This window comes from Muntiacus reevesi, chromosome 3 (genome assembly GCF_963930625.1).
Source record: "Muntiacus reevesi chromosome 3, mMunRee1.1, whole genome shotgun sequence".
NCBI classification, from domain to species: Eukaryota; Metazoa; Chordata; class Mammalia; order Artiodactyla; family Cervidae; genus Muntiacus; species Muntiacus reevesi.
The window spans coordinates 109,347,193-109,419,281 of NC_089251.1; the positions used below are offsets into that span (position 1 = coordinate 109,347,193).

At 44.9% G+C, this 72,089-nt stretch overlaps 1 protein-coding gene across 1 annotated transcript; it reads left to right on the forward strand.

The window, feature by feature from the left end:
- The first annotated feature begins 1,989 nt into the window (after positions 1–1,989).
- NIPAL3 (NIPA like domain containing 3) lies at positions 1,990–55,220 on the forward strand. Its single transcript, XM_065930065.1, has 12 exons — positions 1,990–2,126; positions 5,612–5,944; positions 25,089–25,157; positions 26,931–27,102; positions 29,807–29,866; positions 34,279–34,424; positions 37,905–38,001; positions 41,145–41,280; positions 43,512–43,600; positions 45,338–45,401; positions 47,146–47,240; positions 51,178–55,220. Exons 2-12 carry the CDS (start codon positions 5,852–5,854, stop codon positions 51,375–51,377), a joined length of 1,221 nt encoding a protein of 406 aa, XP_065786137.1. The 5' UTR covers positions 1,990–2,126; positions 5,612–5,851; the 3' UTR covers positions 51,378–55,220.
- Positions 55,221–72,089: the final 16,869 nt, after the last annotated feature.

Genomic DNA, 72,089 nt, shown 5'->3' on the forward strand with positions numbered 1-72,089 from the left:
AATGCAGTGCGCCGTGTCCTCCTCCCCACGACCCCGGCATTCGCCCCCCAAAAGGGACGGCTTCCTACCTCGTCTGTCCCCCTGGGCTGAATCTGGCCGGCGGCCTCCTTGTCGCTATGGCAACCACAAGCCTAGTGTTCTAGCTTCCACCTCTGCCCGCTTCCTGATGAACTCGAGCCAATGGTGTCCTTCGTTTCTTTAGCGTGAAAAGCTGTTGGCCAAAGATCAGAGGCATTTCAAAAACCCCTGGGAAAAGGCCAGAATTTGGGGGCTCAGGTTAACTACGGCAGGATGGGTGTGGAAACAATACGGGCTTATCTAGACAACCCCCTAAATCTCATGATAGACCCAAAGCCTTAGAATTTTGCTCAAAACCCAGAAACCCTGCTTCAAGGAATAAAGCTAAAAGAACTAACATTCATTGAAGCCCTCTTTATGATAGTCAAAGAAAAAAGACTGATAATGGGCAACAATATACAGGAACAGCCGTGGAGTGTTCCATGGGCAACCAGTGATCTTGTCACTCCCCTACTTAGAACCCTCCAAGGGCTCCCCTTTAAACTTAGGGTGAAATCCAAACATCTTCGTGTCCCCGACCCGGCCCTCTGATCTCAGTTCCTCCCTCCCACACCCCCAATAAAATCTCGCACCTGCCACACTGTCTTTGGGCAGCTGCTACAATTCTGTCAACCTCGATCCGCTGTCGGGCGTTCTCTCTGAGCTCACTCGGTGTCAGCGTCTGCACCACAACTGCCCCTTTCTCACGGTCGAGGTCTCTGTCCAAATAGCACGTCTTCATCTGTGAAACAGGCGTGAGCCCAGCGTCTCACTCACTGGGTTGTTGAGAGGATCTGGAATGAAATGTGAAAAAGCGAAGCTCCCTGTACCTGTTAATTATTTTTAAAATACATTTTATTTTTCAAAAAAATAATTTTTAGTTGAAGGATAGTTGCTGTATGTTACAGGTGTGCAATATAGTGATTCACGATTTTTAAAGGCTGTACCCCATTATAGTTCTTATAAAATGTCGGCTAGATTGTTCAATATATTGAACAATATATCAGTTCAATAACAAGGATATATTGTTCAATATATCCTTGAAGCAATTAGAACTATTACAGTGGTACATTACAGAAGCATTTATCAAGTGCTAGGCTTATGGGAGGACTTTAAGTATTGCTATTGGAAGGACTGATGCTGAAGCTGAAGCTCCAATACTTTGGCCACCTGATGCGCAGAGCTGACTCATTTGAAAAGACAGTGATACTGGGAAAGATCGAAGGGGGGGGGCGGGGTGTGGGGGGAGTGGACGACAGAGGATGAGATTGTTGAATGGCATCACCGACTCATCGGACATGAGTTTGAACAGGCTCCAGGAGCTGGTGGTGGACAGGGAGGCCTGGCGTGCTGCAGGCCATGGGGTCGCAAAGAGCCGGACACGACTGAGCGACAGAACTGAACTGAGATGCGAATGTTACCGGGAGGGTGTATTGTGCTGCCAACAGGTGTTCCAGGAGGGCAGGCAAGGAGAGATGTTTTTGGCCTCGTGGCTTTGGGGGGAACCGGGCCTTGAAGGATGTGTAGGATTTGAATACCTGGTGAGATCGTGGGGTGGGGGAACAGAAGGAGCAAAGCCCGGGAGAGGGTTCCGAGGGTAAGGGCGGGGGTGGGGAGGGGGGGAGGACACCCGGGCAGGCTGCCCACCTATAAGGGCAGTTGCAGTAAGCAAGTCACCCGGAGCCTTCCAGACCCAGCCCGACGTCCTCCCTGTGACCGCTAGAGGGGCCACTCTCCCGGTGAGCTCTGGGCTCCAGCGGTGCACCGCCTTCCCAGGGCTCGCCCCCTACGCGTCCAGCGAGCTCCGCGGTCCAGCCAATCAATGCCCGAGGGCTGTCCCGCCCGCCTCCTCCTCGAAGCCACTCGCCGGCGCCAGATGCCCGTCAGCTTTTGACTGACAGGCGGCCTGGCAAATCGAGTCGCGGCCTCGGAAAGCCCAACACGGCAGCCGCTCTGCATCTCTTGAGTCGGGGAAGGAATTTAGGAGGGCTGTATCTCCGGCTTGCTAGAGGAATCCAAGTCGTGTCTCGGAAACCTGTGATCTGTGGGCCTTCTCGGAAACGCCGCCGGTGAGTAGTGATTTAGACTTAAGGCGGGTTTGGGGATGGGTTGAATTCAGCCTTCGGTTTCAGGAAAAGCCAAGGCGTTTGTGATCCTCTGACGTCCCCAGTATACACATCTTCCTTCTTGCTGTCACCAGCCTAGTCAGTTTGGGTCTCGTTGGCTCAGAATGCTGCCTTTTTTTTTTTTTTTTTTTCGCATCGAGGAAAGGGCCATGGGTTTGCCTTAATAAAGGCGATGACAGACTTGACCAAATCAGGAAGTGAAATGGAGTGACTTAGTCAAAATTGTGCCTGTAAACACCGGCTCGGGCTTCCAAGGGATAGCAGATACTGCAGTTAGCAGGTGGATGATGAGGGCTGGGGTAGGGGTGGGGGACGCATTCTTGGTCCGTGCTGGCCACTGGAAGTCATTTCCAGCGCATTGGGTGGGGACGGAAGAGGGTAACCCTTTCGTGAACCAAAGCCCAGGAAAGAGAAAGCGCTTACCCTGTAACTGACACCCAGCAACCAGAAGCTGAACCGGCAGGTGGTGGGAAAGGGCGTGTGTGAATTATTTCTTTCAGTTCAGTTCAGTCGCTCAGTCGTGTCCGACTCTTTGCGACCCCATGAGCCGCAGCACGCCAGGCCTCCCTGTCCATCACCAACTCTCGGAGTTCATCCAAACCCATGTCCATCAGTTGGTGATGCCATGCAACCATCTCATTAGATAGAGACAAATTCTAATACAGACCCTACTCTTAGCAGCCAAGACCGATGGTTCTGTAATCTAGGAAACCTATTTTGTGGGTTGGTGAAATAATTCTCAGATGAGGACTAGGGGGTGGAGTGAAAGCCATCCCTTAGTGGATTTGTCTTTCCCTTTTTGAGTCAGTGACCCCCGTGCTCACGGATGGCTGTGTGGGCCTCAAACTTAAGGGGTGGTGAGCAACACAGAGTTGGTTTGCTTGCCTCTGGGGTACATGTTAGACCTGGAAGAGTGTTTTGCAGTCTGGAAAAGAAAGTCATTAGGCAAAGAATGTGTGCCTTATAAGGGAAGACAACTTACATAGAATTCCTCCAAGACTTTCAGTCCAAAATGCTACCTAACTGAAGGGGGAGTTTTCTATCTCTGTGGGCCCTGATGCCTCAGAGGCCTGGGGGTTCCTGAGGCAGGAGAGGGAGCTGCTTTTTAAAAGATAATTAAATGTGAGCAACCGCAGCCACCACAAAGGAAAGCAAATACAGAAACCCACCTGGAGAGACCAGCTGATCTGAAGGAGGTTAGGAGGCCTGGATTCCCATCACCCCCTTGGCACATCCTGTGGCTTCTCTGACGTGCTGTGGGTGGGGCTGGCTCTGTGGGTTTTATCTCTAGAGTTGCAGTGGGTGAGGCCTGGGTAAGCCATTCCCTTCTCGACTGTGAAGCTGCCCTGGTGTACCGGGTACTTCACTGGCCTGTCTAGAGCCAGTCAGTAGGTATGTATAGAGGTCACCATGCCAGGCTCTAGGCTAGACCTTGGGAGGCAGCAATTGAACAGGGGATTCAGCAAACAGCTTCCCAGAATTTTTGCTTCAGCGCCCCTTCACCTCCAGGCTGAAAGCCTCTAGGAGTGTCTCAGAGGTTGAAGGAGCCACTCTTCCTTTCTAAGGCATAAACGTATGGTGAAGAATAATTATGCTTTTCACAAGATTACAAACATTCATAGGGCTTTACAGTCAGGGACGTCTGGTTATGGGATTTGAGTTATAAGCTTGACTGATAAGTATATTTCAGGTATACACACACACACACACACACACACACACACACTGATTATATAACCTTGTCTAGAGGCAGCAGCAGTCATTTTACTTTGAGGCTCTTTGACAAAGTGAGCCTGGGTTAAATGGTCTTTGTGCTGCCCTTGGCTTGAGCCCTGCATCTAATGTCTCCTAGACACTGAATGCAGTGTTAGTCCTATATCATAGGACTGTGCTGTTCACACCAGGAGCCAGAATTCCTGGACCTGGGGCTAGAAAACAGAGGGAACTGGAGGCTATTGGTAGGATGGTGGTGATTTAGTCACTAAGTCATGCCCAACTCTTTGCAACCCCATGGACTGTAGCCCAAAAGGCTCCTCTGTCCATGGGATTTTCCAGGCAAGAATACTGGAGTGGGTAGCCATAGGAGGCATCTTTCTGATGCCTTGAAGCACGTCAGAAACTTTGTCTGTTTGGAATGTAGTAAACCCTCAAACACTTGTTGCTTGAGACAAAGAAAGGTGTATTCATAAGTAAATTCAATAAACTGGTAAGAATAAAATTAATACTAATTATAACTGACATTCATTGACCACTTGCTGTGACCACATGCATTTTGTATGCATTATTTCACCAAATTCTCACAACATATGGACATGGAATATCCATATTTCATAGCAGGGGAAAGTTGCTGAAAAGTTAAATGACTTGGCCAAGGTGAAACAGATAAGCACGTGACAGGTCAAAAGTAATATAAAATATTTTTATATTAATATAACAGACTTTGTAAGTAGAAAACTAATTTGTATGCTTCTTTTTATTTTTTTTATACATGAACCTCAAAAACACCCTTAGCACTTGTAGGTGTTTTGGCCATGCTCCCCAAAACACTAGGGGTGTACTTTCTCTTTCTTCTTTATTTGGTAGAAAAGCTTGAGATGCCCTGAAAATGTCAGTCCAATGAAGTTAATGGGAATTTCCATCATTGCTGGTTTTACTTGAGGCCATATTATTACCCCTGTTCTACAGATGAGGCAGCTGAGACTCCCAGAGGCAAAAGGCCTCCTGGTCCCGATGTTATATCACCCTAGGCAGACCCTCAGGAGCAGGCCAGTTTGTCCATCTTCCATAGAGATAACTTTTCTTCTCATTCCTTCTTTCTAAGTCAGAATGCAGATGGTTTGTTTTTTTCTGGCAGTGGAACTTTTTTCTTTTCTTTTTTGGAATCCTAGAGAAGCAGATATGGGCAGTGTTCTTTTTATGTAGGGGGACCTATGGAAAGGTAGCATTTAAATTAGGATATGATGGAAGGAGGGCTTCCCTTATGGCTTAGATGGTGAAGAATCTGCCTGCAATACAGGAGACTCCAGTTCGACCCCTAGGTCAGGAAGATCCCCTGAAGAAGGAAATGGCAACCCACTCCAGTATTCTTGCCTGGAGAATTCCATGGACAGAGGAGCCTGGTAGGCTACAGTCCATGGGGTCGCAAAGAGTCGGACATGACTGAGCAACTAATACACACACACACATATGATAGAAGGAAGGAAGTGAAGGAGAAGAGGAAAGGGGATTTTAAAGGACTGGGGAAGATGGTTTTGAGGTAGGTGGGTCATATCTTTATTAAGTGGCCCAAGGCACGATGTAATTTTTTAAATGGCCTCACTTCTCATGGCACTTTGTGTTTTGTCCTAACGGTAATCTCTTCTCAGGTAGCAAATCCGGCTCAATGTTTCACTGTACGTGCATTTTTAATGTTCTTCCCCTCCTGCTAGGGCACCACGAGAATCAGGAAACGCGTCCCCATCTGTCTGCCTGAGAAGAAACTTAGGAACTGGCTTGTCTCTGAGTGAAGATGAGGAAAAGGCTGTAACTTGGCCAAAAGAGCCTTGAAGTACTCTTTCCACGTGAGAAGGCGATGGCTGGCGGGAGGAGGTGGACCCCGCCAGGAACGATGGCTTAGCAGCAGCTCCAGCTCCAGCTCCAGGCCAGCGGGTCTGTGCCCCGAGCCCGCCATGGACGCGGCTCACGGTGCAGCCCTGCAGCTCCAGCACCTCCCGCCCGCAAGCAGCGCCAACCCCGTGAGAGAGGCTTCCTTCTCCTACAAGGCAAGAGCTTTTATTTGTTTTTAGGTTCGGAATTTTATATTTTTCTAATGAGACAGTCACACGGGGCAGTATCAGCTAACAGATACATCCAGGGTCTGTGTGCTTATCACTGGCAGAAACAGGCAGCCCCTCCATGCGTACAAGAGAATGTGTAATCAAAAGAAATGTTCACTGAAATACATAAAAAGGAATTCATTCCCCCTAAGAAGGTTTGACTAAAAAAAAAAAATCACCGGCTCAGTTACTTGAAGCCAGCCTTTGTTCCTGTTTCTGTAAATTTCCTTCCTGTCTCTTTCCGGTATTCCAAATTTGAGGTCGAAGAGTTTTGTATCTTGGTTGTTTTTCTTAACCTTGTTGATGGACTATTCCCCATGTCACTGAGTGGTGGTTGAAAGCATGCTTTCTGAATGATTGCCCAATCTGTTGAGCTGCTACATCAAAATTTGTGGGACAGAACCTCCTATTGTTGGCTGTTTAGATTGTTTCTAATCTGGGGTGACTGCAGATGCTACTGTGAACATCCCAGACTGCATGCCCCTTTGCTATCTCTAAGAATTGGGTAACTCTGAGAGAGGCAGTTTCTCCCCAGGTAGCAAGGTCACAAATGGCAGAGCATCGAAAATATAGAAAATAAGAGACTAGAGTTCATATAATTAGACTTGTGGTGAATGAATGCCAAATAGACAAACACAGAATCTAAGAAGACATAGAACATGCTCCCTGATGAGGTGTCTAATAAGTTTCATTTTTATCCTCAATTCAGTTATTTATTACAGAAATATCTTCCTGCCAGAACAAAGATAAATAAATCATACTGACTCTCCCAAAGAGCTTAAGAATTGAGGTGTCAGACAGGCATGTGAACAAAGGGTGATGAACTGACCTAAGAGGGCGGGGGGAGCAGGGATAAAGGAAAGATGACCAATCTTCAAATCCCTACCTGCTCCCACCTCAGTAACCTTGGACATAACGCTTAACTAACCCTCAGAGCTTCTCTTATGGGTAGGATGATGGTAGTAATACCTCCCTCCACCCTTCATTCCGCTGTTGCTGCTGCTGCTGCTGCTAATTCGCTTCAGTCGTGTCCGACTCTATGCTACCCCATAGACGGCAGCCCACCAGGCTCCCCCGTCGCTGGGATTCTCCAGGCAAGAACACTGAAATGGGTCGCCATTTCCTTCTCCAGTGCATGAAAGTGAAAAGTGAAAGTGAAGTTGCTCAGTTGTCTAGGGCAGCATAAATCAACGAAAAAGCACCTAGCCCAGCACTAGGCATGCGGGAGGGATTTGACTCACTGCTTGACTCAGAAATATCTCATGGTTACAAACAGCAACAGGTGAAATGCACAGACCAGAGGAAGGAGAAGTTAACTCCACCTGGGGCAGGGAAAGGGGTTTCTAAAGGGAAGCTCGCTTTTTCCTCCTTGATTTTGTTCAGGCTCTTTTGGTTGCAAGAAATAAAATCCATTTCAGAGAAGTTTAAGCAAAAGGAAATATTAATATAAGGCTACATGGTAGCTCATAGAACCCAAGGGCGGGAAGGGCAGTGAGGCTTGAAAGATGCTAGAACTCTTAAACCCACCTTCCGAGGAGGGAGGATCTGATTGGCCCAGCTTGGGTCAGGTGTCTACGTTGGTCCAATCAGTAGTGGCTGGGGGGAGTCCTCCAGCAAACAGGATTTTTGCTTGCTGTGGGCTTGAGACTGGGTGGACTACTCCTGTCTTACCTTTGGGGAAACCATTAAGAGGACACAAGTCCACCTTGATCAGCGGGATGACCTCAGAAACAAGCAGTGTGCCCTGAGTTACAGCCCCGGCCTCGCCCACCCCAGCAGAGAATGAATTCTGATAGTTGAGGAAGGGTGGTCTGTGAAAGAGACCAGCAGGCTGAACTGCTGACGACTAGCATCCGCAAGGGTCTCTGACTCTGGAAGCTTTACCTCAAACTGCAAAAGTTGGACCTCAGTTTCTTCTGTGTAGCAAGTAGGAATTTCAGCTGAGCTATATGCATAGCTATATGCATGCCTGTGCTGGGTGGGACAGGAGCAATTTGGGTCATTGAGATGGCTCTTCCCGAAAGGAATCTAGGAGGGAGGCGGGGAAAACATTCTGGTAAGTAGCTACCCTTCAGGACAGAATTTGGTACAAAAAGAGAGATACAGTAGAGGTCTTAAAGCACAGTCTTGGAAATCTGGGAGACCTGGTTTCCAGCCCCAGTTCTGTCACTTTGTGGTATTACATGTGCATGCTTAGTCGCCCAGTCATGTCTGACTCTTTGCAACCCCATGGACCGTAGCCTGCCAGGCTCCTCTGTCCATGGGATTCTCCAGACAAGAATAATGGAGTGGGTAGCCTTGCTCTCCTCCAGGGGATCTTCCCAACCCAGGGATCGAACCCAGGTCTCCTGCATTGAAGGTGGATTCTTTACCATCTGAGCCACCAGGGAAGCCCTTGTGGTATTATATCATGGTAAAAGTCATGTAATTCCTTCACACATCCGTATTAAGTTCATCCTATAGGCTTCCCTGATGGCTCAGAGGTTAAAGCATCTGCCTGCAATGCGGGAAACCTGGGTTCAAGACCTGGGTCGAGAAAATCCCTGGAGAAGGAAATGGCAACCGACTCCAGTATTCTTGCCTGGAGAATCCCACGGACAGAGGAACCTGGTGGGCTACATACAGTCCACAGGGTCGCAAAGAGTGGGACATGACTGAGCGACTTCACTTTCCTTTCATAGGGTGGTTATGAGAATGACCTGGATTTACAGATTAGGAAACTGGAAACTGCCTGCACCATTCCCTGTTTTCTGCCTGTGGAAATCCTACCCACCCTTCCAGCTCCAACTCAAACATCACCTTATCCATGAAGCCTTTGTCAGTCTTCCTGGCAGGAATATATTGGTCCTTTATCTATACTTTTATAACCAATTTACAGTTACTATGGTCATCATAATAACAGCAGCTAACATCAGTTATGTTTGCTGTAACAGGGACTGTTCATTCTCTATAACTCCCAGAAGGTAGGTACTTCTATTTCCTCATTTTACAAATGATGAAACTGACACACAGAGATTAGTTAACTGGCCCAAGACCACAGTTACCTGGTTGTAAAACTGGGATTTGAATCAAGTCTGTGTGTTGCCAGAGCCCTTGGTTTTATCCACCACTTCCTGCTGCCTGGGCTTCCCTGGCGGCTCAGCTGGTGAAGAATCCACCTGCAATGCAGGAGACCCCCGTTTGATTCCTGGGTTGGGAAGACTTTCTGGAGAAGGGATAGGCTACCCACTCCAGTATTCTTGCCTGGAGAACCCCATGGACAGAGAGGAGCCTGGCGGACTACAGTCCATGGGGTCGCAAAGAGTCAGGCATGACTGAGTGACTTTCACACACACACTCCTCCTGCCTATGTTGTGCCAGGCACTCCGTGAGGCCCCTTCTCTCCCTGATACTATTTAGTAAGGGTTGAAATGGCAGCAGAGAAGGTAATGCCTCACTTGCCGGAGAAGGTAAACGTCAGGGAGCTGGCTTGAAGCCAGGTCACAGGTGTTGCCGGGATGTCAGCCGGTCTGCTGCATCCATTGCATTTGAGTGTGAGTGGCTCAGACAGTAAAGAATCCACCTGCAAAGAGGGAGACCTGGGTTTGAATCCTGGATCAGGAAGATCCCCTGGAGAAGGGAATGGCAGCCCACGTCAGTATTCTGGCCTGGAGAATTCCCCGGACAAAAGAGCCTGGTGCAATACAGTCCATGGGATCCAAAGAGTTGGACACAACTGAGAGATTAACACTGACACTTTCAACCCTCAGAGCAATCTAGAATGCAGTTTATACTTACTGTTAGCATTTTAAGCTCAGGGGACTATGGGAGATCAGCTTAAATAGCAGGCAGTGACAGTCTTGTCACCATAGGACAGTAAGTCCCCTCCCTACGAACCTTTGAGTTGTGAGCTTTCAAAGATGCAAGCATGCCTCTGTGTGCCAGCTCTTGTACTGTACTCTTCATGGTACTACACTGTAAGATTAAAGATGTTTTCTTTATTTTTTATATTTGTTGGTTTTTTATGTACTATCTGTATGAAAAGTTTCATAAACCTATCACAATACAGTACTATATAGCCAATTGTGTTAATTGGGTACCCAGGCTCACTTTGTTGGACTTAGAAATGAGTTAGACTTATAAATGCACTTGTATGTAGGGGACTTACAGAATTTAAATAGAGGCTCTTGTTGGCAGATGTGAAGAAGACATTAAAACAGGAGGTCTGAGCTGAGGTTTCACTCCGACACCAATATCCAGGGTATCGTGCCTCTGTGACCTTTGGCTGCTTTTCTGAGAATAGTTTCTTTTCTTTCAGAGTTCTAGCTGGCGAAAGATCAATTCTTGGATCAGAGCATATCTGGGCCAGAAGTTTCCTTAGAGGTGTTGCTAATAATAATAATGATAAAAAATGAAAATTATAAAAATAATAATAGCAGCAGCTAGAATTGCTTTAATATTGATTACCTGTTGAGTGATGTTTAAGCATGTGCCTTATAACATGATATTCCTAAGGGTTTACAGTCAGCTCCATTTTTCAGAGGGGATGCTGAGGCTCAGAGAGTTAAGGCGATTCTTTTGAAGTCACACAGCCGTCAGTGACAGAGGCAGTAACCCCAGTCCAGGTCAGCTGGTCTTCCAAGTCTGTATTGGTAAGCTGAAGCAGAGAGGAAAGAGACTTTGGGTTTGCTGGTCCTTCCTCTTCATCTTTGGGTCTACTGGAGCCATGGCTAGAACCTGCCCCTTGGTGGAAGCACCGAGGTTTCAATCCGCACCTTTTGTTTTCATAGCGCGCAGAATCACTGATCCCAAGGTCAAATCCCTGTTCAGTGTTAGCCATTCACATGTTCTTATGAGCACCTAACACTTTGAATAACTTCAGTGAAAACCCTTGGGGTGGTTCTTCAGCCAAAAGCAGAGCCTGATGGGTTGAGAAAGCTCTTAGTGGTGTTCAGAGATGAAGGCCCCAGCCCTGTCCTCTTCCCTCCCTGCCAGCAGACCTGGACGCTACCATTTCACAGTTTCCAATGCTGAGGTTGGAGGAGGAACTTAATGTCAGATGCCCTACTGGTTGGCACCTCCACTCTGGATCGCCCTCCACCGGGCACTTGAGGGTGGCTAATAAATATGTGTTCAAATTGTGTAACCCCTGGGCCGCTGGCAACTTCCTTGCTTGACTTTAATTCTCTTGAAGTTGAGCCAGTCACCACTTCACAAGGCTTTGGGGCGTAATTAGGGTTGAGGAAGCCCTTTGAAACACTCGGATGAAAGGGTGTTAAGTTATATTGCTGTTACTAACCGTGTCTGTCTGTAGCCACTTGTTAGGGGTGGAGATTCATATTCTTGTGGAAATGGCTTTTAAAAGTAACCTCAGCTGCCTGTGTCATCAGTGGGAATGTAGCACTTACAAGGTGGGGAACTTTTTTTTTTTTTTTTGCCACCTTTGAAGTCTTGCAACCTCAGAGAACACAGTGGGAGACAGCGTGGAGGAGAGATTCTCATCAAGAGACCGGAAGTCATCCTCCGGTCCTCACCTCGGGCAGCTTATTTCACTTCTCTGAGCCTTCCTTTGTTCATCACTAAAATTCTTCAAGCCTGTGTGCTAAAACAGGACTCAGAGTAATACCCACTTCATAGGGTTGTTTGTGGCTCAAAGGTCATGTGTGGAAAGGACTTAGTGCCATGCCTGACATATATACATATATAATATGTATAACTGCTCCATAAATAGCAGCCTTTATTATTTTTAATTTATTTTATTGAAGTATAGTTGATTACAAGGTTGTGTTAACTTCTGTTGTACAGCAAAGTTGTTCAGTTACACACATATATATATTTATATGTATAAATATATGCATATACATACACAACTATATTCTATATATATATGCATTCTTTTTCATATTCTTTTCTACAGGATATTGAATATAGTTTTCTGTGCTATACAGTAGGACCTTCTTTATCCATTCCATATAAAATAGCAGCCTCTGCTAATTCCAAACTCTGAGTCCAAACTCCCAGTCCATCCCTCTGCCACACCACCCCGGCCCCCTGCTGTTGGCGATCACAAGTCCGTCTTCTGTGTCTGCTTGTGTTTTGTAGATAAGGTCATTGGTGTCATACTTTAAATTCTACATATAAGTGACTTCACATGGTGATATTCTTTTTCTTTCTTAACTTACTTAGTGTGATCATCTCTAGCTGCGTCCATGTTGCTGCACATGTTATTTCTTTCTTTGTTATGACTGAGTAGTATTCCATATCTTTGATGCCATGTCTTTATCCAGTCTTCTGTTTATGGACATTCAGGTTGTTTCCATGTCTCAGCTATTATAAATAGTGGTACAGTGAACATTGGGATGCATGTGTCTTTTCAGATTAGCGTTTTATCCAGGTATATGCCCAGGAATGGGATTGCTTTGGTCATATGGTAATTCTCTTTTTAGTTTTTTAAGGAACCTCCACACTGTTTTCCATAGTGACTACATTTTCATTCCCATCAACAATGTAGGAGGGTTCCCTTTTCTCCACATCTTTTCCAGCATTTATTATTTGTAGACTTTTTAATGATGGTCATTCTGATTGGTGTGAGGTGATACCTTGTTATAGTTTTGATTTGCTTTTATCTGACAATTAATGACACTGAGCATCTTTTCATGTGCCTGTTGGCCATCATATTGTTATGTCTTCTTTGGAGAAATGTCTGTTTAGATCTTTTCATTTTTTGATTGGGTTGTCTGGGGTTTTTTGTTAATTGAGTTATATGAGATGTTTGTTTATTTTGGAAATTAAGCCAGCCTTTGTTAGTATAGTAACCTTTTAACCTTGATTTTGATGTTTAGACTGGTTTATCCTTGTTAGTTTCACAATTTTCATTTCTGGGTTTCACACCTCCACAGCCTCCTCCCTGAGACAGCACTGACTTGTCTGCTTGGCCACAGCCGCTTATGTCCCCTCTTCATCTCTTTACTCTGCCTTGGCAAGTTGTTAACAACACTGTCAACCTAAGTAAACCTAGGGAGGAATAATCAAGCAAAAAGAGTTCATTTGGAATTCAAGAACTGCAGTTCAGGGCACACAGATTCAAGTATCAATTCAAACAGTAAAAGTCAAGGACTTTTAAAGGTGAAGGGAGGCTTGCGTTACAAGGGATTTTCATTGGAGTTAGAGACAGAAGCTAGCTGTGGCTAAGCATGATTGAGCTCTAAAGCCATCACTAGAGGGGAAGTCATTACTGTGACAAGTTGCACATGGGCTTGCTTGCAGAGTCCTTGGAACATTTGTGGTACGGCCTGGTTCAGAAGGTCATGGTTGCATCCCGTGAGGATGTATGTAAGGTCCATCTCCTTAATGGCCTCGCAGCCCCATTTAAAAACCCCTTGATTTAAATGACTCCATTTTGTGTCACATTTCATAGCACATTCTCCAACATCCATGAAGACTTAGTCTTTTCAGAGAACGGCTTGGTCTCCCTGGTAAAAATAACATAGTGACTACCAGTTATAGGTCGAACCATATGAATCTTCCACCTTTGTAGGTCAAAACTGGTTGGATATCAGCCATTTCATATGGTTCACGCTAATTCTAAGTTGCTGTGTTAAGTGTTTCTTCCAGACAATCTCAAGAAGTTTCTGCACCAGCTCTGGCAGAGGAGCACCACCCTCCCACCCAGCAGAGCAGAGAGGAACCGATCCCCCCATCCTGCCTACCCTGAGCCTGCAAGCGTGTGGCCCACACCTGCCCTCTGAACAGCCCCACCCAGGTCTCGGTTTCTGCACAACTCCTGGAGCCTGTTTCGGCTCTGCTCTGTCCCCGACTAAGGTTTAGATAAAACAGCTTTGAGGTTTTGTTGGAGCAGGAACCAGTCTCCTGCCTGCCCAAGTCAGTCCCTGCAAAATTACTGCCAGTTTATAACAATTTGCTCATTAGCATCGGTAAACCGAGTTTTTAGACTACCTGTCTGGCCCCAAGGTCTTTGCCTTTTATGAAGTTAAGGTTCTTGCTTTCAGTCCTAAGAGCCAAACACAGACTGAAGGAATTCCTTTGAAGTCCTCAAACTTGACCCTCCAAGGAAACAATGTATTTTCTCACACTTTCTTTTAGTAGACATCTAAAACTTAAACCTTTTCATTACAAATTTAAGTATCTGCAAAGCATATAGTTCCTGGTGCATTTAAATTTTATTTAAAAAAAAAAAAAAAACTCTGATATATGCTTAGCTAAAGCCCCCCAAATATAAAGACCACTTGATACCTACCATCAGTCTTCTGAAAAAACTCTTATTTAACAGTTGGAAATTTTACATCTTTCCTTTCACCTCCCTGAATTTGTATTTCCCTTCCATTTCCCCCACAGAATATTATCCCCAAAATGTGTGTCAACTTAAAAATTCACAGTGCAAGAGTTGTGAGTTTAAGTTTTATTCAGAGACCTTACTGAGAACTATAGCCCAGGACACAGCTTATCAGTAGCCCTGAGAAAGCTGTTCTGAAGAGGTAGCAGGAGTAACCAGTTTATGTGTGATTTTTTTTACTAGGAAACCCATGCAGTGAAGTATCCATCTGGGTAAAAAATTACTGCTAGTCACAAAAAATCTCAAATTAATGCTTTTAGTGCTTTTTATTTTTATGTGTAGGAAGATGCAAGAATCTGGGTTCGTTGAATTTTTTTCTGAGGTATGCATTTAACTCTCTAAGGGGCCTGTTTGTCCAAACACAGCTCATCCTATTGTTGGCTTAATGTTGATCAGCAACTGCAGCAGATTGAAGCTTAATCCTTGTAGAATTGGGTGGTGAGCAAAAACACTCTTTGTTCTTCTTTGTTTACATGTGTCTGTCTTGTAACACTTAAAATTTTTATGGAGATAACCTATCATACCTCTTTACAAGAAAGAGTGTAGAGTATGTAACCAAATTTTGTTTAAAAAATTTTCCTTTGACATAAGGTTCATAGGTTTTGATTCAATACAGAATTCTTTATATAATTGAATAAAATCAATTGATTAATGCAGTATAAATTTTATCATCATTTTTGAGCAAAAAATAACATTGTTTAGAAAAATATATCTGAATGAGAAAAATAGGACTTTATTTTCAATATTTAAGATGCATATTACTAACTGGTAGAATGAGATAGAATTTAGCATCCATTCTGTTGCAAGCTTTGGTTATCATGGCTAGAAGAGTTTACATACCCAGAATGGAAGAAGTGTAGTGAACCACTGAATTCTTTCAACTCCTTCCGAATTTTGTGCTAAAAATCAGGTAGTGATAAACTCTTTTTATTGACCTATCAGTTAACAATATGTTTAGAGCCTCATTCATTTGTGTTCACAACGACATACTGCTGCTGCTGCTGCTGCTAAGTCGCTTCAGTCGTGTCTGACTCTGTGCGACCCCATAGACGGCAGCCCACCAGGCTCCCCCGTCCCTGGGATTCTCCAGGCAAGAACACTGGAGTGGGCTGCCATTTCCTTCTCCAGAACAACATACTAGACACACTTAATTTAAAAAGGGGTTTGTTTTTGCTTTTACAGTTTCCATGAAGTTTACCAAAAAAGCACTATCAATATGCTAAGTAACTTTTTTCACTTAGGGCACCTTGCGTTAACCTGATCTATTCAGAAAAGATTGGGGAAATTGAAATATTGTTAATTTAACTATACCTTTGCCCTTACTGTATTGTAAAACATATTCACACATGTATTTTAATTATATGGACTTCTCTAGTGTCTCAGTGGTAAAGAATTCACCTGCTGATGCAGGAGATGCAGGTTCGATCCCTGGTCTGGCAAGATTCCCTGGAGAAGGAAACGGCAACCCACTTTGGTATTCTTGCCTGGAGAAATCCATAGACAGAGGAGCCTGGCAGGCAACAGTCCATGAGATCACAAAGAGTTGGACACAACTTAGCGACTGAGCACCAACAATATATATTTTAACTATAGAATATAGTTCAAATATTTACTATAAATATTAGTACATGTATTTTAATTATAAATACTTTATACTTTGCCTGAATATATTTTTTTTTGTCAAAACTTAGAACCATGGATACATCCTAGTTAACAAAGCTAGTCTTTATTGTCCAAACATCAGTTAGATCAAACTCTTTGATTTCAAATAGCCTAACAAGGGCTATTTGAGTATCCTATTCTAATGTCTGTCATACCTTCACAGAAATATGTATGAAAGAGGAAGAGGAAACAATTCCAAGAATTGGCATTTATCACTAAATAAATCTCCCAGGAAACAAAATTTCAGAATTCCCCTTGGTTTCTTAGTGGTTTTACAACTTGGGTCAGTGTTCCAGCGTCAGATTCTATGTGAGGGAGAGACAGGCCTTTCTTTGTTAAACTGGGAAGAAGCTATTGAGAAAAGTGAGAAAGGGAAGCTATAGGAAGCCAGCAAAAAGCCTGGATGGAAATGAGGATCTGGTGGCCGATTCCCTTACAGTGATCAGTATCAGCAAAACCTTTGTATAAGAAGGCCTCTAGGGCCCCCAGTCTGAAGGGTATGGCCTTGTAAACCTTGCCATCCTGATTCCTCTTTTAGAAACAGTTGTAATGACTCAGAGTCTCCCTGTTATCTCCAAGCCCCAAACCAAAGTGTATGAGATAGAAAAGCCCCCTCCCAATCCGGCCAGCCCACCCCTTAAGCCTTATCCCTCTACCCTCAGTTTCCTTCTGTCCTTGCTAGAAGATAGTCCCAGCTACATAGAAACCCTCACCGGTCCTCAAGCTCTCACATGCACGTCCCCCTTTACATCTCAGTACCTTTGAGCCCATTCCCCCCGGATCGTATCCCTCCACATCACCTTCTTTCCATCCCTCAAAGGTGCCATGCTCATTGCCACCATACGGGCTTCCCACGGGATGTAGAAGGGCTTTCTCCACCTCACCGCTGCCAGTCTAGATCTTCAGATCTCCTTTGAAACTGTTCTTCAGAGGGGCTTCCCTGACTTCCCTTAACCCTGTGTCTCTCACACACTAAATCAGGCCTCTGTGCTTCTCTAGGTAGCTCTAACTGAAGTGTGATTAATAATAATCAGGGGTTTAATCTGCGTGACCTGAGGATAGGAACAGTACATGGCATGCACTAGGCACTGATTAAGTGAAGAAGTGTCTGGAACGCTATTCTTCCCTTCTCTGTAAAATGTCTGTATTCTGCACTAGCCTAAGGAGCCTTTGAGTCAAGAACTGATTCCCCAGTCCTTGATAATAGCTACTAATTACCAAATAACTATCCTGTGTCAGGCATTGTTCCAGAGCTTCATATATTACATAGTTTGACCTAACAGTTGAGAGCATGGGCTCTAATGTCAGACTAGACTACCCAGGTTCCAGTTCTGCTTCATCAACTTACCAGCTTCCTCATACCCTCTGGTCCTCAGTTTCCTTCAGTTCAGTTCAGTCACTCAGTTGTGTCCAACTCTTCACAACCCCATGGACTGCAGCACGTCAGGCCTCCCTGTCCACCACCAACTCCCGGAGTTTACCCAAACTCATGTCCATTGAGTTGGTGATGCGATCCAACCATCTCATCCTCTGTCTTCCCCTTTTCCTCCTGTCTTCAATCTTTCCCAGCATCAGGGGCTTTTCAAATGAGTCAGTTCTTCACATTAGGTGGCAGTATCTGTCCTTCCAATGAATATTCAGGGCTGATTTCCTTTAGGATGGACTGATTTGGTCTCCTTGCAGTCCAACGACTCTAAAGAGTCCTCTCCGGCACCACAGTTCAAAAGCATCAATTCATCAACACTCAGCTTTCTTTATAGTCCAACTCTCACATCCATACATGATGACTGGAAAAACCAAAGCCTTGACAGACCTTTGTTGGCAAAGTTATGTCTCTGCTTTTTAATAGGCTGTCTAGGTTGATCATAACTTTTCTTCCAAGGAGCAAATGTCTTTTAATTTCATGGCTGCAGTCACCATCTGCAGTGATTTTGGAGCCCAAAAAAGTAAAGTCTGACACTGTTTCCGTTGTTTCCCCATCTATTTGCCATGAAGTGATGGGACCAGATGCCATGTTCTTAGTTTTCTGAGTGTTGAGGTTTAGGCCGACTTTTTCACTCTCTTCTTTCACTTTCATCAAGAGCCCCTTTAGTAGTTCTTCACTTTCTGCCATAAGGGTGGTGTCATCTGCATATCTGAGGTTATTGATGTTTCTCCCGGCAATCTTGATTCCAGCTTGTGCTTCATCCAGTCCAACATTTCTCATGAAGTTCTATGCATTTAAGTTAAATAAGCAGCCTTGACATACTCCTTTCTCAATTTGGAACCAGTCTGTTGTTCTATGTCCAGTTCTAACTGTTGTTTCTTGACTTGTGTACAGATTTCTCAGGAGGCAGATCAGGTAGTCTGGTATTCCCATCTCTTTACATTTTCCACAGTTTGTTGTTAACTGTAAAGTAACAGTACCTACTTTATGTAGTTATTATGAGGATTAAATGAGTTCATATATATAAGGTACTTGAAACAGTATTTGGCATGTAGTCAATGCTCAATAAATGTTGTTTGTCATTATCATTGTAATCATTATTTCTCATGTAAACAAGCCTGGTCTGTCGGTTTACAAAGACCGAGCTATTTCTAGTAGAAGAGCTGGCCAGCCATGTGAAAAGAACTCAGCCATGTAAAAATCCAAGACCCTGAATCTTGATTATGGCCTTCCACTGCATCTGCCACATGACATTGAGCCAGATACTTTCTTGTGACCAGAATGAGTTCCTCCTTTAAAATTCCACCCCTTCTTTTATGGCATGTGTCACATTATTCCATTATTTCCATTTGTTTGTGCTCAGATTAGGCTATTTATTCAGGAAACATAAATTGAGTATCAGCAAAGATAAGTGAGATATGGAGAATCCAATACAATATCTTTTTGAATGAAAGAAATGCAAAAGATAATGAAGAAATTTGCAACATAAGGGGAGAAGGGAGAGATGGAGCAATAGAGGAGCAAACTTTTATGTACTACTGAAATTAAGATGGTAATTATAATCACTAGGAAGACAATTCAAAAATATGTAGTAAAAAGGAATTAAAATGGTACTGTAGAAAATATGTCTATTTGACATGAAAGGAGACAGTAATGGATTGAGGAATTGAGGAATAAGAAGAGACATAAGACATACAGGGGGAATAATAAAGAAATGGCAGAAATCCTTCTTATCAGTAATTATATTAAATGTAAATGGATTAAACTCTGCCCAATTAAAAGGCAGAGATTGGCAGAAATGATTTGTTTAAAAAATATGACCCAAATATATCCTATCTATAAGATGTCCTTTAGATTTAAAGACACAAATAGGTTGATGGTAAAAAGATGGGAAAAGATATTCCATTCACAGTAGCCAAAAGAGAGCTTGAGAGGGTATGTTAACACTGGAAAGAATAGACTTTAAGACAAAAATTGTTGTAAGAAACTAAGAAGGACATTATATAATGATAAAAAAAAGTCAATCTATAGGAAGATATAGCAGTTGTAAAATATATGCACCTAACAAAGCCTTAAAATATATGAAAGAAAAATTGACAGAATTGAAGGAGAAATAGTTCAACAGTAAGAGTTGGACACTTTAATACCACGTTTTTAATAATGGGTAGAACAACTGGACAGAAGATCAGCAAGGAAATAGAAGATTTGAACAATGCCATTAACCAATTAGAGCAAACAGGCATCTATAGAACACTCCACTCAACAGTAGTAAAATACACATTCTTCTCAAATGCACATGGAACAGTCTCTGGGATAGAGCGTTTGTTAGGCTACAAAACAAGTGTCAAATATTGCAGTCATATAAAGCAGAGGTCCCCAACGTCTTGTCAGAGAACCAGTACCGTCCATGTCCTGTTAGGAACCAGGCCCCACAGCAGGAGGGGTGCAAGGGCAAGCAAGCAGAGCTTCATCTGCTGCTCCGCATCATTCCCATCTCTTGTATTACCATCTGAACCACTTCTCTCCCCTGCCCCCATCCTTGGAAAGATTCTCTTCCACAAAACTGGTCCCTAGCTCCAAAAAGCTCTGATGCTGAAGCTGAAACTGCAATACTTTGGCCACCTGATGCAAAGAACTGACTCATTGGAAAACACCCTGATGCTGGGAAAGATTGAAGGCAGGAGGAGAAGGGGATGACAGAGAATGAGGTGGTTGGATGGCATCACCAACTCAATGGACATGAGTTTGACTAAGCCCTGGGAGTTCGTGATGGACCAGGAGGCCTGGCGTGCTGCAGTCCATGGGGTCGCAAAGAGTCAGACACTACTGAGCAATTGAACTGAACTGATATAAAGAAATGTTACAACTCAATAATAAAAAGATAATAAAAATAATAAAAATCTTTTAACAAATATACAAAGAAATCTTACAACTAAATAATAAAAATTTTAAAATAGGCAAAGTGTTGCACAACATTGAAAATGTACTAAATGCTACTGAATTATATATTTTAAGATGATTAATAGTTCATTTTATTACATGTGAATTTTTAAAAATAGGCCAAAATTTGAACAAACAATTCTCCAAAGAAGATAAAATAATGGCCAATATATAGCTGGAAAGGTACTCAACATTGTAAGTCATTAGGGAAATGCAAATCAAAACCACAATTAGGTACCATTTCATACTCTTTAGTATGGCTATCATAATTTTTTTTAAAGGAAACTAGTAAGTGTTAGCAATGATGTAGGGAAATTAGAACCCTTGTTTGGTGGGAATGTAGATTGGTGTAACCACTATAGAAAACAGCTTGGCAGTTCCTCAAAAGTAAAACATAGAGTTTACTGATCAATATGACTGAGCAATCCCACTCCTACTAGAATAATCCCATGAAAATTGAAAAAACACACACACACATATATACATATATATACGCAGAGTGTACACAAGTGTTCATAACAACAATCATGATAGATAAAAAGTGGAAATAATTCAAATGTAATTGAAGAACAGATAAACAAAATGTGGTATATCCATATAGTGGAATATTACTTGGCCATGAGAAGGAATGAATTTGTTATATGAACCCTAAAAACGTTATTCTAGGAGAAAGAACCCAATCACAAAAGACCACATATGGCAAGTTTCCATTTATGTCCAAAATAGGCAAATCCATAGAGACAGTTAATAGACTAGTGGTTCCCAGAAAATCAGGGGAGGGGAAATGGGGAATAAATGCTAATGGGTTTGGGGTTTCTTTGGGGGATGATGGAAATGTTCTGGATTTAGTTATCAGTATGGCACGATTTGATGAAAACTGGACATTTTCGGGGTTATGTGGCAACTTTGCCTAAAGGTTCAGTAGTTAGGGACTTGGTGTTTTCACTGCTGAGGGCCCAGGTTCAATCCCTGGTCAGGGAACTAATATCCCACAAGCTGTGCAGGGCAGCCAAACAGAAAAAGATAACATGGCATCTCTGGAAATCAGATCCACCCCACCCCCTGTACCCTCTGTTTGTTGTGATTTGTTATTGTTTGCTTGGTTAGTGATTTTTCTCAACTTTTTTTGGTAAAGTCTGTATTTTCTGTTGTGTGTGGCTCACCCAAGTCTGTGTCTGTTAGCTTGGTGGTCAGTTTGTGTTTCAGTAGAGTTCCTTGAATGCCTAGAGCAAACACAAAACAAGACAAAACTCTCCCAGGCTTTGCAGACTGGCTCTACTGGGCATTACTCCAAGGTTTACCAGTCTGTTAACAACTCTGTCTGAATTCTTGCTGCGTCTCCTCTGCCTGAAGGCTACCAGAGGTGAAGGCTTAGCATCTCTCAAGTGTTTTATGGAGTACACATCCAGCCCTGGGTATGTGAATTGTCTTCTTGATTCCCCAGGATCCTTGGGAGCTTTTAAAAAGCCCTTCCCGACTCACCTTGTCCCCCTATATCTTCTTTCCTGGCCTCTTTCTGCCCAGTCTTTTCTTTCTGTCTATTGTTCATCCCAGTGATATCCCTTGCACAGACTGCTGCATCCAATACTTGTGCCTTTAAGTGCTTTTGACAAAAACATCCTGGAAGCTTCCCACCAATCCTGGAACCCCGCCAAGCCGGGCAAAACAAAGGCAAGCCTTTGTGCCAGGCAGGTCAGAATCCATAACCACAGTTTCTAAAAAATAAAGTCCTTTTTGCTCCCTTCAGTCCTCATGACGACCATAGTCTGGTTTAAGGGATAGTTGGCAGGTGATTTAAAATGCTGCAGTGCTCTCTGCCCATAAAGCAAATGCTTCTTTCTTCACCAGGCCTTCCCCTGCTTGTTATAAGTTTTTAACTAGACTCCAGAGTTCTATAAAAATTGATTCAGACAGTGTTTATGAGTTCATTCATGGTTTTTCTGGAGGGCTAGTTCCCTGGAATTCTTTTATTCCACCATTTTCAATGACATTACTTGTAACAACATTGTGGATATACTAAAAACAAAACACTTTGAAAAGGTCAAAATGCTGACTTTTATGGTTTTTTAATTTTGTCTCAATAAAAAAGGTAGTGACAAGCTAAAGAAAGATATGCTGAGTTCATAGAATGGCCTTAAAAGACTTTTAGAGCCAGACCTTAAGATGGGAAGATATTAAAACACCTTAATTGAGCAAAAAAAGTGGGAAACCCCCAAACAGTAGAGTGATCCATACTCAGATCAAATGGAAGATCAAAACCACCCACTTGTAAACATCTGGAATAGAGTCACGTCTTGAGTCCCAGGCCAAAACTGTTGGATCGTTAAGGGGCCTTGGTCCACCAAGGAAGCTCATCAATCGGCTGTTGCTGTATAACAAACAACCTAAGGAGCTAAAAACAACAACCATTTCACTGCTCACAATTCTATGGGTCAAAAATGTGGACAGGATCCAGAAGAACTGAAATCAAGATTTCAAAGCGATATTGGTGCTCTGTTGTTGATTGCAGCACTACTGGCAGCAGTCACGATGTGGGAACAACTCAAATGTGCACTGATAAATGAAGAAAGAAAATGTGGTATATAGTACAATGAAACGTGGAATGTTGTTGTTTAGCCGCTAAGTCGTGTCTGACTCTTTGCAACTCCGTGGACTGTAGCCCATCAGACTCCTCTGTCCTTGGTTTTTCTCAGGCAAGAATACTGGATTAGGTTGCCATTTCATCCTGCAGGGGATCTTCCCGACCTGGGGATCAAACCTGCATCTCCTGCATTGGCAGGCAGATTCTTTACTACTGAGCCACCAGGGAAGCCCACAGTGGAATATTACCCAGCCTTGAAAAAGAAGGAAATCCTGCAATATGCCACCACATGGGTTAACCTTGAGGACATTATGCAAAGTGAAATAAGTGCTAGACTGAAAGTGCCTCTTGTCCTCCCACCCTAATTCATTTGTGGAAGTCCTAATTCCCAATGTGGTGGTATTTGGAGATGGGGACTTTTGGGGGCGATTACGAGAATGGGGCTTTTATAAATGGGATTAGTGCCATCATAAGAGAGACAAGACGGAGTTCTCTTTCTCTACCATGTGAGGACATAGCAAGAAGGTATCCATCTGCAAGCCAGGAAAAGGGCTTTCACCAGAAACAGAATCAGCCAGCACCTTAATCCTGGACCTCTTAGCCTCCAGATCTATGGGAAATAATGGCCACTCAGTCTGTCATATTTGTTACGGCAGCTCAAATTGAGTGAGGCAATGAGCCAGTTACAGAACAGATACTGCATGATTCTACTTATATGGGGTATCTTAAATAGTCAGACTCATAGAATCAGGAGTTTTGCAGGTGCTAGTGGTAAAGAACCCAGCTGCTAACATAGGAGACATAAGAGATGGGGGTTCGATCCCTGGGAAGATCCCCTGGAGGAGGGCATGGCAACCCACTCCACTATTCTTGCTTGGAGAATCCCATGGGCAGAGGAGCCTGGCGGGTCACAATCCATGGGGTCGCAAAGAGTTGGACACAACTGAAGTGACTTAGCACACACACACATTGGGGAGTGCATTTATAATATCTTAGGTAAAAGGCCAGGTTATAAAACAAATTATCATCTTATTTCTATAAAATATATTAACATTTCTATTGACATCTAAATTTATGGACAGAAAACTTTTTTTACAAAAACCAAAACATTTGCAGGAACCATCTATGATTTTTTTTTTATCTTCTTGCATTATTGTTCTTTTCATTTATATTTCCTAATTATTCTATAGTGAATATCTATTTGGTTATTACTGTATAAAGTTTTTTTTAAAAAATGTCATGCTAAGGAATCTGAACCTCATTCTTAAGGTGATGTAAATTAAATGTTTATAAATTAAATAATTAATAATTATTGTAATTATTATAAAATTAATAATGATTAATTTTATAAATTAACTAATTAAGTGTCCTCAGCAACTTTGCCAGTTAAAAGAGTCTCATTGAGACCCCTCTGGGAAGAGGAAGACTCCATCAATTAGATGGCAAATGTATCCTGCCTGTGTTTTTCTTTTTTTTTTATTTTTATTTTCTCATTTATTTTTATTAGTTGGAGGCTAATTACTTCACAACATTGCAGTGGGTTTTGTCATACATTGACATGAATCAGCCAGGGAGTTACATGTGTTCCCCATCCCGATCCCCCCTCCCACCTCCCTCCCCATCCCATCCCTCTGGGTCCTCCCAGTGCACCAGGCCCGAGCACTTGTCTCATGCATCCCACCTGGGCTGGTGATCTGCTTCACTATAGATAATATACATGCTGTTCTTTCGAAATATCCCACCCTCACCTTCTCCCACAGAGTCCAAAAGTCTGTTTTGTCTGCCTGTGTTTTTCTTGTAAACTTTGTCTTCTGTGCCAGACCATGCCAAGTCAATATAGTAAGGGGACTGGGAGAGCAGATTTAGGCCTTACCAGGCCCTTGGGGCCAGCGGGCAAAAGACGGTGCTTTCTGGTAGTGGCCAGTTCCCGGCCATGTTCTCTAAACTGGCAAGGCAGCCAGATTAAACTCCGGCAGAAAAATTCCAGTAGAGGGTCTGGGGAGGCGTGGTTTTGTGATGAAGGTTGTTTTTCTGATTTTGTTTCGGAACAGCAAACTGTTGGGTTCAAACTGTTGAACAGTTTGTGTCCTAGGGCCCCTTGGCTCAGGCCCAGCTGATTCATGTCTGCCTCTGTGAACCTTCCTTACAGGAAAACTTGATCGGCGCTCTCTTGGCAATTTTCGGGCACCTTGTGGTCAGCATTGCACTGAATCTCCAGGTATGTTCCCATCCCCAGCGCTGCCTGGTGCAGAGAGGCAGCCAGAGCCGGCTTATCCGGTGCAGGTGTGTCTGCCTCCTCCCAGTGGGATGTCGCCTACTCCATCCCGGGGCTGGGACAGTACCTGGTGGGTTGTTCCAGGATACTGTCTTGGTTCTACGCCCCCACTTCATCCCCCGTCACCCCTCAACTCTGAAGACAGTGCTCTCTGTTATTTAGAAGTCTCTGGGGGTGGGTGGGGTGCCCTGGAGCAGCTGCTGGGGACGCCCTGCCTCACATGCCCTCGGCCTAGTTGACATCCCAGGCGGCTGTGGCTTGGAGTGAGCTCAGAACACCGTGGGAACGAGCCCCACTGGCTGCAGGTGCAGCGAGACAACCGGCTGTGGTTGTTGGGTGCTGGTGGTGGTTGTTAATGCCCCGGAGCAGCCTTCAGCCAGTGGGGTGGGCAGTCAATGGATAAATCCCCCAGCCCCCTGTCCTTGTGGTGGATGGCTCTGAGGAGCGTTCCCAGGGCTTCTTAGAGGGTCCTCAGTGGAACTGAGCCCCAGCTGCCTTAAGCACTAACTCGCCCTCTAGTGCACCCTCCAGTCACCTTCTTCCCTAGCCTGCCTCGCTTTCTGCCTCCCTGGAATCACCTCCCAAATCTAGGCCCTGCTTCCTAGCCCTTGTCTCAAGGACTGCTTCTGGGAAGCCCAGCCTAAGACTTGACACCTGAGACCTCCCTGGGGGTCCGGTGGCTAAGACGCCTTGCTCCCAATGCAGGGGGCCTGGGTTCAGTCCCTGGTCAGGGAACTAGACCCCACATGTTACAACTAAAGATTCCACATGCCACAACTTAAAAAGAAAGAAAGAAAAAAAAAGACTAAATACCTGCAAGCCGGACAAATACAGCACACTGACTAATCCTTTTCCCTTCACGCTGCCCCCAGCTTCAGCGAGCAAGCTGCTCTGCCTCTCTAGAGCGGGCACATGAACACTCCGCTTCCACGTGTGCACACGTGTGTGTTTCTGAGGCTGCGTGGTCTCTTGGCTCCTTGTCTGGCTCCCTCTCCTCCCTCTGCAGACCAGCTCCTCTGCTTCCGTATCTGCTTCTACACAGCCCCGCACCATGATCCAACCCACATGGCGGACTTGACCCTCTGAGTCAGCATGCCTTTTGGGCTTTCCTTAGTCACTGCCTCAGGGTCTGTGTCCCGAGTTCACATTTCCAGAATCAGGAATACTGTCCCTGCTTGGGCCAAGTGTCCACCCAAGGGAGGGGTAGATCCACTAACACTCACTAATCCGCCCAGCAGAGCTGCCGGCATTTCTCCAGAAACGAGTGTATCCAGGTGGGCACCCTGAACACGGGCACTACTGAGCCTTGCAGTTAGAGGGTCAACCCGAGGGCCAGGCTAAAGTGGGGGTCCTTAGGTCATGGTTCTCACCCCAGACTGCCCATTGCCTGTGATGTGCATCAGAAATGCACGTTTCCAGGCCTTGCCCACACCTCCCCTCTGAGGGTGAGGCCCAGGCACGGGTATTTTTTCAAAGCTTCCCAGAGAATGTAAAGCCTCGCAGCCAGTTTGAGAGTTCTTGTCTCAGAAGAGCAATCTAAGATTTAGAACGTCAGTGTTTACTCTTCTCTGAGGGAGGACTCAGAAAAATCTGACAATCTCCCCCAAGTTATTTTTAAGAGTGGGGGGGGGGTGGGGGGGTGGATTTAGGGTTCATGTGCTGTAGCATCTTTTCCCCAGAGTCCTGGACGAATCATGTTCTTTCTTGGACTTCTAGAAGTACTGCCACATCCGCCTCGCAGGCTCCAAGGACCCTCGGGCCTATTTCAAGACCAAGACTTGGTGGCTGGGCCTGTTCCTGATGCTTCTGGGCGAGCTGGGCGTGTTTGCCTCCTACGCCTTTGCTCCGCTCTCTCTGATCGTGCCCCTCAGCGCTGTCTCTGTGATAGGTAAGACCCAGCTCCCGCCCCACCCCTCCCCTGGGACTTGCCCACCTCTGTGATCAGTGTCACTGCCAGTGTTCAACAAGCCAGCTTTCGCCTTGCTAATAAAACCTAACACTTACCAAGGGCTTTGGACACAGCAGCCCCTACCCTAAGCACTTTACAGATACTGATTCTCCTGGCAGCCTTTTGAGGGAAACACTGTTATTATTCTCATTTTACAGATGAGGAAACTGAGGCACAGGGTGGTGAAGCTACTTTTCTCAAATCACACAGCTAATAAGGAGCAGGGCTGGGATGCACACCAGGCTATTTGCCTCCCGAATCTGTTTAAGATTCAGAACGTTTATCAGAATTGCTTTTTGTTTCTACTGCAAAAGGAAGATTAACCTTGACCCGTTCATCCTAACACCATGAAAATAAACTAAGCTTTCATAGAATTCAGATATCCCACACCATCTGAGCCAGCAGAGAAGCCCCTGTAAGAAATGCACATTCAGCTTATTTGCTGATCTTTTTACATCAACCGATATCATTTTAAGAACATCATCAACTTTCTCATCTGCCATTTTTTCTGTAATGTCTATAATCATGAACCAGTGTTTCAGACATTTTAACTATCTAGAACACAAAGGAGTTTTGATGTTCATGAGGTCACAAATAAAATAGAATTAGAAAAAAATTCTTTTTTTCTTAAATAAAAGATATTAGTAGATTAGTGGACAATAGTTTTTTGTATGTAGGAGCAAGCACAGTGAACTTGCTTTGAAATATTCTCTTTCACCTTGCTGGCAAGGATTGCAGTGCTGAGAAGCTGTTCCCTGCTCTTAAAGGAGAAAATCATATTTTGAGTCTTAATCCTCCTGGAATTAAGAGGCCCTCTTAAGAGGGCCAGCAGGGATGGCATATGCCTGGTAATTATGGCCCCTCTTGTACCCAAGGTAGACATCACTAATCAACCATAGCCTTCCTTCCTAGCGAGCCTGGATCCTCAGGGCTTCAGGCAGTCATTACCAATTACCAGGAGTTGGCAAAGGAGTGGAAACTTATTTCCTTTCCCTCATCCTATTTATTGAAAGCTCCTCTTTCTTGACCAGGGTGGGTAAACAGGCAGCCTTCAAGATGACCAAGATCCTCAGGCATGCCATGTTCTTACCCACACATTATTGTTTCAGAATATCATTTGAGTGCCTTTCGTTGAGGCAAGTTGTCTACCATAGCCTTGGCTTCTCCGTACTGTCTGGCCCACGTTGCGCACCTGTGTTGTTGCTCAGTCCCAACAGGGTTTTAATAGGTTTGTCCTCTGCCCTTTGCTGATCTGTCCAAAGGGCTCTCAGAACCTTTATTCACAAAGAGGAATATGTGACTGAATGACAGGTGCTTTAAATATTAGCCTTTAAAGTTTAATAAGGATCAAATAACCAAATTCTTAAAAACAGACTGAATAATGATGGAACTTCAGGGATCAGCCCCCTGGAAACTACGGGGCTCTTAGAGCTTTTTAGTCACCCAGCAAAAAATAACATTAAAAACAATAAATATTAAAATAATAAGCACCATTTATTGGGTACCTATTACATATTAGTCACTGTTCCAGATGCTTTAATAATAATAAAAGCTCAGTTATTGATCACAAACTGTGTGATAAATAATTTGCATGTGCTATCTCATTTAATTGCCCCTATAACTCTGTGTTCTGAGTCGCTTAGTTGTATCCAACTCTTTTGCAACGCCATGGACTATATAGCTCGCCAGGCTCCTGTGTCCATGGAATTTTCCAGGCAAGAATACTGGAGTGGGTTGCTATTTCCTTCTCCAGGGAGAAGTAGGTATTTTCAGTGATGTGCTGATAAACAAACTTGAGAGAGAGAAAATGAAAGAAGAGAGAAGGTGGAAGGAGGTAGGAAAGGGACAGAAAAATGAGAAAGAAAAGAAAGATCTGATTTGTAGTGTTTCTGGCATAAATATAGGATGTAAATACTCACATTGTGGCTGATTCCGAGCTACTAATGGTTTCCTGACTATTAATGTCCGGCCCACTGGTGCAGGCTGGATCCAGTGCATGGTTTCAGTGACTAGGGAATGAATTCCCAGGAGAAGTGACCTACCCAGGAAACGCAGCCAGAAGTAGCAGAGCTGAGACAGTAATCCAGGGCTATTCACAATCAATGCCAGCCTCCTCTTTTAGGACAGTCATAAGGAAGTTTGAATACATCTGCAAGCTTGGAAGGGTCGGGAAGAGAAAAGAACCAGGGGGAAGCATCAGAGGTAGACGTTGCCACAAAGGAGCAGGAGCCCTGACCTCCAGCAGTCCTAGGTCTGAGCCTTTCCTTGCCAGCTGCATGGTCTTGAGGGATTCCTTTCCCTCCCTCAGCCTCCGTGCCCCCATTTTTCACATGGAATCATAAGAGTGCCCACCCAAAAGAGTGAACGTGCCAGAAAGAGCTTGTGTGAGTTGCCAGTTACACAGCAGATAGTCAACCCCCGGTGCTCCTGGCCTTGTAGGAAATCCTCAGGGAGGCTCAGAGAGGAGCCTCTGTTTTGAAGATGGACATTACAAGGGACTGAGCTCTAGGGAGCAGGAGTGAGAGCTTAGGAAGTGCCCAGCTCCAGCGCAAATGAGCCAACCCCGAGGGCGCGGGCGAAGGGACTCGCATTTGACTGCCGGTAGCTTCAGTTTTCTTCTTCCTCTGCTATTCTTTCCTTACAGCCAGCGCCATCATAGGAATCATATTCATCAAAGAGAAATGGAAACCGAAAGACTTCCTGAGTAAGTTCGTTGGTTTGAGCCCGTGTTTGTAGTTTTATTCTTGTGCCTTTTTGTTTTTTTCATTATAAAACCAGCTCCTCCTAAGCTAGAGATCATCTGTCTCCTTCTCCTCCGTGTGGTTCTATATCCCACCCTCAGCAGGCTACTGAGGGCTGGATTTTTAATCAGTGGTTCCCAAACCTGGCTATCCATCAGAACCATCTGTGAGACTTTTTAAAATGGGCTTTCATTCATTGCATATCATCAGTGTTTATTGTACATCTATTGTTGGGATTTTAGTAGGCCCAATAAAAGGCACCCTCTTTCCCTGAGTTTTAAAGCAGTGGGAACTAAACAAGGAAGCCAAACATGGGAGGTCAGAAGTTATGCTTTGTTACTAACAAAAGTTAGATTAGAACATGTAGCCACGCGAACTTGTTCACATGCTCCTCCAGTGCACACCAGCCCCCAGCTAGACCTTGGGCCAGTCTCCCAAGGAAATATTTAGGTTTACAGAATGGAACACTTATCCAGAATTACTGCCATACATACCCTGTGGCAGAGAAGGGAGAAAAAAGAACAAAACCAGAGTGTTTAAATTCTTTTCATAGATTATCTCCGTTCAGTTGAGAAATGTGGACCAATGAATGGGGCAAGAGGCAGAAGTGTGGGTCCATTGGAGGCTCCTCCACATAGAAACCCAAGGGGTGGGGAAAAAGTTACCTACTAAGTTCCACCCTCTGCCATGGGTGCTGAGGATATAGCAGTAGGACAGATGGAGGTTACAGTCTAATGTATATATTATATATATATGTGTGTACGTGCAGACATGCTGAGTCGCTTCAGTTGTGTCCGACTCTTGGACCCTATGGACTGTAGCCCACCAGGCTCCCCAGTCCATGGGATTCTCCAAGCAAGAATACTGGAGTGAGTTGCCATGCCCTTCTCCAGGGGATCTTCCCAGCCCAGGGATCAAACCTGACGCTCCTGCATTGCAAGCAATTCTTTACCGCTGAGTCACTGGAGGAGCCCTATATATATGTATACATCTCTATGCATGTTTATATATAATAAACAAGTGATCTATATGACTAAATCAACAAGATAATTCTAGATCTTAGTGAGTGCTTCAGAGAAAACAATGCTTTATGGTGGGGCACTGGGAACATGGGGATGCTTTTCCTAGACTGATCAGGGATAGACCCTCTGAAGAGGTGGGGCCCAGATCCAAGTAATACCGAGGAGACTACCATTGCAAAGGTCTGTGGGCAAAGTGTTCTATGCAGAGGAAGCAGCAGGTGCAACGGCCCTGAGGCAGGAATAAGTTTGGTGCATCTGGTATCAGTAAGGCCAGCATAGCTGTAAGGTGATGAGTACAGGAGGAAGGAGGACATGAGCACAAGGAGGCATGAGGCATCCATGCTGGATGATGTAGGACCTTACAAGCCACACTAAGAAGTGACATAATGGTGGATCCAAGCTGTATTCCCAGAGACTTTGAATCTGGGCTGAGGGCCCTGGGCATTTGCATTCTTACAAAGCTCCCCAGGATGAAGTATATTTGTCTGCAACTTGCTTTGAAATATATCCGAAAATAACCTGGCTTGAAGAATGAGTGGAGGGATGAAGAAAATGGATCGATAGCCGATAAAGCAAGTATAAGAAAATGTCAATTTAGAATCTTGGTGTGGGACTATGGGTGCTTGCTATACAACTCTTTCAACTTTTCTGTGTGTCTGAAAGTTTCTGAATACAAAAAAGTTTAGGGAGAAGAAGCTCGCAAAATGCCGAAGACACACAGCCAGGTTTGGGAGCCACTGTTCTGAATCACTGGTGAAGAGTAAGAGCAAGATGGGAGCAGGAGGTAGAAAAAGAAAAGAATCTTACACTGGAAAAAGCAGAACTACTATTCAGCAAGTCTAGTCAAGGCTATGGTTTTTCCAGTAGTCATGTATGGATGTGAGAGTTGGACTATAAAGAAACCTGAGCACAGAAGAATTGATGCTTTTGAACTGTGGTGTTGGAGAAGACTCTTGAGGGTCCCTTGGACTGCAAGAAGATCCAACCAGTCCATCCTAAAGGAAATCAGTCCTGAATATTCATTGGAAGGACTGATGCTGAAGCTGAAACTCCAATACTTTGGCCAACTGATGGGAAGAACTGACTCATTAGAAAAGACCCTGATGCTGGGAAAGATTGAAGGCGGGAGGAGAAAGGGACAATGGAGGATGAGCTGGTTGGATGGTATCACCGACTCAATGGATGTGCGTTTGAGTAAACTCTGGGAGTTGGTGATGGACAGGGAGGCCTGGCGTGCTGCAGTCCATGGGGTCGTGAAGAGTTGGACACGACTGAGCAACTGAACTGAACTGAACTATTCAGCAAATAAACCATGCCTCAAAGACTCAGAATGATTTGTAGTAATTCTGCAAAGGAGAGGGGTGGGGCTGGGCTGATTCAGAGACCAGTGTAGAGGTTTATGTCCCTTCCAGGGTCATTCTGGGTGGTCCTGGAATGAGCGGCACACTGGTGAATTGGAAAAAGATGCCCCTCTGACCATCTGTAGTTCTGTGGGCACCTGCCTTGGTGAGCAGAGCTTGGGCTAGATTTTAGCCCTCCTCACTGCCCTTGTGCAATGAACAACCTGCACAATTGTGTGTGGCCGCCCTGCTTAAAGTTCCATTAAATTCAGCATTCACTCACCAAGTGCTAGTCCTTTGCTGGACAATGCAGGCATGTTGATGAGTAAGACCTGTCCCTGCCTGCAGAGAACTTAAAGAAATAGGCTTGCACAGAACTTACCCTGTTGAGTTTAACCATGGTTCCTTTATTTGCTGAGCAATTTAACAACTAGTTTTTTTTTAACACCTTTTGAAGCCTAGAATGAAAATAAAGGACATTTAATGTGGTATCACGTTTCCCAGAGATGGTAGAATGGAGCTGGTATAGTTAATTCTATCACAGGAAAATCCAGAGGCCTGCAGTCACCAGATGTATAGCTCAGAAGTCATAGCCCTTTTCAGCTTGCCTGGGGCTGGGCTCCCTCGACCTCAGAAGCTTTTCAGCAACCCCACAGGGTTCAACTGGAGTGTGACAGGACCCTGGGGAAGAGTTGGGAGACCCTGGACCTTCACCCAGGAGCATGCCTCCTGGGCCACCAACAGTCTCTGACAAGTCTGTGGAGTAGTGTTGATAGTATTTAGATAGTTCCCTTGGGAGTAGTTTAAATAGCCAACTGGGAGAGGATTAGACAGCTTTTTAAATTGTCTGTGTTCACGCAAGATTATATTTGTGAGATTCTTCTGTATCTTGGCCTGTGGTGGTGCTTCCCTCAGGCTCACTGCTATATGTTGGTCTACATGTGACTAGGACACAGTTTATCATTCCTACTGTTGACGGGCATGTAAGTAGTCTCCAGTCTTGGTTTATAACAAATCATGTTGCCATGAAGATTTCTGTGCCTGTCATTTAGAAAACAGAGAGTCTGAAGGTTTGCTTTTGAGGGTTATATATATATATATATATATATTTTTTTTTTTTTAATCTCGCCTATCTAGCTTTAGAATGTTCCTTGTAAGATGCACGTTAAATCAGAGCACAATACCAAAACAGTTAAAATGAAGAAGAAAAAAATATGCAGTTTTACTCATACTCTCCTGGTGGGAGTGGAAGTTGGGGTACAGCTACTTTGGAAAAGCATATGACAGTAATTACTAAACTGAACATCTGCATGTCCTGTGACCCAGGAATTCCACTCTTAGCTTTATACCCAACAGAAGTACATGCATTTGTTTTCCAAATGATATGCACAGGAACGTTCATGGCAACCTGATTTGTTATAACCCAAGACTGGAGGCTACTTAAATGCCCACCCACCGTAGAAATGGTGAATTGTGTCCCGTTCACACGTAGATCGCCATACAGCAGTGAGAACGAAGGAAGTGTCACCACAGGCCAAGATGCAGAAGACTCTCACAAACATAATCTCGCGTGAACACAGACGCGAGAAAGCAGTGTGCGATTCCATCAATATAAGGCACAAACCCAGGCAAACAGTCAGTGCTGGTTGAAGTCAAAGTGTTACCCTGGGGGTGGAGTCTACTGATGGGAAGGGGACACGAGTGAGGGTTTGGGGGTCCTGCTACTGTTCCCTTTCTCTACCTGGGTGCTGGTAACATGGGTGAGTTCACTTTGTAAAAATTCATCAAGCACTTTTTTGTTATGCGTGCTATACCTCATTAAAAAAATTTTTTTAATGTTAAATGTTATTTTTTTTAAATGACATTCAGGGAGATATTTTCTTCTTTTTTTTTTTAAAGTAAAGAAAAAGCGAAAATTCAAACAACAGCAGATCCTCATGTGTTGCCCCAGAGGCCCATGCTGGCCTGGCCAATGCCTGCAGTGAGCCATGTGACACTTCCTTCTCCCCGCAGGGCGCTACATCTTATCCTTCGTTGGCTGCGGTCTGGCCATTGTGGGTACCTACTTGCTGGTGACATTCGCACCCAACAGTCATGAGAAGATGACAGGCGATAACATCATCAGGCACCTCGTGAGCTGGCCTTTTCTCCTGTACATGGTACGAGAAATCCCGGTCCTTCCACCTGGGATGGTGGGTGTGGGGATGGAGTCCTAGAAACCGAAAATCTGAATTCTCAGCAAGACGGGATTCACGGGAATCATGATGTATCTCACAGCACTGAACACCATGCTCACAGGAATATGTAGTTCCCAGGGAAGTACTTTTTTCCCCCCACTGTATCCTGAGTAAAGTTATGTATAATATGACAACTTGATTTTTTAGAGGTATTTGTAGGTCTGTACATTATCTGTAAAAGACTGGACAGAAAACAGAAACTCCATCAATAGCTGTCTCTGGGAGATGGAATTATGCTTTATGTTTTAATTTTGTTTTTGTCTTTATATATCACTGCATTGAGCATTTAAAACAGTTATGGTAAGAAAAAAAAGTTAAAATTGTAAGCAGTTATTTGTTTTTGCCCAGTATCACACAGCTGATAGAAGCTGATAGAAAAACCAGAGACAATGGGAAATTTATTTCCTAAACCCTCAACCAGAGCTCAGTCCTCTGCTCCAGTTACATCCTGGTTGGGTCTATGAGTAGACTAGTCAAGGAAAACATCGAAGGTATTTGATATTTTGTATGTTCCTGCTCCATGCATGGCACCTTGTTAAATGCTTTTTAATATATTATCTGTCACCAAAAATAATCAATAAATCAAGAGTTTTATATGAGCCAAATAAGGACCATAGCCCAGGATTAAGCCTCTCAGATAACTCTGAGGACCTGCTCTGGAGAAGCCTGGTTTTCAGCACAATTTTCTATCTTGTCAGGGCAGAGAACATTAAACAAGTCAAAGATATGTTCTTTCAAGTTAAAAAAACAGATCAGCATGTACTCAGCAAGTCAGTTTGTCCTTGGTACCTGGGGAGGGAATCATTGAAGGGATAGCAGGAAGGAAGGCATTTAATTTTAACATAAGCATTCTTTACTTCTGGCCAATATTCCCTTTTCTTTCATAATTAAAGCAGACATACAATGTAACAAACTGTTTTAGTTAGCATAAAATTTGAGTTAAACTGTGTATAAGCCAGAATGACTTCCCCAGACCTCAGGATGTTAAAATTTGTTTCTTCACCTGTCAGATTCCCTCAACAGTCCTATAACACAGGTGTTTTTCTCCCCATTTTATGGACTAGAAAACTGGATCTCAGGGTTAGTGAGGTTGATCGGAGTCCCCTGAGGGCAGAGCTGGACCCGAAGCCTGCCTACCTGCCTGGCCTCACATGTCACCACAGCCTGCTGATCAAGGCGTTCACTGTTTGGTCTTGACTCGGCCGCCTGGGCCTACTGCAGAGGCCCCAAACGTCCTTTCTCCTCGGATTTCCCACAAATCAGAGGATTTAGGTTTCCCCAAGGTTGGGGCTGTGTCATCTCCCGACCGCCACCAGCCCCAGCATTGACCCGGTGGGCCTAGAAAAGTGTCTGCCAGGCAGAGCCAGAGACCCACTTTTCAGGAAAAGCTTGATCCCAGAACACAGACTTCTGTTTACAGAGTCCTGGGCTTGAGTCCATTCCTTACTGTGCAGCCATAACCCAGGCCCTTGGCCACGTGTTCTGCCTCCTTCTCTGTAAACTGGCCGATCCCTGGACCCGTGGTGGTTGTCGAGAGAGACGCAGATGGCGTGGGAACCACTCAGCATGTGACCGATGCTCGGTGACCAATTCAGTTTATCCTCCTCCATCATGACTGTGAGGCAGCTGGAGGAATTTGGCCAAATCAAATTCAATAAATGAGTGTCTGCTCTGTGCCAGACACCGTGGATGTAAAAACTAAATGAGACGTACTCACAGAACTCGTGGTCTGTCAGTAGGCAACAACACATACACAGCCATCCTGCAATTGGACGCCAAGCAGCCTCCCGGGATGCATTCAAGCATCATGAAAATGCTGGGGAAACTGGCCCCACCCCTACCCCCGGCCAGAATCCACGCACATCAGTTGGAAATACTGAGGAATAACTACATCTGCTTGATGGTGTATTCTGCAGCAATGAAAGATAATTATGACAACTTCATGAAACATGAAAATTGTTTAGGTAACTAAAAATGACCCAGCACAAAATTGGGCTTTGAGGATGATGACAAGTAGATAAAATAGGTATTCACTGACAAAGACAGGAAGACACAGGAAAATGACAGCCGCTGTGTTTTGTGGTCTCATAATTATGAGGAATCAAAAGAGTGTTTTTCTTTTTAAAATGCCCATTAGTGTTTCTGTATTGGTTTTTATGGTAAACAAACTTCGGTGGGAGGTCATGGCAGGCAAATGGAGCTGAGCTGTTGTTTCAGTTTCGCTGGGCACCAAGCTCACTTCACTCGCTGGAAGAGTATTGCCAGTGTCTGGACCTTTATAAGGAGTAGAAAGGACAAGTTGTTGCTGCAAGGGTGGGGAATGTCTCGAACTTCAGAGTTCTCTAATATTCCATTTTCTGGTAGGATTCTTTGCAACCCCGTGGACTGTAGCCCACCAGGCTCCTCTGTCGATGGAATTCTCCAGGCAAGAATATTGGAGTGGTTAGCCATTCCCTTCTCCAGGGAATCTTCTGGGCCCAAGGATTGAACCCGGGTCTCCTGCATTGCAGGCAGTAGGATTCTACGGATGGGGAGCATCTTCTGAACACAGGCACAGGCCCCCATCTGCAGGCAGCATAGCCTAGTGGGAAAGCTCATGTGTCCTGAAGCCAAACTGTTCGGGTTCAAATCCCAGCTCTGCCATTTGCTAGCTTGGGATTGCAATAGTATCTGCTTCCTAGAATTATGGTACTGATTTAATGAGTTGAGTGAGTAAAGATAACATGTTTAGAAGAGAGCCAGGCAGATTCATGAGCTCGTTAAGTGTAAGCTGTGATTATGGCCCTGTGAGTTGGGAATTATTGTCATTATCCCCATTTCACAGAGGCGGTCACTGAGGTTCAGAAAACTTAAGTGACCTGCCCAAGGTCACCCGGCTAGTTTAGAAGGAGATCCAAGCTCAGAACCGGGCTTCCCTGACTCCCGATGTCCTCTCCTTTGGACTCTGCCAAGCTGCACACCTAGGTGGCCTGGTTAGTGGGTAACTGGTATATCTATACTTCCATACTTTACCGAAGAGCTCTTCTGCTGAGCAGTCACGCGTCTCCCTCTGTGAGCAGTTCCCCAGTTTTAGTGGGCGTTACCATGGAACAGTGAAGGGGGACACCAGCCCAGCCTGGTGAACCATGACCGTCCAAGACGGGGTGGGCGTGAGGCGGGCACAGCACCCTCAGAGCCCCCCGATGAGGTGGACTCCCCTGCAGGGTAGGGGTTGGAGGGACTCAGCGTTCCCTGCGTCCCTGCAGAATGTCTACCAGTGGTCTGGGGAATGTTTCGATTCCCTCTCCACACAGAGGGCCTGCGGCTGGTGCGGTCCGCAGCATAAACTCCAGCCCAGGCCACCAGGGTCTCCTGGTCTCGCCCGTGGCCCCCGCTGACCTCCCCTCTTGCTGTTCTCCGCAGCTCGTGGAGATCATTCTCTTCTGCCTGCTACTGTACTTCTACAAGGAGAGGAACGCCAACAACATCGTGGTGATTCTCCTCTTGGTGGCCTTACTCGGTAAGTGAGGGTCCGGGTGGTTGTTTTGCCACTTCCCTGGTGGCTCAGATGGTAAAGCATCTGCCTACAGTGTGGGAGACCCGGGTTTGATCCCTGGGTCAGGAAGATCCTCCAGAGAAGGAAATGGCAACCCACTCCAGTACTCTTGCCTGGAAAATCCCATGGACGGAGGAGCCTGGTAGGCTACAGTCCATGGGGTCGCAAAGAGTTGGACATGACAGAATCACTTCACTTTCCTTTATTTCTTTCTTTAAGTAGCACCAGAAGGAAATAATGGGTTTTGTTTACCGAGCTGCAGGCCACTGGACCCAGGAGCTGCTGGAGGCCGACTCAGGGTGGTCTCTCTGCATCAGAGGCTGCAAGGGCTGGGTCCCTGCTAACCAGACACAGACCCTGTTAGTTTCTTTTTTTGTTGTTGTTCAATTTATTTTTTCTAATTGGAGGATAATTGCTTTACAATACTGTGTTGGTGTCTGCCTTGCATCAACATGTATCAGCCATAGGTATACATCTGTCCCCTCCCTCCCACCTCCAACCCCATCCCACCCCTCAAAGCGGTCACAGAGCCCTAGTTTGAGTTCCCCGAGTCATCCGGCAAATTCCCACCGGCAATCTATGGTCTTGTCAGTTTCTTCGTTAGGGTTAGGGTTAGGGTTAGGGTTCAGTGTTCGGTCTTCTTGCTCAAATACCAAGCCTCCAAAGTGCCAAGAGAGGTGCTGCAAACTAGCTTGAGCAGTGAGCCAGACAGACACCCCTCCCCTCAGGCTGCTGTTATTCTAAAGGGCGGAAAATGACAGTAAATGGGTTGACAAATACATAAATAGTGTTAAGTTTGAGCAGTGACAATTAACAGTGACAAAGAAGAAATCAGAGTAAGGGTGGAGGGGGCGACTGGAGATTAATTCAGAGAAGTCAGGGGTGAAGTGGGCTCACAGCGGAGTCCCTAAGGGTGCTTGTAAGACCTGTCAAAGGTGAAGACTTAATTCTGGATTTAAAGGCAAGAATTGATTTCAATTTTTCTCTCTCTCTTTTTTTCCTTTTAGAGGCACAGTGGGTACAGTGGGGGAAATGGCTCCTAAATCAGACTGGGGCAAGGCTCTCAGCCCGCATAGAGTTAGAGTTGCTAAGAAGAGCTGTGAGAAGCACCCCTTCCTCCTCGAGAGGGAGAAGTGGGTGCCACCCCCCCCCACTGCCTCCTAGTGGCTCTCTCTGTGTCAGCCACACAGCCCCCTAAACATGGGCCTCAGAGAACACCCGGGTCTCAGGGCCGGGAAGGGGATGAAACGAGGTGACACTGGTCCCCATTGTGTGTTCGCTCCCCCTGTCCTTCCGGGAGCAAGTCCACTGCAGCAGCAGGCCGTGGACCGCGCAGATCCGTGTCACTGTTTGATAGGGTTCCACTGTTTCTTTTTTAACAGCTTTGTGCGTGCTGAGTCGCTTCAGTCGTGTCCGACTCTTTGCGACCCCATGGACTGTAGCCCACCAGGCTCCTCTGTCCATGGAATTCTCCAGGGAAGAATACTGGAATGGGTTACAATGCCCTCCTCCAGGGGATCTTTCCAACCCAGGGATCGAACCCACATCTCTTTTGTATCTTGCATTGGCAGGCGGCTTCTTTACCACTAGTGACCACCAGGGAGGCCCTTAAACAGCTTTAGAGATCTAATTTGCGTACCATAAAGTTCACCTGTTTAAAGGGTATAATTCAGTGATTTTCAGTACATTCACAGAGGATGCAACCATCATCATAATCGGATTTTGGAATGTTTTTGTAGCCCCCTAAAGAAACACCACGCCCACTGGCAGTCACTCCTCATTTTCCCATCTTCCCGACCCATAGACGTGGAAGAAGAAAGTGAAGTCGCTCAGTTGTGTCCGACTCTTTGTGACCCCATAGACAGTAGCCTGCCAGGCTCCTCTCTGTCCATAGATTTCTCCAGGCAAGAATACTGGAGTGGGTTGCCATTCCCTTCTCCAGGGGATCTTCCCAACCCAGGGATCAAACCTGGGTCTCCTACACTGCAGGCAGACCCTTTACCGTCTGAGCCACCAGGGAAGCCCATGGGCAGTCACTAATCTATTTACTGCCTATGGATTTGCCTTTCTGGACATATTATATAAGTGGAATCATACACCCTGTGGCCATTTGTCACTGACCTTTCACTGAGCATCTTGTTCTAGAGGATTCATTCCTGTTGTAGCCTGACTCAGGGACCCATTCCTTGATGATTTTGTTTGCAAAGTGGTTTGAAAGATCGTGGTCCCAAATTTTCTCTCCTGGTGAATCAGAAGACCAGACCTCTAGATCTGGTGGATCCGATAGTTTAGAGTGAGAGGTCATTTCTGCGGTGCTGGGTAAAGCAGTGGTCTCTACAGTGAGGTGAGCAAGACAGTCCACTGGGCATATGGGAAGAAAAAAGCATTCAAATCAGCATTCATTTTTCTCTTCACCTTTTAAGTATGTTTCCTGCATATGGTTTATAATATACATACTATAAAAGCCCAGAGTTATGTGACTCTAATTTTAAGATAAATCAACATGCATATTTGAAAAGTATGTACATATGCGTAGGGGTGTGCATTCTAAAACATCTGGAGACCTCTAGTCTAAGGAAATGTTTTTAAAAATACAACGGAGTAAGCATTTTAAAAGACCAAAAAGGAACTTCCCTGGCATTCCAGTGGCTAAGACGCCACGCTTCCAATGCTGGGGACCCAGGTGCGATCTCTGGTCAGGAAACTAGATCATGCAGGCAACTAAGACCTGGGGCACACTACAATATTGTAAAGTAATTAGCCTCCAACTAATAAAAATAAATGAAAAAAAAAAAGATCTGGGGCAGCCAAATAAATACATGAATATTAAAAAAAAAGAAAAAAAGACCAAAAAAGCTCTTTACACATCACATTTTCCCTGTAGATTTCCTTGACATCGTGTTCCAGACGCAGCGCTGCCACTCTGGGGTTCCATGTGAACTCACTGCCCTTTTTTGATTGAGTTCAGAAGGGACATTTGGAAATCCCTGCTGGGGTTTTGCTTGCCTCTCTGCTTCCACGGGAGAGCACAGAAGACCTTCTCACTGTGTGGGTCACTGGCTGGGCTCCACCCGAGGCACCCACACATCCTTGTTAACCTTCCGCAGGCTCCATGACTGTGGTGACGGTGAAGGCTGTGGCTGGGATGCTGGTCCTGTCCATACAGGGGAACCTGCAGCTCGACTACCCCATCTTCTACGTGATGGTCGTCTGCATGGTGGCCACTGCCGTCTATCAAGCCGCGTGAGTTGCAGAGTCTTTTCTCCCCTGGGCCTCCGCACAAAGGTCTCTTCCAGCTTCTGGGTCCGATCACAGTTGTTTTTGAAGCTGTAGGGAAGGGAGAACGTTCACAGGCAGCTGGTCATCTGGGTTTGGCATCCACTGTGGAGCGAGAGCCATCACTCATTGGCTGAGTTATCATACGGAGGGCCTTTAGTGCCACTTGAAAAGCCTCGAGTGGATGTATTTTTCTCTCTCTGCCTTAAAAATGTGAGAACCGCGCGATCAGAGTCAGCCTCCCTTCCCACCTGGACCAAGACAGGTGCCCGTTTCAGGGACCTCCAGAAAGAGCTGTGCCATCCCCGTGAGGCATTTGTTTGTCGTCCAAAAAAGAGCAAGCAGTTGTTATTTCTTGTCCTCAAGAAGCCTTCCCAAGTAGAAGAGCAAGATGACCGTTTCTCCCTCAAATGCAGGAGTTGTGAGGGTAGGAGGCCTGGGTCTCGTTCACGTCTGAGACCGGTGAACAGCAGGGAGCCTGGGCAGGTGCGTGAGGGATCCGCGCGGGGACGGAGGGTGGACAGTGCAGGACTGAGTGGTGTGAGCGGCAGGTCGGGCTCCGGGCTCCAGCGGCCGGGGCTTACCTCCACCCGCACCGCGGGGCCGTAGGGGTGACCGCTGCTGCCCAGGTGCTCTGCTCCCACCGCCTTCCCACGAGCTTGAATCCACTTGGCCCCACAACAATGCCCTCATCCTCATTTTGCACGTGAGGCACTGCGAGAGTCCAGAAAGTGGTGGAGCTGAAGGTGAACGTAGCCACCTGACTCCCTCCCCTTGCCGCGCCCCTCGCCCCTCTGCCCTAAGCCCCCTCCTCTAAGCTTCTCTAAGACAGAGAGCCCTCGTCTGCAGACAGAATAACCACGTGCACACGCTCAGTCATTCAGTCTTGGCCAGCTCTTTGTGACCCCATAGACTGCAGCACGCCAGGCTCCTCTGTCCGTGGAATTTTCCAGACAAGAACGTTGGAGTGGGGTGCCATGTCCTACTCCAGGAGATCTTCCCGACCCAGGGAACAAACCCTTGTCTCCTGCATCCCTGCATTGCAGGCAGATTCTTTACCACCTGGGAAGCCAAACCGAAGCTTCTTTTATGATTTTTGTTACTATTATTATGCCAGTTATTATTTTGTTACTATTATTATGCCAATTATTAAGATGTCACAGAAAAACCCGGATGAACTTTTCGATCAAGTCATGAGTATGCTTAGTCCTCCTACAGTGATCCTGGTCAGCACCCCTGAGCCCCCGTGCAAGGCTCTGTGCTGTGTCATCCAAGGGTTACAGAGATGACCGGGCGGCTTCTCACTCAGGCAGCCAGCATGCATTCACCGAGGCCTGCTGTGTACTAGGCCCAGGCTGGGCCTTCTGCACACAGAGACGTGAGCGGTAGTCACTGAGCTCAAGGCGCTCACAGCCCTGGTGGGGGGACAGCGGGGTAAGCAGACGATTACAGTCGGGCAGGAAGTGTGTTTTGGTGTAAGCAACTCTGCAATAATAACCACAGTGCTATGCAGTACAGCTACAGTTCAGTCGCTCAGTCGTGTCCGACTCTCTGTGACCCCATGGAACGCAGCACGCCAGGCCTCCCTGTCCATCACCGACTCCCGGAGTTTACTCAAACTCATGGCCATTGAGTCGGTGATGCCATCCAACCATCTCATCCTCTGTCATCCCCTGCAGAGAATGGACAAAGAATATATTCCTAAATGATAAAGAGCTTATTGTAGATGGAGAGATGGGGAATGACTCTAATTTCCTCTCTCCTTTTTCCTATATTTATCGCAGTGACTGTTGAATTAAGAAGCAAATGTGTTTAAAAAAAAAAAATGACAGCACAAGGCGTTAATGATAAGTGCTCCAAGAGTTTCTTGGCATGTTTAAGGGATCAGGAATGGCTTGGGTTGGGAATGCAGGTCACTCAGAGGCGAGGAGAAGGGCGTTGCAGTGATGAGAACCATGTGAGCAGAGGTGCTGGAAGGAGAAGGGGGTGAACTGCAGGCTGTGTGTCCGGGGGAGGAATGGGAGCTAAGTGTGGACCCCGGCCCGGGAGGCACGCAAGGCTGGCATCTTTCTAAACCCGCAGAGCACCCCTTCATGGCTTGTCTTTGTTCTTCACACCAAGCCTGCAGTCACTGGCTTTCTCCTCTGCCCTCCGACATCCCCCCACAGTGCACTAACTAGAGCGCCTTTGTGTTGAAGGTTTTTAGGTCAAGCCTCGCAGATGTATGACTCCTCTCTGATCGCCAGCGTGGGCTACATTCTGTCCACCACCGTGGCCATCACCGCAGGTGAGGGTGCAGTCGCCAGATTTCTGTCTTCCACCCTGACAGCAGGTTCACTACCCTGGGGCGGGGGGAAGGAGCACCATCTCCATCAGAAGGCCAATTCTGCTGAGTTATTCTGCCCGTCACAGTTGTAGACGGTCTTGTGGGAAAAGAGAGACCTGGGTTTTCACCACAGCACAGACACAGAGCTGTGTGGCTCTGGGAAAATCACTTCACCTCTCTGAGCCTCAGTTCCACATTCCTAAAATGGGGGTAATAATACTTTCCTCCTAGAATTGAAATATGAAAGTGTTAGCTGCTCAGTCACGTCCGACTCTTTGCGACCCCATGGACTGTAGCCTGACAGGCTCCTCTCTGTCCATGGAATTCTCCAGGCAAGAATACTGGACTGGATAGCCATTCCCTTCTCCAGGGGATCTTCCTGACCCAGGGATCGAACCTAGGCCTCCTGCATTGCAGGCAGATTCTTTTCTGTCTGAGCCACCAGGGAAGCCTAGAATTGAAATACTTAGAGTCATATTTGGACTAGAATTGAAATATGCATAGTCCAAATGTCCCTTACTTTGTACGGCTTGTGCCAGGTTTCATTAACAATTTTTACCATCATCTGCTAATTCCACAGCTTCCACTGGCCAAGTGACCACGTATTTCTTCTATATAATTTTTAGAGATCATTTTTATATATATATATACACACACACACACAATTATATATATATATATATATAAAACAAGTGCTCAATAAGTGATTTTCGTTGTTACATTCCCCTTTTGTTCTACTTCACCTCCATATTTTTGTTTCTTTTGCTTTCTGAGGTGGTTTCAGAGGCTACAGACATATCAAAGTTTTTTTGTAAGTAGCAGTGGTGACTGAAATTTTCAGAGTAAAAAGACCAGTAAGAGGCGATGTGCCTCCCTTTGAGGAAGGCCTAGCCGTACAGCCGTCTGCTTTTCCCTGTAGTATGGACAGGTGGTGGCCAGACCTTGCTTACAGAGATCAGGATAAGAGGGCATGCAGCCCACGCCTGTGCCAGGAGCAGGACCAGGGATGGAGTAGGGCTTGACCCAGAGCAGCCGGAAAGCTAACCTCATGTGGATCGCGTGGAAGTTTCAGTCATGGCCACTGACTTCAGTCCAGGCAAGGGTGAAAGGAATAGGAACACTGTGGTTGAGCTGGGAGTCAAGCTCTGGGTGCAGCAAGAGGCGAGTAGGGTGGGGGGCTGTGAGCGGTGACATGAGTCCAGACTGACGCCGGCTGCAGGCTGAGGGTGGCAGGCCCATGGCACTTCTGTGCCACAGGGTGTGACATCTGCCAACTGCGTGAGGTTGGAAAGCTCCAACAGCTTAACCACAAAGCCTTGGTTTTCCATCTTAAGAAAGACAAGGGAAAAGAGTTGCGTAAAAACTAAGTAAGGTTTTTAGCTCATAGGGTCATGTCACTGGGGGGTGCTGGGTGAAGGGTACGCGGGAACTCTGCTGTTTCTTTACATCTGTTAATAATACTATTTCAAAGGAAAAAGAAAAAAAGATGGAGGTAAGAGGGGCGGTAGGAGAGGAAAGGACAATCTGTTCTCCCAAAGGGCTTTTAGTCCACTCTTCAGTACCTTAGCAGGCTCAGTCCTTGTATGTTGGGTCCCTTCGGTTTCCTGCAGAGAGGGGAGTGCCACCAAATCCTAGGCAGACTGGCCAGTAGGTGATTTGAAAAGAGCTCACTTGTATTTTCCACTGTTCGCTGCTCAGGCGCCGTCTTCTACCTGGACTTCCTCGGGCAGGATGTGCTGCACGTCTGCATGTTTGCACTGGGGTGAGTCCCGTCCTGCCCCCCCGACCCCTGTATTGCAGGCAGGCTGCCCCTCTCCCCCACCCCTGCTCCAGCCTCTAAGCCAGTCCCTTCGAGCCAGAGGAGCAGCTGGCAGTGGGAGCTTTGTCCCCAGAGCTGAGCGTTTCGCCCCCTAAAGGGTTTTATTTTTCCTCGCTTCTCTTTTGGGCTTTCATCTCCTTGTCATTTCGAACACATCACATTTTGACCCATGAAAAGACTCTCAGCCTCACCTCTGATCAAAGAAATGCATATTGAAGAAGAATTTTAATAAAAAGAAATACATATTGAAGCTACACAGAAAAGTGAAATCGCTCAGTTGTGTCCGACTCTCTGTGACCCGGTGGATTGTAGCCTGCCAGGCTCCTCCGTTCAAGGGATTTTCTAGGCAAGAGTACTGGAAAGGGTTACCGTTTCCTCTCCAGGGAATCTTCCCGACCCAGGGATCGAACCCAGGACTCCCACATTGCAGGCAGATGCTTAACCGTCTGAGCCACCAGGGAAGCCCCAAGACGCCACACAAGACGCCATCATTTTGCAAAAACTAGCAGGATGGGTAATGTCACACGTTGGTGAGAGGAGGAGATCAGCTCTCTGCCACAGTGTGAGGAGTTCTTTGATGTGGGAGGACAGTTTGGCAATATCAGCAACGCGTTTTTTTTTTTAATTTTCAGTTGGAGGATAATTGCTTTCCAATGTGTGTTAGTTGCTATTGTACAACAGTGTGAATCAGCTATAACTAGATGTAAATCCCTTCCCTCTCGAGCCTCCCTTCCACCACCACCCCCATCCACCCCTCTAGGTCATCACGGAGCACTAAGCTGAGTCCCCTGTGTTACACAACAGCTTCCCACTAGCTATTTATTTTACACACGGTAGTAGCGTATATATGTCAATGCTAGCCTCTCAGTTAGTAAGATGTTTAAGTGAGCATGCCTCTTGTTGCAGTTTTCCATTTCTAATCATTTATCTCGGAAGAGTAATTGAAATGGGACATAAAGACCCGTGTATAAGGGTGTTTATTCATTTTTAAATCGATGGTATAAGCACATAATTGAAAGCAATCTAAATGCCCATCAGTAAAATACAAGTTAAATAAATTACACTAGGGTGGGGAAGATAGAAATGACTCCTCTGTTGACCTGGGTGGTGATCCCACGAGTGTGTGCCCAGGTAAGATTCACTGAGCTCTACATTTTGGGATTGTGCATTTTGTTGCATGTAAATGATACCTCAATTTTTAGAAAGTGTGCTTGTTTACCTAAGCTCTGGAGAAAAGAGCAAAACAAAACGAAAAGATCGGAGACTCTGGAAGAATATACACCTGTGTTGGGGACTGGAGGTTGTCCAGGGGCTTTCCAATTTTTACTTTCTCTGTTCCCATACTGATTGAATTTAGGCTCTAAAGAACCTTTTAATTTAAAAAAAAAAAAACACTTTTAAAGGCAGAGGACTGATGCAGGGTAAATGGAGGTGAAGAATTGTGAGGGTTTGGCCCAAGAGAACCTGGTTTGCTCTGATTGAGGTTTGGGTGGCCACACGGCCTGTTAGTACTCACCTCCCACCTGCTCTCTGCTGATCCCAGGCCCGGCCACTTCCCAGGGCCGCTCAGCAGTGAGTCCCCCTCTGCAGCCTGCAGCCCACCTTTGCCCTTTCTCCCACTACCCGTGTTTGAACCCTCCGCCCAGCCTCACTCTGCTTCTCTTCCTCCCTCATGTGTGTTCACCAGGTGCCTCATTGCATTCTTGGGCGTCTTCTTAATCACACGGAATAGGAAGAAGGCCATTCCCTTCGAGCCCTATATTTCCATGGATGCCATGCCAGGTAACTTCAAATCCCACGTGTCCAGCTGGCCAGCCCATCCGCGTAGAGTGACCGCTACTTCCTATTTAAAAAGCAACAGCCGGCCTCTGGGTTTGGTTACAGGGAAGATGTGCTGTGCTATTATGGTGTGACTGTCTCTCTCTCTCTTTTTTGTTTTTAGTTTTTTCGTTTGATCTCGGTTTGCAAAAGAGGAGGCAATGGCTAAGGCGCCTCGATTGGTTTTGAGCACATCTTGTCAGTTGTCATGTCTACTGGGGGATCTTTTAAAGACCATCCTGATTCTCACTGGGTATAATTATGACCCACAGCATGAGACTTCATGCCTACAAGAGGGAAACTCCATTCATCTCAGTGGAATGGAATGATCAGAGAGGGGAAGGAAAACAGGATGATTGAAATTCAAATACCATAACTCCATTCCTCAGATTCACAAGGAAGTGGATTGTTCTGGAAAGTCTAACACACCAGGGAGCTCAGGGTTCACACCAAGAAGCACACATTCACATGATAGGAGTGTAAATGTACGAATCAGCCAAATACTGCACAAAAGGGAGTGGGGGGCTTGTGGAAAACTGGACAGTTCCTTCCAGCCTCGGGGGATTCAGGTGAGAAGTTTATATGTCGGCCCAGCCCCGTCTAGATCTGCTGGCCTAAATTCTCTAGGATGCTAGTAACCACTAGCTTTCACACTTTAACTCAAATTTAATTTTTATTTTAGATATAGAAGATGGAACTCTCTCCAAAACATAATCTCCCACCCTCCATTAAGACAGTCTCATGAACAAAATACAAGTGCAGTGATGGCATAGAATACTACTTAATATAGCACTCGAGAGGCAGGCATGTTCTCAGGGCTGACCGAGGTGCCCCTGATCTAATTGGCCCAGGATTTATGTGTCTACTTTTTATATTATTTCCTCATTTCTTGCTATTAAGCTGTTGTCTGTTATTCTTGCTGTTACCAGCCTGCCTGTTAATAGCAACTCTGTGTCAATCTTCTCATTTGACCCAAGTTGTTCAAATCGCGTATAAAATTAAAATTAAAATAAATAAGCTCTGAGTTGGGGCCTTAAGGTTTCTCCTAGGAGTTAAATGCATGAGCTTTGGTGCATGGACCTTTGAAACATCTAATCTGGCTGCTCAGATGCCTTTTTTGCTTACTTCCTTGTTTCTCGGCTGTGTTCCGGATAGATGAGGGCGCTGGATAGCTGAATTCCAGATAGGTGAGGTGTCAACTCTGTGTGTGTGTGTGTGTGTGTGTGTGTGTGTGTGTGTGTGTGTGTGTGTAAGTATGTGTATGTACATGTGTGTTTGTGTGTTTATAAACCGTGTATGTGTATACATCTATATATTCGCATATGCATACATGCCAGATGTGTTTTCTGGTAGCAGATAGAAGGTAACCTAAGGTGATCTCAGATGTCCACATTCTGTGACCTGTTTGTGGATGTGGCCCTCGCTCTCTCTGTGCCCCGTGACCTGTGGGAAGCTGGGTGTTGGAGGAAGGAGACCCTGCCCTCCTGCCATGGCATGTGAGGACTGAGTGGGCCTGGGGTCTGTACTATGAGCTGGCGCATGGGCTTGGAGTTCAGATGACCTGGACTCAAATCCCATCTCCCACATCTCAGTGGGATCGTATGTTAAAGGTCCCTTGCACAATGTTTGGGATATGGTAGATGCCTGGTTCAATTTGATTTCACTTTACTTTTGCTTTAAAAAAAAAAAAAACTTTGAAAGTTCCAAACATTTGTTTGACCTGATGCCAAGTAGAACAGAAAGAAAACCCTTAAACAGAGTTACCTTTCTAGCTGCTTGGTTTCCCTGGTCAGCATCAGGACCTTCCTGGCTTTTGGTCTCACCAGACTAACATCTTCACAACCAACCAGTAGCCACCATTCAAGAGGCATTCAAGTTCCAGAGATTCAGTATATGTCACAATTAGGAGAGGCTTTAAATAATTCCAGAACCTGCAAGACTTCTACAAAATGAGAAGGAGAAAAACAGTCCCTGACAGCATTGAGCTGGCCTGGCTCTCATGGCCGGACCTTGGGACTCCTGGTTGAACATAGACCATTGCACAGAATACCAGCATCAGACAAGGACGTTCTGTGACCCTGATGGATCAAAACACAAACAGGACCACACCATTGTCACGTCCAAACACAGACAAAGCATGAACATTGTCTGAACGATAAAGACCAACCATCCACCTGACATGAGTGACTCCTGCTTCTTTACCAATCACAGTTTTAGTCTCCATCTTGTCTTCTTTCCTTCTAGATAACAACCATTAAGATCCCCAGTTATAGAATTAGCCCCGCTTCCTGACAACATCTAATCCAAAGCAAAGCACTGCCTCCTAAAGCCCTCCTCACATCACCCTTCACAACCCCGATCCTGTAATAGCTCCTTTTTGACACCCACTTACTGAAACAGTTCCCCATGGTGTATATCTTCACTGCCAGGGGTAGAGAAACCTAAATTTGTTAGACTGTAGGTGTATTCCTGGTGGGTTTGGGCTGGAGACCATTGACAAAGCTAAACTATGCCTGTGAGGCCAACTCCCTTCCCCGAGAAACAGGCATCCCCTCACCTCCTCCAGTTTCCTGCCTAAAATCCAAACTACACACTTTTAAACTGTACCCTTCAAATTCCCATCAGCCAGGGCTTATGCAGTGTGAAGGCGAAGAGCCTCCCACAGACCAGGACTTCCCAGGCTGTTTGTAGGATAGATAAAGAGCAAGGGCTTTGGTGTCAGATCCCCGCTCTATCTCTCATTTAGCTGTGTGTCCTGGGTAACTTACTCCACCTCTCTGAATCTCTGTGTTCTTACCCATAAAAGGAGGATAGTAACATATTTCTGTCCTAGGATTTTGGAAGACTGAGGTCTGTAGGGAGCCCAGACAGCATTCTGATTAAGAATGTAGGCTTCAGAATTTAAACCACTGAATCTGAATGCTAGAACTGCTACTTACTGGCCTGTGACCTCAGGCAATCTCCTTAACCTCCAACTGCCTATTTTCCTAAATCAATAGTTGTGAGAATCAAATGAGAGAAAACTTTATAACATTATAACTTTATGGCCTCTGCCACCAAATAAATGCCCAGCCCCTTTATATAATGCCAGTAACATTATTGCTCTTATTGTTACTATTTAAAGCACTTAGCCCAGTGCATCAGGCATAGGAAGCAGTCAGATGTCAGCTGTTATTATCGTCATAGTTTCATGGGAAGTAATTTGCATTCAGGATTTTTATTACTCAACCAAGGGGCAAAAGAATTTAAAGTGTCTTAACTCCCTCCCAGGAAAAAGAATTGGCCTCAGAGGAGGCCAGGTCCCACCTGACTAGGGGAATTGTAGAATACATCTAAAGGAATTAACGAGTAAAATATTTGCCCTCAAATATAAGTAGAAATTCAATATCAGTGTGCCCAGAAGTAATAAGCAAAATCACACCTAACCCCGTATGTGAATCAGGGATGATGATGTCAAAACTCTCCCTCTGAGCATCAGGATATCTGTGTATCACGTATCTGTGACACAAAAGTTATCCTCTTCTCTCAACAGTATAATGACATTTTTCCGGATCCTGATCTAACTCAGCAGTAAAGTGTTGGCATCTACCACGTTCAAAGCACAGTGCTGGTTCCCGTCTGACCCAGACATTCCCACCTCCTTCGAAGCCAACCAATGGGTTCTCTTGACAGTGGCTGGTCTGTGTGCATATTTCCTGAAGATTCATCCCTTGTTGCTTAGCAACTGTAATATCTCTAGTGTGTATTTATGGGTGTCCTTTTTTTTTTATCTAAAGCATTCAGGAAATTGACAAGCACATGATTAGCTCCTGAGCACCGTAGTTAGTCCATGATGGGATAGACGCAGCCTCCTTTGGCTCTCTTATCACGTAATGATTTGGGGGGATGAATTTTGTTTCAGGTATGCAAAACATGCATGACAAGGGGATGACCGTCCAGCCTGACCTCAAAGCTTCTTTTTCCTACGGGGCCCTGGAAAACAACGACAGCATTTCTGAGATCTACGCTCCCGCCACACTGCCTGTCATGCAAGAAGAACATGGCTCGAGAAATGCCTCTGGGGTTCCCTACCGCGTCCTGGAACACACCAAGAAGGAGTGAGCCCACCTTGAAGGAGGCCCCTTTCCTCTAGTCACAGCTGCTCAAGCCGTACTGACAGTGGTTCAATCCTTGATTCTAAAACTTGCCTTTCAAGTCTTTTTTTTTTTTTTAATCCATGAACTCTGTGGATGAGCATCTCGAAAAGCCTTTGCCTCAGACAAAGGGTAGATTACCTTAGTCCTGGACATTTCAAATGATGAGGGTGGGAGTGGGGGCATGAAAGCAGTATTCTAGGTAGGCAGTACAGAGTTCAGCCTCTGCCTGGTTTAGCCCAACCAGACTTGGAAAGCCTTCACCATCCTTGCGGATGGTACCTGGGCTTTCCCAGGCAGTGACCAAGGGTGGCCACATTCTTCAGAGCTAAAGCCAGGCAGAGATTCTGCCCCTACTTTCCAAATCCACTGAAAGGCTGGAAACCTCCAGATCTAGTCTTCCCTCACCGCACGTGCAGGCCTGATCTCTACCCACCTCCGTCTTGACTCTGTACTTGTGATAACCTTCATGTCACCTTCACGTGGCATGGTGAGCCAGCCCCGGGTGTCCCACTCTGTCACTCACCTGTAAGGAGCTCACATCTGCTTTCTGAGTGTCTGTGCCTCTCCAGTGAAGATGTGCTGGATGTGTTTGTACTGGGTCCACTCTGGAAAATCATTTGATTCTGGTTCTGCTGCTTTTTTCCCCCCCTCAAAGGAACTGAGAAATTAAGAGAAGGGGGAGAATAAGAAAGACAGAGTAGGAGTGATAAGACTTCAGCCCTTAAAGGAAGAAAAATCCCTTTTCACTCGACAAGAGGGGACTGCATCACTTATCAAAGGACAGACAGACAATCTGGCTGTTTTGTGTTGTATTCTCCTGCACACCAGCGCCCTCTGGGAAAACAGGGGGGTGCTTATTTCAGAGACAGCCTTGCTCATCTCTCCTCCATCCTCTCCGGTATTGATCGACTAGCCAAGCTCGAGTCATTGGCTAACTTCCTCAGAGTCAATAGACTCTTTGGGTCCCCACACACATACATCTTCGAGAAGCAAGAATTCTCAGAAATGGGACTGCTGCCAGCTGGCTGTATACACAGCTGTCTTCCTTTAGGCTGACTGTATACTTCTGAGAATAGTAGGTAAAGGTCTGTAAACTTTAATGAAAGTAAGGATCCCTTAGGGAATTTATTTAAAATGCAGATTCCCACACCCCCACCTCAGATACTCTGATTAAGTGGAACTGGGACCAGCCCCAAGCATCTGCATTCTTGGAACTTTCATGGTAGTCCAGGGGTGAAGACTCCACACTTTCAACATAGGGGGCACAGGTTGGATCCCTGGTCCAGGAACTAAGATCCCACAAGCCGAGTGGCGCGGCCAAAAAAAAGTCTGCATTCTTAACTGTCAGCACAGGTGATTTTGAGGCTGGTAATCCAAGTATCACACACCTTGAAAGTCTAATAATTGAGAGAGCCAGTCTGCTAAAATCCTGACACCCCCCCCACCTGACCCGCGTGCCCCCCCCCCACCCCCGCTGTTGGAAAGCTGGAATTACCATTCCTTGTTTCCTCTTGGGGGTTTATTTGGCAGGCTCAATAATCCCCATAGGATTCGTGGCATTTCTCCACCCGGTGATTACCTCTTAGAACTGTACTTCCTGCTTCTCTAGGCAGCCTTGAGCTAACAGGCAAGATATCAGTGTTAACAGACCAGTGTTGATAGATCATTAACCTTTATGGATTATGCTTAATACTGATTTAGTACCTTGTCTTTGAAGCTGATGTTTGTTGCCTGGGATAAGCAGTTCTTTATTGTGTCTTAACTACTTCTGTATTGTGTCTTACATGCCCAAGAAGGCAACAGACAATGACTTTTTTCCCCCATAGGATAGGTATCAACTCAGTTCAACAATATTTGTGAGACACCGACTATGTGTTAAACATTTGGATGGTAAGGGCTACAAATAATAAGACCTGATTTCTGCCCTCCAAGCCAGCAGCAAGAGACACAAATATGTGGTCAACTTATGGCAAGGGAGGCCAAGTATGATAGTGGACCACAGAAGATGACAGTTATGGAGGCCCTGCTAAAGGTCAGGCCCTGAGCTCAGAACTGGGTATTCAGAATTGGAGATGATTTTGGCTAGACTCCCTGATGGGTGGCAAATCTAGCTAAGATTTGAGCAAAACGTAGAAAATAGAGTGATCACCCCCAGGCAGAGGGGCCAACTTTTGCAAAGGCACAGAGATGGATTGGGGTGGGGGCAAAGGAAGAGCTGGGACGGGTGATGGAGATTAACCTGCAAAGATGAGCAGTCAGCGGTGGAATCATGGAGAAACCTGAAGGCCTGGCTGAGGAGTTTAAAGCACATCCCAGAGAACACAGGAGCCATTGATGGTTCATGAGGGCGAGAATGGCAGATTGGAAAGGAGGCTTTATGCAGAGCAGGGGAAGAATTTGAAGGGGTAATAGAAGCCACTGATCAAGGTCAGGCTGCATGCCTGCAAGAACAAAACACAAAAGGGGAATTAAAATCCAGTTCCACTGCTACTCATATTTTCCCAGTGATGTTTCCAATGTGGGTTGTGGACCGGGAAAGGATGTGAGGGTGGAGTGGATGAAAGAAAGGTAAATTTAAATGTGTCAAACCCAGGTGATCAGCTGGCACCTGTTTGCTCCCAGTCTTACTCTGTCATCTCCCCTGTGTTTGGTGATGTCTCTTGGAGTCAGGCAAGAGTGACGAATGGATACAAGTGCGCGGTAATCTTGGGTCAGCTGACGATCATGGGTTCAGCGCCACCCAGGAGCTGCTGCTGGGGCCTGGGCAGCACCTGCCTTCAGGTTTAGGGTAACGGCATCATCTCACGAGGCGGAGTACAGGAGGGCTGGGCAGAGCTGCATGTTGGCTGCCGGAGTGGAAGCCAGGGGAGGTCACGCGGTCCCAGGAAGAACGGCTGATGTGGAGCCATGGCCCCCAGAATTCTGACTCTGGTCTTGAGCCGGCATCTCCCAGTCTTTGTGCCCGAGTGTAAATGGACAATTTGCTGGTGACCGATAAGCAGCACTTGCTGTTAGGATGGGGGACAAGGACATCCATTTTCCATTCGCAGCCCTGATTCTTTGTTTTTCTCGTGGTCCTCACATCCCCAAACCCTCTCGAAGGCTCCAAGCAATGGGACATGTCCCGCCAGCATCCCCTTCCCTGCCGCCAGCATCCCCTTCCCTGCCGCCAGTACATAAGGCAAGGTCCCCAAACTTGGGTTTCAGCTTTCCATTTGTTCCCCAGCTTCCTCTGCCCGCCCCACTCCATCCCCCTCTCCTAAAGACTGGGATTCTGGAGTTCCACTCAGACATTAAAATCAGTTCACAGACGGGCGCCTGCAGCTTTTAAAGAGAGCTTAGCCCCACTCCACCCGCGCGCACCCCTCCCATGGAGCTGCAGGTCTGAAGATGCCATCACATGAAGCCTCGGGTGGTGGGAGGGCTTTGCAGGATGGAACTGGATGCTGGGTAGGCGAGAGAGAATCGACCTCTCTCCATCGCTTTCCTGGTGGAAGCCAAGCAGCTGGATGGCCCAGCGTGGAGACAATATGTCCATCGGGGTAGTGTTGGGGAACCTCCAACCTGCGGCCTTGTGAATTCCAAATCCGGTCCCACACTGGCTGGTAGGCAAAACAGTTTTACTGATTCTACTGTGTGTTTCTCTGAGAAGCTGTGTAAGTGAAGTCACCTTAGAGTACATATTTATGGGGATGCTCACATTTTGTTAATTTATTGACTAATATATGGCATGTTCTTATTTTTCAAAAATAAATGTGTGTGCTAGGTACAAATAACATTATGAAGTGGTATTTAATTAAAAACAAAATCCACATGACACCTGTTGGGTTTGAGTCTTTCGTTTGATTAATACTCTATAGAGTTACCTACCACAGAGCTGTCCCGTAAAACTGCCATGACGGAGATGTGTTATGTCTGCTGCCGAAAAGGCAGTCACTATCCACATGTGGCTATTAGGCATGTTAGATGTGGGGATGAAACCCAGGAATTGGGTTTTTCATTTTATTTAAATTCAGTTCCCTGCCATGGCTGATTCATGTCAATGTATGGCAAAAACCACTACAATATTGTAAAGTAATTAGCCTCCAACTAATAAGAACAAATGGAAAAAATAAAAACAAAAAACATAAATTCAGTTCCCTGAAATATCCCCATATATAGCTAGTAGCCACTGTAGGAACACTGAGGATCTGAGGTGCCCAGGATTGCAGTTAAGGATGACTTGAGCACTTTTTTTTCCTGTAGTGGTGAAGAGTATAGACTCTTTGATCACACTGCTTGGGTTTGGGTCTTGGCTCCACTGCTTTTTAGCTGTGTGGCACTGAACAAGTTGCTTAAATTCTTTGTGTCGCATATGTAATACCAGGATAGTAACAGTAGCTTTCTAAGCGTTATTATGAGGATTAGGTGAAGTAATAGATGTAAAGTCTTAAAACTATGTCCAGCATTCCGGATATAGTACACTATCCATCAGGACACTATATTACCCTGGCCAATGGTTTCCCTATTTACTTATTCACTTTGGGGTGGTGGTTTAGTCGCTAAATTGTGTCTGACTCTTTGCGACACCATGGACCGTAGCCCTCCAGGTTCTCGGTCCATGGGATTTCCCAGGCAAGAATACTGGAATGGGTAGCCATTCCCTTCTCCAGGGGATCTTCCTGATCCAGGAATTGAACCCCAGTCTCCTGCTTGGCAGGCGAATTCTTTACCACTGAGCCACCTGGGAGGCCTTACTCACTTTGAAATTGTATGATGAACACTTGCGACTTTTCTTAGGTAATTCTAAGCACATGTGTCTCTCTTCATTCTAAGTTTCCAATCTACAAAGATGGGTGTGGAATAGTGCCTAAACATTTATATCTACACACACACAGAATAATGTATACCCATATATTTAACAGGAATACATATGCCACAAACTATATACTAAGACTTCATATACATCTTAATTCTTCTACTTAACAATTCCATGAGGTAAGTTTTAATATTATCCCCATTTTACAGATGAAGAAACTGAGACTCAGGTCATATAACTGATAAGTAGTGGAACCAGGATTTGAGCCCAGAACCGCCTGACTCCAAAACCCGAGCTCTTTACCCCGCTGCTGCACTGCCTCTCCTGCTGTGGTTGAACTTCCATGGGGTCAGGTTCACCCCATGTTAGGATTTCATATCTGAAAAAAAGATGTACAGTTTCAATGAAGGATACAGACTTAAAGAACAGAAGCTCATCAACTGAGTCTCTAAGGATCTCACTGGCAATGTCACCCATGTCAGGGACACAGGAATCAAATTCAGTCTATCACAGAACAGGGTGGTGGGAGGCTTCTAGAACTATCCATGAATCTCACTTTGATTTCATAAAGCAGTTCAACTTAAAAATAGAGATTGGGGAATTCCCTGGAGGTCCAGTGGTTAGGACTGCAGTTTCACTGCCAAAGGCCCAGGTTTGATCCCTAGTTGGGGAACTAGGATCCTACAAGTCATGTGTCGAGGTTAAAAAAAAAGAGAGAGATTAACGAAGCTTTACCAACTCTTTGTAGTTACTCTTGTTCTCATTAAATTTTTTGTTATTTGTTTTTACTTTCCTTTTTCTTTTTTTTTTTTAGACCCCTCCGCACCCTTCCCCTCCCCCACGGATCTTCCTCCTTTTTCTTAAGATTTATTCATTTATTTATTTTTGGCTGTGCTGGGTCGTCTTTGCTGCATACGGACTTTCTCTGGTTGCACCAAGCAGGGGGCTGCTCTCTAGTTGCAGTGATCAGGCTCCTCATTGCAGTGGCTTCTCTTGTGGAGCACTGGCCCTAGAGAACACGGGCTTCAGTAGTTGCAGCACCCAGGCTCTAGAGTGCTGACTCAGTAGTGTGGAGCACAGGCTTAATTGCCCTGCAGCATGTGGGATCTTCCCGGGGTAGGGATTGAACCAGTGTCTCCTGCATTAGCAGGAAAATTCTTAACCACTGAACCACTGTTGCCAAAATCTTGGCTCCCTGTCCACCAGTGCCAAATAGTAGGCTAGTGGCTCAAGAACTGTACCCCCCTCTCTTGGGACTAAGGAGAGGTTTTACATTCTCATGAAGTTTTGGATTTTTTTTTCCCCCTTTTGCAAAGTTTCAAAGCAGTCACAGTTGGCATCAGACAACTCAGCAACCAGGTCTGGTGTCCCTGAAATTATTAACCCATGACCTTTCTGAAATGCAGAAGGTTATGAGAGAGTATAGGGGGGAGAAGAATGTCAGGTGAAGAGTATAATCTATATGGCATCAGAGAGAAGTTAATGAAGCTCTGTGAAGAAAAGTCTAGCTATGAGTGTTTGTCAATAGTAACAGCTAAAAAAGAACCAAGACTATTTAACTCCTGCAGGTCTGTTTGGCTTTATTGTTCAGTTGCTCAGTCGTGTCCAACTCTTTGAGACCCCATGGGCTGTATCACGCCAGGCTTCCCTGTCCTTCACTGTCTCCCAGAGTTTGCTCAAACTCATGTCTGTTGAGTCAATGATGCCATCCAACCATCTCATCCTCTGTCACCCTCTTCTCCTGCCCTCAATTTTTCCCATCACCAGGGTCTATTTGGATGGTATGTGTCAAAGGCTGTTTACTAATTTCTGTTTTTGCTACACCACCACCAGGGAAGCCCTAATTTATGGTTTCATAGAATCATAAAATCTAAATACAGATTGGCAAAGAGTTGCTAACTCCTTCTGTAGATAATCTGGTTCTCTTTAATATTTTTTATTTTTTATTAGTTTACTACAAAATAAATTCAGCTTTCTTTCAAACAAATAAAGAAAAACAGAGAAGAAAAGAGGAAACCACAGCCCAATTCATGGTCTTGTTAAATATAATAATGCAACTAGCATTCAGGTTGTCAATATACATAAATGCAAACCAAAAAACAAACTTGTTTTCATTGTGATGCTATAACTCCTGGAGATAGTGAATGACAGGGAGGCCTGGAGTGCTGCAGTCCATGGGGTCACAAAGAGTTGGACATGACTGAGCAACTGAACAACAACAAAGATATTCCGGTAGGAGCACAATTAGTTCTGTGAAGACTGCCCAGGTGCTATAGACTAAATGTTGGTGCCCCATCCCACTCCCCCAGTTCATACGTTGAAACCTAATCCCCAGTGTGATGCTTTCGGAGGTGGGATTTGGAAGAAGTGATTAGGACATAAGGTTGGAACTCTCATGAGATTGTTGTTCAGTCTGTCAGTTGTGTCTGACTCTTTGCGACCCCATGGACTGCAGCACACCAGGCTTCCCTGTCCTTCACCATCCACGTCCACAGAGATGCTGATGGTGAGAAAGATTGCAGACAAAACGAGAAGGGGGTGGTAGAGGATGAGATGGTTAGATAGCATTGCCAATTCAATGGATGGGAATTTGAGCAAACTCTGGGAGATAGTGGAGGACAGAGGAGCCTGGCATGCTGTAGTCCACGGAGTTGCAAAGAGTTGAACACAACTTAGTGACTAAACAATAACAACAACAACAAATCTTTATGGACTTAATTCTCAAACTTACTTCATAAGCCTAAAAAAAAAATCACAAAGCCCAACTTTAACTCTGCAAAAACCTCTTTCTTCCTAAAACAATACACCAGAAATATAACTATACAGTTGTCCCTCACATTCTGATCTTATGACACCCAGTTATGTAATTCAGAAAGATAACTATGACTTATATTGCCTTCAGTCAGTTCAGTTCAGTCGCTCAGTCGTGTCTGACTCTTTGAGACCCCATGAACAGCAGCACACCAGGCCTCCCTGTCTATCACCAACTCCCGGAGTCCACCTAAACTCATGTCCATCGAGTCAGTGATGCCATCCAGCCATCTCATCCTCTGTCGTCCCCTTCTCCTCCTGCCTTCAATCTTTTCCAGCATCAGGGTCTTTTCCAGTGAGTCAGCTCTTCGCATCAGGTGGTCAAAGTATTGGAGTTTCAGCTTCAGCATCAGTCTTTCCAATGAACACTCAGGACTGATTTCCTTTAGGATGGACTGGTTGGATCTTGCAGTCCAAGGGACTCTTAAGAGTCTTCTCCAACACCACAATTCAAAAGCATCAATTCTTCAGCACTCAGCTTTCTTCACAGTCCAACTCTCACATCCATACATGACCACTGGACAAACCACAGCCTTGACTAGATGGACCTTTGTTGGCAAAGTGATGTCTCTGCTTTTTAATATGCTGTCTAGGTTGGTCATAACTTTCCTTCCAAGGAGTAAGCATCTTTTAATTTCATGGCTACAATCACCATCCACAGTGATTTTGAAGCCCAGAAAAATAAAGTTAGCCACTGTTTCTGCTGTTTCCCCATCTATTTGCCATGAAGTGATTTATCAAAATATCATCCATCAAAAGTTTAAGTCACAAATATTTCTCGATGAATGATGCTGAATATTTTTGCCTGTGTTAACGTACCATTTGTTTTACATTTTCTGTGAAATGTCCACATCATTTGCCCATCATTCTATGGCTCTGTTGGTTTCATTGATTTGAAGGTGCTTTTCATTACTTTTTCATCAATTGACTCTTTATATCTAATACGAACTGCTAAATAGTTCCCCAACATTTGTTGTTTGCTTTTGGATTTGCTTATGGTTTTGTTTTTGCCATGAGAAAACCTTCTTACTAATTTATTTGGGGTGTTTAATTTTATATATAAATTAATTATTTCCATGTAAATTATTTTTATGTGTAAATATGTTTATCTACTAATCGAATGTACAAATCTTTTATGGATTCTAGATTTTGTAGACTTTTTTTTTTTTTTAGCCACATGATTCTTCTGCTAGCAGGGATTGAACCCATGCCACCTGTATTGAGAGCATGGAGTCTTAACCACTGGGCCACTAGGAAATTCCAGATTTTGGATCATAGTTTGTAAAAGGTCTTTTTCACTCCAGAATTATAAAGAAATTCTCTTGTGTCTTGTAGTATTGTTATGATTTTATTTTACGTTTACATCTGAGCGACACTTGGAGGTCGTCCTGGCCTACAGTACAAAGTATGAATCCAACTTTATTTTGTCTACATAGCTACCAATTTATCCTCGTACTCTCTGTGGAATAATTCAGCCCTAATGAATCGAGATGCTACTTATATGGTGTGCTGTGCTTAGTCATTCAGTTGTGTCCCACTCTTTGCAACTCCATGGACTGTAACCCACCAGACTCTTCTGTCCATGGAGATTCTCCAGACAAGAATACTGGAGTGGGTAGCCTATCCCTTCTCCAGGGGATCTTCCCCACCCAGGGATCAAACCCAGGTCTCCTGCATCATAGGCTGCAGATTCTTTACCATCTGAGCCACCAGGGAAGCCCATAAATACTGGAGTAGCCTATCCTTTCTCCAGGGGATCTTCCCCACCCAGGAATCAAATTGGGGTCTCCTGTGTTGCAGGTGGATTCTTTACCAGCTGAGCTAGCAGGGAAGCCCATGCTACTTATATACTATGCTAAATTTCTGTATTTTCTGGCCTTTCCACTCTGTTCCATTAAACTGTCTGCCTAATCATGCAGTAGTAACAAACTGTTTGAATTATGAAGATTTTTAATTGAGGTTATGCTCTGATGTGGTAGGGCAAGTCTCCACACATTGCTATTGTTCAAACTTCTTATTTTGTCAAAGACATTGATGGGGAAAAAAATCTCCTATCATACTACTGTTTCATTAAAACAGGACATTAACACCAAAATAGTAAGGGCAAAATCTCACAACAAAGGACAATAGTCCTTGAAACTGAATAATTTAGCTTCATGACAATTTAGGACGTCGTCATTATTTGCCTCGTTTTGTTGCAGGTGTATAAGAAGAAACCAGTGTTAGGGAACCTAACTTGGTTTGATGCAAACTAACCTGGTGTTTTGGGAAGATCCCTTGGAGAAGGAAATGGCAACCTATTCCAGTATTCTTGCCCGGAGAATTCCGTAGACAGAGGAAACTGACAGGCTACAGTCCATGGGGTCGCAAAGAGTCAGACACGACTGAGCGACTTTCATTTACTCACTCAAACCTGGTGTGACATGTGTGAGGAAAGGAGGGCTAGTTAGCTGCAGACACATGACTAAAACCCAAGTCTTAGGACCTCTAGTCCTTCCCCTTTCCACTGCTTCACACTGAGTCCTGCTATATCCTACATTCTCCACCCACTCCCATTCATTGACGTTTAACTTTGTACCAGACTCTGGGCGAAGCACTTTACATCCATTATCACATTTCATTCTCTCAACAGGCTTGCAAGGAAGCTGTTCAATCTGTGCTTTACAAATACAGAAACTGAGGCTCAAAGAAATTCATTCGTTTGGGTGGGTAAGCAGCAGAGTTTGGATTCAAACCCAGATATAACTGATTCCAAAGTCTGTGTTTTTTTTTAAAGTCCTGTCCTCAATAAGTCAATAGACAATCCTTTTTTACCTAAGCAGAAAATGCAACTTTCTCTGAACCTGAGGGAACACACACACAAGAGCATTAGCTTTCAATCTTCACAGTTGTCCAGGGCCAAGCTGCTTTTCTTTCTCTTGGTTCACTGAGTGTATCATATTTTTGGCAGCTATTGTATCAGTCAGGGTCCAGTCCAGAGACAGAAAGACAGAAACCACAGCAAGTTTGGGAACAGGCAATTTAAAGAATTGGCAACTAGGAATAAAGTTGTTTGCAAGGCAACTGAGAGGGGACAGAGAGATCACTGAATGTTGTAAGGCAGCAACTGTAAGATGTAGCTCCCACCCACAAAGACTAAAGGATAACAAAGAAGAGACTGGAATTACTACAACTTAGATGCCTGGAGGAGGGGCCATTCGGAGCTAAAACCCAGAGGAGCTGAAACTGAGGCCGATGGTCTGTCTCTGAGGTTGGAGGAAAGCCCTGGAAAACTAGGACGAGGCCCATGAGCCTCTGAGTAAGCTCTAGAGACCACAGATGAAGAAGCCACACTCCCTGAGTTTAAGGGGGAGAAAAAAATTTTGAATTATTCCAAAAATATTTGTAAGAGTTTCCTGTTCAGTAGGGAGCACACACACACGTACCTCCTCTCTGTCCCCGAGCAGTTTTGGGGCTTAAAGTCAGTAGGTATCAAGAATAAGTGTGCTCTGGGCAGAAAGCAGAGGGATTAACTGGAAGACTATTTATAGACCTAATGGGCACAGAGCAGCATATGTCCCAGTTGGAACCCTAAGAATTATTCTAAACAGGGGAAGTGATTTGGCTGTAGAGGTTCCACGGTAAGGATACTGGGGCAGGGAAGCGGACAAGACAAAGCTGAAGAAAAGAATGGACCTCTAGAATAACTGCGTCCAACTCTTTGCAGTCCCCTGGTGGCTCAGATGGTAAAGAATCTGCCTGCAATGTAGGAGACTGGGGTTCGAACCCTGGGTCAGGAAGATCCCCTGGGGAAGGAAATGGCAACCCACTCCAGTATTCCTGCCGGGAGAATTTCATGGACAGAAGAGCCTGGAGGGTCACAAAGAGTCTGACATGGCTGAGCAATTACCACTAAACCACTAGAATAACCAGGAGGAAAAATAAGGAAAGACAGACCTGCCCTGTCGTGATAGCCACTGAAGCTCTCTACCCCTAGAGTCAGTCAAGCCTTGCTTATATTTTTTAGTATTTATTTACTTCCCTGCACTGGATCTTAGCTGCTGCATGCAGGATCTGGGAACTTCACTGTGGCTTGTGGACTTTTTAGTTGCAGCCTACCAACTCTTAGTTGTAGCACGTAACATCTAGTTCCCTGATCAGGGATTGAACCTGGATTCCCTGCATTGGGAACACAGAGTCTTAGCCATTTGATCACCAGGGAAGTCCCAAACCTTGCTTATTTTGGCCTGCGTTCCCAAGGCAGCCTGTCAGCTCCTTACTCACACACCTGGAGGGGAAGCTGATGGCGAGACCCTGCTCACTTTCTCAGAGACAAAAATTACCCCTCCCTTGGGTGGGAAGTAAGCCTTTGAAAAAACAAACCCACAAGACTGCAAAGGAAACCCGCCCGGCTCTCTGTAGGAAGCAATACAGCTCTTCATTCGTAAGTGGGAGTCGTCCACCAAGAATTACAAGGCATGCAAGGAAATCCAATGGCAAGAAAGACTCAAGTTGTTGAGATGAAATAAGAATGGCAGGATACTGTAGTCAAAGAAAGCAATAGTCTAAAGGGATTCATTAAATCATCATCTCTATTTTTGTGTTTGCTTGAAATGTTCATAATAAAAAGTGATAAAGGGTGTTTGGAGCACTTGTGTGCTAAGTACATACTTAAAGCAATGAGCAAAATAGAAACTCCATGCAAAGGAGTCAGGAAATGAAGCAAACAATATAAAGTGTGATGATAATATTTTTTTTTTTACCATGTTTGAGGGAGTGATGATGACATTTCATGGGGACAGGACTAAGAAGGAATTAAGAGAACCCAGAAAGGGAGATGAAAACTGTGGATGTGGCCATGGGTGGGGCAGAGGGCATTTGATAAAATTCAACATTCATGATAAAAAGGCTAAAGTGAGCATAGAGGAAACATATACAGAGAAAACTCTAATTGAAAAATATACATGCACCTCTATGTTCATAGCAGCACCATTTACAATAGCCAAGACATGGAAGCAACATGAATGTCCATCGACAGAGGAATGGATAAAGAAGATGTGGTACATATATACAATGGAATACTACTCAGCCATTAAAAAGAATAAAATATTCCCATTTGTAGCAACATAGATGGACCTAAAGATTATTGTACTAAACGAAGTTAAGTCAGAGTAAGAAAAATATCATATGATATCACTTATAAGTGGAATCTAAACCATGATACAAATGAACTTATTTACAAAAGAGAAGCAGACTCACAAACATAGAAAACAAACTTATGGTTACAGAGGGGGTAGGGAGGAGTAAATTAAGAGTTTAAAAATAGCAGATGCAAAAAAGTTGGCTTAAAACTCAACATTCAAAACTAAGATTATGGCCTCTGGTCCCAACACTTCATGGGAAATAGATGGCGAAACAGTGGAAACAGTGTCAGACTTTATTTTGGGGGGCTCCAAAATCACTGCGGATGGTGATTGCAGCCATGAAATTAAAAGACGCTTACTCCTTGGAAGGAAAGTTGTGACCAACATAGACAGCATATTAAAAAGCAGACACATTATTTTGTCAACAAAGGTTCGTCTAGTCAAGGCTGTGGTTTTTCCAGTGGTCATGTATGGATGTGAGAGTTGGACTGTGAAGAAAGCTGAGTGCCGAAGAATTGATGCTTTTGAACTGTGGTGTTGGAGAAGACTCTTGAGAGTCCCTTGGACTGCAAGGAGATCCAACCAGTCCATCCTAAAGGAGATCAGTCCTGGGTGTTCATTGGAAGGACTGATGCTGAAGCTGAAACTCCAATACTTTGGCCACCTGATGCAAAGAGCTGACTCATTTGAAAATACACTGATGCTGGGAGGGAATGGGGGCAGGAGGAGAAGGGGACGACAGAGGATGAGATGGCTGGATGGCAACACCAACTCTATGGACATGAGTTTGAGTAGACTCCAGGAGTTGGTGATGGACAGGGAGGCCTGGTGTGCTGCTGTTCATGGGGTCGCAAAGAGTCGGACACGACTGAACGACTGAACTGAAACAAGTGTATATAAAATAAACAAGGTCCTACTATATAGCACAGGAAACTGTAGTCAATATATTATAATAACCTCTAATGGAAAAGACTATGAAAAAGAATATATATATATGTATAACTAAATCACTTTGCTCTTCACCAGAAACTAACAGAAGAAGAGGTGAGAGAGCTGACTTGTGCTCTCTCCACCACGTGAGGACACACACGGAGACACCTGTGAACCAGGCAGAAAGCACTCACCAGAACCTGATCATGACCTTGGACTGTCAGCCTCCAGAACTGAGAAACGAATGTCTGTTGTTGATAAGCTACCCAGTTTATGGTGTTTCGATACTGCAGCCCAAGCTAATTTAAAAAGCACATCCTTATCAAGATTTTCTCTCCGCTCTAAACCCACCCTTCCAGGGGATGGCTTTGAGGGTGCCAGGGTTGAAACAACCTTTCTGCTTTGCCAGTTGCTGCTCCCTGTGAAGGAGACTGTGAGGCTGCAGGAGGAAGAAGGAACTTGCTTCTTCCTATTTCCTGTTCTAACATAGCCCATAGCACCGCTTCATTCTAGCACAGCAGAGGCTTCCCCTGGTTTCGCAGTTCTTTCCAACTCCTGCGCAACCAGCTTCATGGCAACCTCTTAGAGACATCAGTACCCTCTCCTTAGAGGTCTGGGGCCCAGGTCTACTGTATCATCCCATTATATATTGATATTGTTATAGCTTTACTGACATATTCACATACCACACAATTCACTCATCTAAAGTGTACAATTCAATGATTCTTAGAATACCCATGGATGTGTGTGACCATCACCACCATTGCAGGGGTTAATAGGCAGCCGTCTGTTGCCCTGGCTAAGCCATGAGAAAATCACCATGGGAAATGATTAAAAGCAAAATATAGCAATGTAGCATAGCCCAAATAAAAGTAAATTGGGTTGATGGTTGGGGTCGTCATACCCTGCTAAGCTAAGGAAAAACGTCGTGTGGACCTTGGAACCTTGTGCGGGGTCAGCGCAAGTTCAGAACACTGTTTGTGCACACACTAAGATGTTTTCCCAAGGCATATGTGAGTCTATGACCTCCAGCTAGGCGATAGCCCTTGTACAAGAAAATGACAAAGTGTAATCAATAAAGTGGGAGACGTGACCGGGGACATCGGAGGCTGACTTCACTGTAGCCCAGCAGATAATTTCTGCTTGCCAAGACACTAAATAAAAGTGATGCAGCTCCAAGGAACAGGGCTCTTGATCCCAGAGGTCTAGAGTCCCCTGGTCCCATCTTTCAAACTTTAATTCTGTCTCTAGTTTCTTTTTCCCAAACTGTGCGTAGACCACTTCCAATCCCTACCTGCAGCACTGGCTGCAGCACACCATTAACTTTAGAACATTTTCATCACCTCAAAGAGAAGCTCTGAAAAGAAAATAACAGGTGTTGGTGAGGATGTGGAGACACTGGAATCCTGTGCACTGCTAGTGGGAAGGTAAAATGATGTGGCCACTCTGGAAAACAGTCTGGCACGTTCTCAAAAATTTTAAAATAGAGTAACCATATGATCCGGAAATGCCACTTCTGGGTATACACAAAAAAGAACTGAGGCTCCCCTGATGGCTCAGTGGTAAAGAATCCACCTGCCCACGCAGGAGACACGGGTTCAATCCCTGATTCGAGAAGATCCCACATGTCACGGAGCAACTAAGCCTGTGTACCATGACTACTAAGCCTGTGTCCTAGAGTCTGGGAGCCACTACTACTGAACCCACCTGCGGCAACTACTGAAGCCCGCACACCCTAGAGCCCGTGCTCCGCAACAAGAGAAGCCACCACGATGAGAACCCTGCGCACAGAACTGGAGAGTAGCCCCTGCTCGCTACGACTAGAGGAAAGCCTGTGCAGCAAAAAGTAAATCAATAAACGAATATTTTTTAAAAAGGAATTGAAAGCAGCGACTCAGATATCTGAGTAGGATAGTAGCATTATTCATAATAGCCAAAAGAAGGAATCAACTCAGTGTCGATTGACAGGTGGGTAAACACAATATGGTGTACAGATAAAACAGAATACTATTCAGCCTTGTAAGGAAAGAAATTCTGACATATGCTGCAATATGGATAAAACTTGAGAACATTATACTAAGTGAAACAAGCCAGACACAAGAGGACAAATACTGTATGATTCCACTTATATAAAGCACTTAAAGTAGTCCAATTCATAGACACAGAAAGTAGGGGATGGGAGCTGCCAGGAGCTGGGGTAGGGGGCAGTTAACTGGGTAGAGAGTTTCAGTTTGAAAAGATGAAAACTGTTCCAGAGATGGATGGTAGTGATGTTTGCACACCAGTGCAAATGTACTTAATCTCCCTAAACTGCATACTTTAAAATAGTTAAAACAGTATATTTTATGTTGTGCATATTTTACCACAATTAAAAAAAACCTGTACCCTGTAGCTATCAGCCCCCACCCCATATTCCCTATGCCCCCTAACCCCACCCTCCCAGCCACTGGTAACCACCAATCTATCTTATTTGTAGCTTTCTCGGTTTGGGACTTTGGCGTGAATGGAATCGTATAATATGTGGACTAGTGTCACTGGCTTCTTTCACTCAGCATTATGTTTTCTCAGTTCATCGAAATCGTAGCATGTATCCATGCTTCATTCCTTTTTATGGCTGAATATCCTCTTATCTTCTAACTGTTAATAATTCTCTTCTTCTCTTGGCTGCCTTCATCCTAGGAATGGGAAGCTGCTTCCTGCAGTTGCTACCTCTGTGATCCCTTAGAGGCTTTTTGCTTTTTTTTTTAACACCCATTTAGGCTTCCCTGGTGACTCAGTGGTAAAGAATCTGCCTGCAATGCAGGAGATGTGGGTTCAATTTCTGGGTCAGGAAGATCCCCTGGAGAAGGAAATGGCAACCCACTCCAGTATTCTTGCCCGGGAAAGCCCATGGACAGAGGAGTCTGGCAGGCTATGGTCAATGGGGTCCCAAGAGTTGGACATGAATTAGCAACTAAAGAAGTTACTAGTTAATATCTTAATATGTAGGGTAACAATTACTTAATTTTAAATTCTTTCTGTCAAAATCACTGGTGTGATTTCTGTCTCCTGATCAAACCCTGATAGTCAAGCAAAATCAAAATAGTTTGAATTCCTGGGTTATTCATGCAGCTGCTGGCATGAATAATAATGTTCCATTTTCCTCCTTTGCTCTGTGTCCCATCCCCTTTTCTGATTATGGTCATCTAGTTCTTATTATCTTCTACCCATCTGCAGCTCAAATTAATCAGGAAATAATATCTCCTCCTAACAAATTCCAGGAACGCAACGTTTAAAGAATGGCTCCTTCCAGCATGGAGTAGTCCTGCTTCTCCTGAGCCAATCTGCAGTTAATTTTGCAGCCTTCAAGTCTGCAGTTGAATAGGACTGATTCTTTCTAATTTGAGGAATATAACTGGATGAAATCTTTCAGAGCATTCAGGCTTCAGAAGCCACTAATACACCTCATCTTAGAAAAAGATTGCAAAGAAATATAGCAAACTATTGAATAATCTCTAGACCATGGGGTTGTAAGTGATTTTCATTTTCTTATTTATCCTTTTGCTTTCAAACTACCCATAAAAGCCAAATCTAGCTTTGATAATGAGAAATTTCTAAATATTAAAAATTGACATCACTCATCCTCCAACCAGTGTTGAATACAGTGCTGGTAGGAAGTTTCCCTCCTCTAGCTGGCTCCTGGGTTTCGTTGTAACTCCTTGGGGGAATGACTGATTTTTCCAGGGGGAGACAAATTAAGGTGTTACCAGGGAAGCAGGCCAATTTACGGCTCTTCAGGAAAAGGCGCCATGTGCGAGGCAGAACCCATAGGAGATCTAGTGTGTGCGGAGGGTCATGAATTTAAATACCTACTATACCCTGCTAATATGAGCCTTTGAGCCAGAGACCAACTGGCAGGCACACTTCTGTTTTCAGGCCTCCTGCTTTCTCAGTATGTACTCTGAGAAGCAGCTGTTTCCTCCCTCCCTTTCTCTTCCACATTTATTAGCACCTACCATACACAGAGCCCTGGTGGCTCAGACAGTAAAGAATCCACCTGCAAAGCAGACCTAAGAGACGAGGGTTCAATCCCTAAGTGAGGAAGATCTCCTGGAGAAGGAAATGGCAACCCATTCCATTTTTCTTGCCTGGAGTATTCCATGGACAGAAGAACCTGGCAGGGGTCTATGGGGTCGCAAGAGTCAGACACAACTTAGCAACGAATACTTTCTCTTACTACTTACTTACCATATACTAGAACCAGATGTTGTTATAGAAGCTGCGTATGTATCAATGAACAGACTACTCCCGGCCCCCAAAGAACTGATGTCCTAGTAACGTGTGTTTAGTCGCTCAGTTGTGTCTGACTTCTTGTGACCCTATGGACTATAGATATCCAGGATCCTCTGTCCATGGGATCCTCTGGGGAAAAATACTGGAATGGATTGCCATTTCCTCCTCCAGGGAATCTTCCCAACCCAGGGATTGAAGTTGCATCTCCTGTGTCTCCTGCATTGCAGGCAGATTATTCACTAACTGAACCATGGGGGAAGCCCCTTTAGTAATGAATTTAGTGTACAAGGTATATCAGCCGGGATTAGGTTCAGCTGCAACAGACAAAACAGAGAAAGAATATTTCTCTCCCAGGTAAAGGCAGTCTGGATATAGGTAACCCAGGGCTGGTATGACAGCTCTAGGTCACAAGGGATCCAGGATCCTCATCTTTTGAATCCACCATCCCAGAATGTAGCTTCCATTTTCAAGGTTACTTCCCAGTCCAAAATGACTGCTGGAACCCCAGCTGTCATATTCATATTGCAGGCTAGAAGAAAGTGCACAGGGTACTTCTCTGACCTAAGTTAGCTTCCTTTTGCCAGTATCTCACTGGGAAAAATTCATGCTTAGCTGCAAGGGAGGTAACACCAGTCCATCCTAAAGGAAATCAATCCTGGGTGTTCACTGGAAGGACTGATATTGAAGCTGAAACTCCAATACTTTGGCCACCTGATGTGAAGAGCTGACTCATTTGAAAAGACCCTGATGCTGGGAAAGATTGAGGGCAGGAGGAGAAAGGGACAACCAGGAGAAGATGAGATGGTTGGATGTCATCACCGACTCAGTGAACATGGGTTTGGGTGGACTCCAGGAGCTGGTGATGGACAGGGAGGCCTGGCATGCTGCGGTTTATGGGGTCGCAAAGAGTCGGACACGACTGAGCGACTGAACTGAACTGAACTGAATGTTTACTGAGCAATTGTAATGTGTCTGGCACTTTATAAAACAAGCCTGCGAACTTTTGTGGTGGTCCACTGGTTGGAAGTTCAACTGCCAATGCAGGGGACATAAGTGTGATCCCTGGTCTGGGAAGATCTCACATGCCATGAGGCAACTAAGCTGGTACACTACAACTATTGAGCCTGTGTGTCTTAGAGCCCGTGTTTTGCGAGAAGAGAAACCACTGCAATGAGAAGCCTGGGCACTACAACCAGAGTACCCTCCCACTCCCCGCCACAACTAGAGAAAGTCCAAGTGCAGCAACGAAGACCCAGCACAGCCAAAAATAAATTAATTTTAAAAAACAAGCCTGCAATGCAGATACCATCACTGTCATTCAACAGATTGGAAAAGTGAGGTTCAGTGGGTTTTAAAAAACTACTCGAAGATCGTGCCACCAGTGATGGTGGAGCTGACTTCCTGAAGCCCACCAGCTTCAGAAACACAGCTCTTTGCACTGTACTTCGCTGCCTTCCCACCAGCAACTGAAAAATGGAGAAGAAAGTTCCTCATACTTTTCACTGGCTGTATTTAAAGAAAGGCTACTTTTTTTTTTCTATTTAAAATGCATAGATGCTTTGCAGTCACTGTGAAGAACTGAGGCAGATCTTTATAAAAGCAGGAACTTCATTTGCTTTGTTCACTGCTATCTTCTCAGTGCCTAGAACGGTGCCTGGCAAACAGTAGAAATTCAGTAAATATGAATGTTCCCAGAATGTTCTTTTGTATCCCTTCTCAATCAATTTCTATCCTTCAGACCATCCACCATTCTGATGCTGATCACCATAGTTTGGCCTTCTATTTAAGTTCATATACATACATATTGTACACATATAACTCTTTGATGTCTACCTTCTTTTGGTCCAACAATTGCTTTGAGATTTATTTATGTTGTTACGTGTATCAGTAGTTTATACTTTTTATGACTGTGTAGTATTCCATTGTTTGAATACACCATAGTTTGTTTATCTATTATTCTTTTCATGGACATTTAGAATATTTCAAGTTTGGGGGTATTATGAATAAAGATGGTAAAAAAATTGTTGCACAAAGCCCCCACTTTGGGGGAACATTTTCTAACACTTTTGTTGAATATATATTTAGAAGTGGAATTTCTGTATCACAGGGTAGGTGTACAGTTAGCTTGAAAAACTGGCAAAGTTTCCAAAAATTGGTTGTCTCCTTTTACATTCCACCAGTAACACTAGAGTATGAGATGGAGATCTTTTACCATTTCCATTAATTCCAGAGCACAAACCAATACGAACTTTTTAAAGTTATGAGTTTTAAGTCTACTTAAATAAGAATAACCAAATCTGAAATAAAAAGATCTGTCTGGAAATTCTCCTCCAAGGCAAGAGAAGTGATACTCAGGATCTGATGGGTTCTGTTTGAATTTTTCAGGACAGAAAAATGCTTATCAACCTTGGCCCAGGTTTCAATGGACTGAGTCACAAGGGATCGATTTCTCTCTTGTGTTTTTCTCTGCCTGTAACTCAAACCTCACAGTGATGCAGAGGAGAGGGAGTGACAGTTAGAAATGTAAAACCACGTGAAGTTCGGTCATAACAAGCACTTATCACACATTGGGGGCACAATGGTAAGAGGAAAGATGTGGAAGATTCCCTCCTTGCTCTCAAGTTACCCACAACCTAGTTGATATCTACAAGGTATCTCTTCCTCTGCTTACCATGTAAAGACTGAAGTTGTTTTGGATTCTCCTCTTTGCTCTTTTTGTGTTTTTTCCCACCTGCTCCTCCTG

Coding starts and splice junctions, on each gene's coding strand:
- NIPAL3 (XM_065930065.1), top strand. CDS start 5,852: ATGGACGCGGCTCACGGTGCAGCCCTGCAGCTCCAGCACCTCCCGCCC. Junction 29,867..34,278: donor GAAACCGAAAGACTTCCTGA/GTAAGTTCGTTG, acceptor TTCTCCCCGCAG/GGCGCTACATCTTATCCTTC. Junction 47,241..51,177: donor TTCCATGGATGCCATGCCAG/GTAACTTCAAAT, acceptor ATTTTGTTTCAG/GTATGCAAAACATGCATGAC.